The sequence below is a fragment of the Malaclemys terrapin genome, chromosome 8, assembly GCF_027887155.1.
Source record: "Malaclemys terrapin pileata isolate rMalTer1 chromosome 8, rMalTer1.hap1, whole genome shotgun sequence".
In the NCBI taxonomy this organism is placed as follows: Eukaryota; Metazoa; Chordata; order Testudines; family Emydidae; genus Malaclemys; species Malaclemys terrapin.
In genome coordinates, this window is record NC_071512.1 from 73,628,969 (window position 1) to 73,701,057 (window position 72,089).

At 39.5% G+C, this 72,089-nt stretch overlaps 1 protein-coding gene across 1 annotated transcript; it reads right to left on the reverse strand.

The window, feature by feature from the left end:
- Window positions 1-3,764: 3,764 nt before the first annotated feature.
- Window positions 3,765-57,149, reverse strand: SNX7 (sorting nexin 7). The gene is made up of 9 exons (XM_054038180.1): window positions 56,947-57,149; window positions 40,953-41,135; window positions 39,635-39,745; window positions 39,054-39,218; window positions 37,673-37,877; window positions 34,734-34,933; window positions 30,792-30,878; window positions 11,544-11,696; window positions 3,765-4,217 (listed from the first exon to the last, which is right to left on the reverse strand). The coding sequence occupies exons 1-9, from the start codon at window positions 57,130-57,132 to the stop codon at window positions 4,137-4,139; spliced, it is 1,371 nt and encodes a 456-aa protein (XP_053894155.1). The 5' UTR covers window positions 57,133-57,149; the 3' UTR covers window positions 3,765-4,136.
- Between the last annotated feature and the right edge of the window lie 14,940 nt (window positions 57,150-72,089).

A 72,089-nucleotide genomic window follows, 5' to 3' on the forward strand; every position in this document is an offset into this window, starting at 1 on the left:
GTCAACTAATCAGGAAAAAGATTTTCGAGTCATCATGGATAGTTCTCTGAAGACATTCACGCAGAGTGCAGTGGCAGTCAAAAAAGCAAACAGGATGTTAGGAATCATTAAAAAAGGGATAGAGAATAAGACGGAGAATATATTATTGCCGTTATATAAATCCATGGTACGCCCACATCTTGAATACTGCGTACAGGTGTGGTCTCCTCATCTCAAAAAATATATACTGGCATTAGAAAAAGTTCAGAAAAGGGCAACTAAAATGATTAGGGGTTTGGAATGGGTCCCACATGAGGAGAGATTAAAGAGGCTAGGACTTTTCAGCTTGGAAAAGAGGAGACTAAGGGGGGATATGATAGAGGTATATAAAATCATGAGTGATGTGGAGAAAGTGAATAAGGAAAAGTTATTTACTTGTTCCCATAATACAAGAACTAGGGGCCACCAAATAAAATTAATGGGCAACAGGTTTAAAACAAATAAAAGGAAGTTCTTCACGCAGCACACAGTCAGCTTGTGGAACTCCTTGCCTGAGAAGGTTGTGAAGGCTAGGACTGTAAGAGGGCTTAAAAGAGAACTGGATAAATTCATGGAGGTTAAGTCCATTAATGGCTATTAGCCAGGATGGGTAAGGAATGGTGTCCCTAGCCTCTGTTTGTCAGAGGGTGGTTATGGACGGCAGGAGATCACTTGATCATTACCTGTTAGGTTCACTCCCTCTGGGGCACCTGGCATTGGTTACTGTTGGCAGACAGGATACTGGGCTGGATGGACCTTTGGTCTGACCCAGTACAGCCATTCTTATGTTCTTATGACTGTTCAGATTTTCAGGGTTATTTTCATTACCATAAGGCGATAAACAATTTTTTTTTTTAAGTGACTACTTAGATTCTGCAGTACAATTCTGTGGCAAGGCGTGCAGAATCCCCCAAAATAGAGGGTGCAGGCTATAAGCATCTAAAAGTCTGGGGGTTTGCTCAAGCACACACTGTGTACCTTAGAAAGATGACCCCACACTAAATTGTTGGACTCTGTGCAAAACCAGCAGACAGCAAGGAAAATCTGAAAATGTAAGAGAATAAGCCAGGCTGTTAATAAGAGTAGTTGAAACATTTTGTAAGTTATAGACTAAGGAAAACAAAGACAACACAAAAGAAAGCTAAGTGTCTAGAAATAGGGCCAAACACCCAATAAAGTTGTCTGAAAAATCACTTGAGAAGAATTTCAAATTATATTCAAAATAGTGTTACATCCTACAAAAATGGTAATGATATTTTAATAATGAATAGATCTTGTCTCTACTTTACAATAATGCTATTAACAAATCATAAAAACCAAATCTGCTATAAATTATTCAACTGTTAAAAACACCCCATAGAATAAGCAATATATTGGTATGAAAGAGCACCATGTAACTGATGACTTTCCCATCACAATTCACAGCTTTGTTAAATATCAATAATAAAGTGAAAAGTAAATTATGAAAATATACCAAAGCCAAAATTTGTTAACATACTAAGTGTCTCTGATGTCTTTCTTGATGTACAGCTGTCAATGTTCTCTCTGTATTATAGAGGTCAGAGACAATAATAGCCACAGATTTTCAAGTTTCAGATGTAGTGGGGGAAGGGATAGGTCAGTGGTTTGAGCATTGGCCTGCTAAACTCAGAGTTCTGAGTTCAATCCTTCAGGGGGCCAGTTAGGGAATCTAGGGCAAAATCTGTCTGGGGATTGGCCCTGCTTAGAGCAGGGGGTTGGATTAGATGATCTCCTGAGGTCCCTTCCAACCCTGAAATTTTATGATTTATCTAGGTTTGTGGCTGTGTGATGCCCAATAAAGAAACATCCTGAATCTTATTCTAACAGAACTTGCAGAATTAATTGCTGAAAACACATAAAAGGTTCTGTGCCTTCATCCATTTCTGTTAATCAGAGATCACATATCTTACCTCTCTTTCGAGCTTAAATTACTGACATTCTATTTAATTTTTTGCTTTGAATCTTTCATCAGTGTTATACATGGCCAAGCTGTGTTAAAGACCTCTTTCATGAGCTGTGCTCTGACTGGCATATTGAGCACTGATGCAGTTTAGCTTTTAGGAATCCCACTATTGTGTGTGTCTGAGGTCAGACAAAGCTCATACCTTTCCCAAAAGATGCCTAAAAATGACATGTCGTTGGTCTTCATAATATTTTATAAAGCGCTCCAATCAACAGCTTAAGCTTTTGACTAGCAATAATTAATCTAACGTGTGCTGCTCCACGAGGCATACCTTGAGCCAACCCAGAAACTGAAGCTGATGCAGAATGCAGCTGACCTTTTATTAGTGCTTCATATGGACAGCACATAATACTAGTGCTCCTTAGATTTCTGGAAACTCACTGTTTGTCTGCAAGTTTTCAGCTGAACTCAAAGGACTTAAGAACAGGCATCCTGACAGTGGTAATCAGAGAGGTGTTTGCCCTAGAAATCCCTTAGTTGGGGCTGGGAGGAGGAGTGGGGGGAGGAAGACAAGTCTGCTGGCAGCTTATTCTCCATTAAGAGCCCTCATTTATAGTACTTACTGTCTACACCTCTTGATCACCAGAGCCTGGCATTTGTTAATCTTCCATAAAGCTAATGTTTTCCCTCAGGTATTCTTGGAGGGAGTGGGTTAAGAACTACAGGATGGGCAAATAATAGATTATAAATATACATCATGATGGGCCCTGATCTTGCAAACCCATGTGTGAGAAGTCTCACTAAGTTCATTGTGTCTGCAGGATTGGGTAACAAGGTGAACAAGTGCTATACTATTGTATGGCTAGTTCATTACATATACAGTGAGTTTTTCATTTTGTACTATATTTTTTAATATTGTAAAAGCACCTAGGGCCACAGAGAAGTGCTTAATAGACACAAATACTGAGAATGACAGATACGTAGTAAGGAAAATTGTTAGGCAGGTTTACAAACTCATCGAGTTCACTACTTAGTAAGTTTCAAGTGGATCTGAATTCTTTAAATGTTGTATTAATTTAATAGAGCAGCTGTTTAACTTTTCACATTACAGTTGATGTGAATTGCTCCTCTGTCCCACATAAAGCATTGTGGAATGCAATTGCGTTGTGTCAAGTACTATTTCATTGCCCTAAGATCTTATTTTTGGTGGATATCAGACAATATGTCTCAAATTAATTTGGAGTGTCAAATATCTTTTGACAAGCCATTCACACCTCTCTAGTTACTGCAAGGTCTACACAGATTTTAGTGTCAAGACAGCTCCGACATACTCTTGAAGTTCACATCTAGCTGGTATGGATTAAATTCTATATACATCAAAATCCCCAACGTATGTCTAAACCGCTCTTAATAATTAAATTCACTACTTTCACCTCTAGAAAGTCAGTCACCAGTTTTCTGAGGCTACCAGAAATCACGCCCCCCATCTATTTATCTATCTATCTATCTATAATATATACAAATAAAAGTATTTCTAAATCAAGTAGTTTTTGATGTACTGTCAACTTGGCTCAAAACTTCCATAGAAATTCTATCCCAGCATAAGATGATAATGGAAAATTTCAGGGGGACTGATCTACATTTCGTAGAGAATTAGGGACGGTCAAAAACAGACTTGTGATAAAAGTTAGCTACCACTTCACCATGGACTGACACCAGCATAATCAATTAAAAAAAATAATGATCAACTACCTGAAAATTGTTATGTAGTTTTATGAAATGTGGGAAATTTATCTTACAAATAAAAATCAACAAAGCAAGCTAAAATGGAAATTTTAATTCTTAATGAGTAGGAAAGAGAATTAAAACCAATTTTGTATTAAACCTTTTATTAAAATTGAGTTTTTACATATTTAAAATATTTTTATCCAAATTACACAATATTTAAGAAAACAATTTTATGCAAGTGTTTGCTTATAATGTGTAAAATCATTACTGAGCAATATATAGCAATATATACCATGATCCAAAAATGTAGCTCAGGACACTAGAATACCTGAGTTTTCAATAGGCTGGTTTTCCAGATGTCACTGATTCTTACAGTTTTATTTCATAATGTATCTGATCTCATATAAAGAGCACTTCTTTGGTTGGCAGAAACTGCACTGAAGAGGAAGATCAATTGGAAATATATTCAAGGCTTATCTTCAGAATCTTCTCCCAAGTGAAGATCCACTGTTTGAGATGTCAGGAAGGACTCCCAGGTAGCAAGGCACTTAAAGAAAACAGATACTTATGAATAAGGAATATGGATTTTTGGTAAAACTGGTAGCTAAGGAGAAAACAGGAAAAGACTTATATCTATCTACATCTATATCTACCACAAACTGCTTCTGTGAGGAGTTACAGTGAGTAATAAATTCCTAGACAGATCAATGATATATTGTTAGCCAACATGCTGAGCTACAAATAAATACCACTCTTTGATAATGACAAGCGCACACTGCAAGCATCACAAGTGTACATATTAGCATAAGGGATGACACGGTAAGAAGTCTTCCATTAATTATGCCCTTCACATACAGGCAAAGATATCTTCCAAATAGACTGCATCAAATTAAAAGGAATGCAACATCAACTGTCGGTTATAGTTCCTTAGCAATCTCTAAGGATTCATACTTGGAGATCTAATATCCTTTCTCAGTTAAATTAAATCAAACCCATTTGTTTCTAAACACTCAAAAAGTCACAGATTTTTCTGTGTACTAAGGAATAGAATCAAAGGGAGGAGGGAAACAATGTAGCTTTTCTAGGACAAACATATACCTCTCCTGATGGCAAAACATATTCTTAATTTTGTGAACAGTTTTTCATTTTAGAAACCAATATTATATATTAGCATCAAACTACTTTGATAAATCCTTTTTGGCTCAAGTTGATTTGTATGAATGTTTGTAGCGCAGAACACAAAAAGTTGCTTGGCAAACCATTTTAAATTACAGGTGAATGTTAAGATGTCAGTTCACAGAGAAAACCTATGATTAATGATTGTTGTGTGCACCGTCAGTCACCACCCAAAGCTTTCAAACTTTCCAAGTTTCTGTCACCTAGAGTGAGCCATTACAAAGGTGAAAACATTCAGTGCTGCCACTATGTTGTGGTAGCTTTATCACTTTTGATGCTTCAGGAAAACATGAAATTGTGCATGCTTTCATGAAATTTAGTTTTCTTACCCAAATAGCTGTTAATACAGAAGAGTAACACACCTTAATTACTACTTCCTGTACACAATCTTTTGAAGAAGAATCTGCAAAACTGATATTAAATAAGTCTTCTGAACATCTATAGAGGAAAGCATTTATCATATTAAATACCAAACAGCACGCTCCATCTATTCAAGCTTAATATTAAATTCCAATTGCTCTGAAAATTGTTCCTTGTGTGAAAAACTAAGCTATTTAAGCTATAATATTTTACTATACCTGAATAAAATAAAATACACAGCATTCATCATTGCTTAGCAGAAGTGAAAAGGTTGATAGGTGAAGTTACAGCTTTTGTCTTATCTGACATATTTATAGGAAAAACCTTCAAAATTTAGCCATGAAATCTCTATTTATTAATAGTGATAGATGTGTCATTGTCACAAAAGCCCTGGATTCCATGATTTTCAGGATTGTTTTTTTTCTTCTAAAGTGACCAAGTCTTGGTATTCCTGGATACCTGCAAGCAAGTAGGTGGGATGGTGAAAAGGTCACAAGGAATCTCAACAGAAAATCCCAAAGGCTGGGACACAGGGAAGCACAGGAGGACAAAGCAGGGGGATGGATGAATGACAACACAAATGACCAGGATCATGGATTCATGAAAAATGAAGGAAACCTGGTCTCAAAAGAATGACATTGTAAGATATAAAGGGTTAGTATCGAAATGCCCAAGAGAGCAACAAAAGAAAATATTTAGAAGCCTTATTCTGTATGGATCCTTGATTACTACAGAACATGTCAGTGACTCTGTGGTTTGTATTTATTCACAAGGTGGCTTAGATCATCCCTTGTGCTAGAGACCTCCTGTGTAGAGCGTCCCTCTGACCCTTTTTTGATCATTCCCTGCTGACAAAGTCCTTTACTGATTCCCACTTTCTCTGCGGCAAGCAGTAACCCTGTATTTCCATTCTGGAGATAGGCACCTCAATTTCAAAGGAGGGAGGGGAATGAAACCATTAGATAGGATTCATGTGAAGAGCTGCATTTCTGTGTTGAATGACTAGACTGGGGAAAGGTTACTTTGAGATGGCGAAAGAGTGCTGAATACGAGGAGAGAAGCAGCAGAAAAAGTGCTAAAGGGGAGCAGTTGGTGCCAGTTGATTTATGGGTGGAAATTAAGTTTGGTTTTGACATTCTGTGTAAAGTCCCTAATAAATGGAGTTGTTATAGATTCTCTCTCTCTCTCTCGCATGTACAATATCACAGCAGCTGAGAATATCTGAGATACTTGAGTTGGAGGCTTCCTCTTGGTGTAAAATGACCAGGGGGTGGCTACTTGCCGGGTGCTTTCCAGTGATGATCCTAGATTCTGGGATTTGTTTCCCCACCATGGTTCACCAGTGCCAAGACTGGCTTATCTTCATGGAATGTTGCAAGGCACATCTATTTTCCTAAACTTTTTCTGGGGATTGAGAGGGGTGCTCAGTCAGGATGTGTGCTGAATGCTATTTACTGAAGTCTTTTTTGATACTAGATCACTGCTTTTTGAATTGTTTTAGATTTTGCCCATGTGACTAAAGACTTCACAGTACATACATCTGAGTAACTTCAATAAAAAATAGCAGCGTTGGTTGGAAGATAAAAGTGACATCGTATTACCACTGCAAACTGAGACAAAACAGGTTTTTAAACTAATTCACACTACATTTGCTCTTTTTTTTTTTTTACAGAACCAGTCCACTGAAGTCTTTTCAAGCAAAGATGTAAAGATCTTTTAGTTATGTATATTTATTCTCATTTATGTAACAAAAATTCATTTCCCAAAATATAGGAATTACTGTGGCTCATTTTGTTGTCAGACATTACTGTGGTGCTACAGCTGACAAGATTTATAATTAACCAACACAAAACTAGGTCTCTATGCCTTAGGCTCATGCTTTTTATACTGTGAAACATGAACTACATAAAATCACATTACTTTAAAAATATGTACTTAGCCATTCTTCTAGACTTATTTTATTTAGTTCTTCTGGTAGAGAGAAAAAGGAGATTTCTAAATAAAGGATCATCAACAGGTTTCAACCAGGAAGACAGAAAAAAAATGTTAATAGGAAATTTAATTTGTACTTATAAGGCTTGTCATTTCGAATGCAATTAGTCATAAAACTACTGTATATCACACCAAAAAGCTAAATATGCAAAAATGAAGCAACAAGATCTTAAGTAACGCTACTTTATTTAAAGCTAAAATTAATGTGTATTTCATTAGAGCACTGAGTTATATATTTATATTGAATTATTTTTAGCAACAACACTGAAAAGGTCTCCATACCGCACAGTTGGATGTCTAATTCATGATAATATATAAAAATAGAATGCACAATAATAATGGCAGGAGCAGCATGAAGTATTTAAAGATGCATAATTGTTTTCATTCCCATTCCCCCTATTTTCAGTGGCTAATGACATTCTTAAAAAAATCATTTTTGGGGGGTGATGTTTTCTAGGCTGAGTTTCTATTTCTTTTTATAGAGGATTGAGCATGTACAGTTCAGCAGTTCCTGAGCACAAAAAAGAGTGAGGGAGACAGAGGGGTAGGAAAAAGCCACTTCCTATTATAAACAAAAGAGCTTTGCTTTTAATTCCTATAGCTGAAATGACTGGAGGTTGGAAGGTGAAATCTGGCATCCAAATTGCCCTCTTACAGGAGAGTATCCTGTCTTCTGGAGGAAAACAGATTTTGATTTAACCAAGTTTGGAAAGTAAAAAAAAAAAAAAAAAAATCACACACAAAGCATTTGTTAAGCTTATAAAGTGGACCGCCTAAGGTAGGAGGTGAAGCATGTGCATGTGCAGCTAACATAGCTATGCAAGGATATGACCAACCAAATGTGTCAATATGAAGACATTCAGGGTGCACTACAAATCATTTTGCAAAGGTTTTTCCTAGGAAGAGAAGGTTGAATAAAGTTTTGGAGTTGGAGAGAAGTTACTTTGTTAGGTATGTGGCTTTTTTGGCCCATTTTTGCATGTGTTTGACTGTACAGCACATTGGGTTGTGGACAGAAACTTTTTTATAAATTTGAATCAATAAATAAGAGATTAGCACAGAACATTATTTAAATTCTCCGAGAACAGCAAGCAATGTTAGTACTGGTAAGGATCTCACTATCCTATCAAAGATAAACTAGCTCTGCTTCTGACTAATCTGCAAAGGCTTAACAGGATTACAGAAGTTTGACACATGAAAAAAGTAAAATTAGAAGCTATCTTTTAAAAGAAAGGCTCATTCGTGCAGAAGGAAAAATATTTCTCTCAGTGCCAAAATTAATTAAATATCACTTTTCATTGTACATTATGAAAGGAATTCTACCTCCACTCAATGGAGTGTCCAACACACACTGGAAAACACAAGCTCTGGGACATACAGTCATTTGGTTCCACAAATTTTTCTGGCGTTCAGATTTTGTTGCAAAGCCCAGCCATTTTACTCAGGCTTTTCCAGAAGAAATGGGTTTCCAAGGCTCTTTTTCTTTTGCTGGCAGAAGAGAGTGGCAGTTTTGTTAATGTGTTTTTAATTTTGTTGGTACTAGAAGAGATTGTGAGAAAAAGCATGTGAGGAAAACAAATAGGAGTAACGGCAGTAGTTCTTTGAAGCCAGAGTTCAGTACTTCCAGTTATCTGCTTTGCTTTCACTAAATTGTATCATGTGATCTTTGAATTTTAGATGTATTAATAACATAAAATAAAATGTTGTGTAGTGACTTTTTTTGTATCTTGTTTTATTTTACTAAATATATTTTTTTTCTAGTATGGCTGTGAAGAACTTTTGTACAGAATGAGAAAATATTTAACTGATACTTCAATCAGCCATAATCAGTTCTAAGCTATAGGTGACTTGCCCAGCTGTAAACTCCACCTTTTGGACACAAAAACAACTTTATGTTTCCAGTATTTTGCAACTGGTCTGCAATCTAATACATGATACCTAGTTGGCTCCTGTGCTCAAGTCAATGGAGATACATATGGGTGCGAGAAATCTGCCTGCATCACTCCAAATGCAGGATCAGGGCTCTGTCCACTGATCCCACCTATATAAATTCCTTAAAAGAAAAACTGATTTGTTACAATTCAGGAATAAGACTACTGTAATAAAAGATTTTTTTAAATATCTGTTAATTTCAATATCTCCATCAAATGGAGAAAAATCTCTCTACATTAGACCAGCCATTTTAGTGATGAAAATTTTTAAATAGTTTACATTTTGTAATTACGTATAATGATCTGAGTATTTCACTGCACCACACTTTTTCTTTAGTCAGGACAAACCAACACTCCACAACTAGTAACATCAAAAAAGTGCCAAATGTCAAAAGATTAAGCTCAGGCACTTCTGCTTTGCAACTATCAACATGCTTAAAGATTAAAAGAAAAGCAAGTTTTGCACTCTTCACTTCCATCATATACTAGACGCCTGTAAGGGTAATTTTATTGTTAAGTTCTTTGTTGGTTTCTGGCATTAGAAATACCCGGTTCTGACTTTCCTGTTTTTGATGAAAGACCTATGTTCAATGTTTTGAGGACCTGGATGCTGATTGGATTTGGACTTACTATAAATGTTGTATATAATCCCCACCCGCACCCCCATCCATCTCTCTAAATAAATTCTTTCAGGCATTATAATGAGGCAGAAAAGGGTACACAAACCATTTCAAAAAAATAATTTGCAGGTCACCAACAGTGGTGCATTCCTAGGACATCTTCACGGGAAAGGAAAAGTGGCTTACAGATTCCTGTATGCCCGAGATATCCACATGCTCCTCATCGCACCCAAACTTCTCAAACAAATCAAAAAATTTCTGTATAAAAAGAGCGTTGTAAGAAATTACCTAAAAACGCCCTAATTGTTCAGCTATATCAGTTTGATAGTACTTGATACAGACAGTTTTGTAAAGGCCTCTGATATTTAAATATTTAAATTAAAGTCCTAACTAAACTAAGACCATTTCTTTTCATGAAAGAGAACCCAGGGACTGTATCTGTGTCTCAATTTATCTACAAGTTAACAAGATATTCCTTCATGGTTAACATTTGTACATATTCTTGATGTAGTCAGAAGTAACTAGATGACTGAAAAAGAAGAGGATACCAAAAAACTTTAATGTCTGATTTCAGCAAATACTTTGATCTTAATATGTAATAGCAGATCGTCAATGTCCATGCCTCCCACGGACAATATGTTAATTACGTGGACCTGATTATCATGAGTTCTGTCTTTTCAATTACATTCCATTGCAATGATTTGTAAAATCAGGACACAATCATCCATTCAGAGTAAGCCACAAAAAGCTCAGAAAAAGGAGATTGCAAAGTATCAAAATTGTATTAATAAAGGAAACAAATTATTTCTTTCCCAATTAACAAATAGTTTATTGGGCTGCAGTACATTTTTCAAAGTAAAGAGAAGCTTTTAAACAAAAAACAAACCAAAAAAAAAAAAATGAAAAAAAGCACACAAATATCTAGCCTACCAGGATTCTTACAAAATGTGCACTGAGAACAATACCATTTTTGATCATGAAGAAGCTTCGCAGAACACTCCGCAAACCTTGTCAAATGTTTTCTAGTTCTCCTTATAAATAAGTATATACACTCTCTTTAATCAGAAAGTGTATATACTTGTCAAAGGAGGTCATAACAAAGAAGATTAGAAACCATATTTACTGATAAAAGTCTTGGGATGACACTGTTTGCTTTCTTTCTAGATTAAGGGAGACTTCAGTTATGTAAAGTACCAATGTAGTACACCATTATATAAAGGACACAGCTTAAGTAGACTTAATTTTTTTTAAAGTATATAATGTATTCTCCCAGTAATTTCCCCAAAATTTTATCATCACTATTTTTTGTTGATTTTGTTGCTTGTTTGAAATTTGAAGGATATAAGAGATCTTTCCTAGTTCATAAAGCACTGGGAATACAGTTAATTTGTAAAGATGAAAGAAAAAAAATTAGTTTTCTTTTATACAAAATCATTTACATGAGTGAGTGTTTTCAGGGAAGCATCCTCATGCAGCCCCAGTAAAAGGTTTTCCCAACTGAAACACTATAGCTCACATTGAACAGAAAAAAAATATATGTTCAAATTTTTGTGCTCAGTAAAACAAGACTGCCCTCTGTTGATGATGAACTTAGGATCAGCATGCTTGGGCTCAAGTAAAATACATACCGTGTATACTGGCCAATTAAACACCAATTTGACAAAATATTGAATTTGAACTTAACACGTTCAAATGAGGATACAGACAATTATTTTTAAAAACAATGCACTGACTTCCAAGAGGAATTGAAATAAATAAAAAGTTATAAAAATAAAACAAAAAGGTGTGTTTTACCTGTTCATAATAGTGGATATTATTTTCGGCCACATTAAGAAATGCTGTTTTCATATCATGTTGCATGTTTTGTTTCCATCTATCCCAGTCAGCTTTCAGAGCATTATTGGCACATTCCACTTTATCTTCAAGATTTCCAATCTCTTCTGTAAGCTAAATAAAAATATTAAATAGTTAAAGTTATTTAGAGACAGTCATTATTTAAAATTTGCTTGAAACCTGGTGGTCATAGTATAGAAAGCTGAACAGAATACAAGACCATAGCATAATATTAAACTCAGGGTGAAGAAAGTCCTGTGCTTCATTGTTAATCTTGGATTTTATACAAACCAAGTACCTCAATACAACTTCTAAACTACGACTATGACACAAAATCAAGACAAGAATTAAACTGTTACCAAAAATAATCTTGTCAATTGCAAAGTTAGTCTTTGGTACCACATTATTTGCACTTAAGAATAGAAATGGATTTCCTCCCTGCCAAAAAAAAAAAAAAAAAAAAAAAATACAAAATACAAAACTACACCCACCACTACACCTCTGCAGGATGCAGAATGCAATTATCCAAACTGGAATTTGGCCAGGCCATCTGAGAAAACTGTGCTGGGGTCTTTAATGTTTTTGCACAATTGTGATCTCTATTTTCTCTGGAAGGCAATTCAGAAGGAAGGAAATGTAACTTTTATGCAGGAACTTTCCACTTTCATGTATTGCACCTTACAATCTGACTGAGGAACTAATAAGTGCGGGAGAAAAAAAATTAAAACAAAGGTCTTTGCTGCAGGCTAACTTTTCATTTCTGCAGAAGCCTTCTCAGGGAGCCTGGATCTGCAGCCTTCAGGCTGGGGAGCAGACAGTTTCTTCTAATTACTATAGATGCCAAAACTGAGTGTTGAGCCTGGTGAAATATGAGACATTTAATGGGATAAGGTCTTCTACCTAATGAGCCATCTAGCCCTTCCAATAACTGCTCTTACCTTTGTACCTATTGCAATTTCTGAATCAAGCATGATGAATCTGGCTGGCAGCAAATATGGTAACAGATAAATTTACAGTCATGGAGCAAATTACTATTCTGGGATTGCACAATGACCATTGGTAATATACACTCTTTTCTGAAGTAAGGATTTTTTGTTGGTGGTGGTTTGTTTTGTTTAAGAGATTAGGTGCAAGTTCTTATCTTGATAGAATTTTTTTCTGCTGATTCTTCAATGAGTGAAGTGACAAGAATGAGAAAACTGAATACAAGTAACAGGAACTTATTGAAGAAAAACAAATATACAAGTTATCCCAGTAGACCCCAATGAGCCAATGTTCTATATTTAGCAGGAGCACAGATGAAGATGAGCTCTATAGTGGCTTAGCTGCAATTCTGCAAGATTGAAACTCAGCTGTGCTCTAAGGACCTGGGAAAGTCAGGCAGAAATATTGCCAGTAATGCAGCTGGTAGTTTCAGCCAGTACTGGGGGAAACTCCACCTCCTTCTGTTCCCTTCATGAGGCAGATCCCATTTATCAGACATCCTGTGTCTCAAACACTCTGCCCTGTTCTCAGGTCAAGAGCTCCATTGGTGTAAAGTTGAATAATTCCCCTGAAGCTAAGAAGCTCAAAGGGCAAAAGCTCTTGTTAATCTGAACCTCCAAAAGTTTGCAATAACCATTGAGGCCTTTAGATAATTAGGGTTCAACTGTAATTCAACATGCACAGCATGTGTATGAATCAAAATTCAGACCACACCACAGAGTATGGAGAGCTTGAGGTGTGCACCCACTACTCTAAACAAGCCATGAAGGACACTGTTCTGATATAAGTGGTGCCTGTGGCACAGCATACTTCTTTAGAACTTCAGTAAGTGACCCTGTTTGAAACCCTCACAGACCAAGAGACTGCATCTGCCATCCTAAGACTCTGTGCTATGTCTGTGGGTGCAAGTAGCACATGAAAATCCCTTGCTGTAAGAAAAATACTGCCTCTGTAACCAAGTGGAGACAACCTGAATTAGTCAAGCAGCCCACTACCTGGAACATTTCCATTATACAAGACTATGGGGAAATTTCTCTTTGCTTCCCATATATTTTCAGCATGCACTTCACCAGTTCTTTATGATACAAATGGTTGGGTACATTATGAGGCTGCTACCATCAATGCTCTCATGATTTCGCCTCTTGCTTCAACCATCTCAAATAATCAGTAACAACAAGATGATCTGTGAGGCAATGCCATAAAGAGGACATCTAGAGCTATTGTATCAATAGTCATGGACATGATTCTACAGACCAATCAATCCATCATTTTGCTGGGAATACAGCACACTCCCTATCATCATCTGGAATCTATCAAGTTCTTTCTCAGAGACCAGACCATCAAAACAGGTCCTTCTTCCTGATGGATAGGAGCTCCCCCAGGACCAAACTGTAGAACATAAAGCTTGGTATGTGTATACAAGTATAATCCTCACCTTTCTGACCTCCAATCTCAACTCAAGAGTAGATCCACAGCGGGGCAAGCTATAGGAGTAGAACCATATCGCCACTCATAGCAGTCATAAACTCCTGGAAGGAACATCTTCTGAAAGGATATTGACATCACTAAGCCTTACCAGCCATTTCCCCTTGCACAGCACCTTTAATCACCTCCTTTCCCCATTCCAATATTTATACTTGAGATAAATGTACTTAATTAGATCCAGTCTCTATGCTGGAGATTGGATCCTCCTCCCCAGGCTCCTCTTGGTTCATGACTCACTAAATACCCAACTAACACCAATACATAAATAATAGTTCTACAGGACTGAACATCCACCCGGTTCAAATAATGAACAGCAGTAATTCTATACACCATCAGCAGCATGACACAAAACACAAGACCACAGTCAGTTAATAGCCTTGCTTCCAAAACTTCACTATGTGGTGAAGCTCAAGGAACCAAAATTACTCTCTTGGCCACACCCTGTATGATCTAATTGTGTTTTTCAAAAACACTAAAGCAGACTTCCTTAGAAATTAAAATGTAGGTAGAATGCCAAACCCCTTACACCCCCCTTTTTTTCCTCTTCAAAATACCACGTATTTTTAATTGGTGGTTGCATTATGGGAAGACAGTTGATTGAACTGGGCACCATACATGAAAAATGAATTTTCTATCTCATAAATAGGCTGGGCAGAACTCAGTTAGTTTTTTATTTGTTTGTTTGTAATTTCAAGAGATAATATCTATTTTTATTTTTAAGCATTTTTTATTTGTATCTATTTTAATTTTCTCAGTTATATGAAATTATGGGTTTTAAGCTTTTTTTTATTTTTATCAGTCTGAATTTTCACAGTTGAAAGAGATGTCAGACAGTAACTGTTTAATGACAGCAGAAGCTGTATGTAGTGATCTCAAAATGTAAAGCCACAAATCAGGGAATGCAGAGCTGCAGCATCATCTCCAGTCCTAAGCATCACAGAACAGACTGGTCCAAACCCATTGTCCCACAGACATCAGCTGGAGTTTTGTTGGTGGAAGATAGAGGCTGTTTATCACACATTGTTCTGAGACTTCCTGGTTTCACTGAGGCTGCACTGGGATTGGTGGCACAAATCAGCAAATCTTTAGTCTTTACAATCAGGATTGGTAATAGGAGTGTGCTGGGGGATGTTACTGTAGGGTACAAAATAGGGTGCTGAGAGGCCACCCCACTACTGAGTGGCTCTGGCCCAGGGATGGCAGATGGCTCCCTGCACTCCCAAGCCAGTGAATGAGTGTGGCTGCGACCGCAGGGCAGCATGAGGCTCCATGTGTGGCCAAGGGGCCTGAGGTACCACATCCCTGTGGGAGGCTGCAGTAGTCCTGGCTGGGCAGAGCAGAGACCCCCAGCCACAGGGAGGCCAATCCACTGCTGAATGGTTCCAGCCCAGGGGTGGTGGATGGTCCCTTCAACTCCCAGCTGGTGAGTGAGTGAATGGGGCCATGACAGTAGCGTTGCAAGGGGCTTCCTGCCCAGCCGAGGCCCCAGGATACCACATCCCTGCAGGCACTAGGTGTGTGTGTGTGTGTGGGGGGGGGGAACTGCACTCGCCAACTCTATTAATGGTCATTTTTTTTCCATCAATTTGTGTGTGTCAGTTGAAAACATGGTTTACTGACAACTAACAATTTAAATAAAATCCTTCCAAAACTACTAGTTTTAGGTGCAGCAGCTTAGGCTGTCCTGGCTATCTGTGGCTGATGACATACCTTTACTTGTGTGGCACTTTCTAGGAATGTTGAATATTCTTGCAGTAATGCATATGCAGTCTTCACTTCAAATAAAAGGCGTGTTCTTAAATCAAGTTTGCTAACTTGCATTAACTTCCTAGCAGTGAAGACACAGAAATTCAACTTTTAACTCGGGTTAGTAACTCAAGTTCAACCCCAGGCCACTACTAGGCTTTAACTTGAGCTGCTAACCCAAGTTAAAAAGCAGAGTTGCCATATCTTCACTGGTATTTTAACCCGAGCCAGCTAAACACTGGCTAAGAACACACTCTTTTTTTGCAGCGAGGACCTACCCTTAGGGCTATATTCTGCCTCCAGATATGCAGCATACACATCTTCCAGTGAAGTCCATGGGAGAGTCGGAGCCGCAAGTGTGTCAAGGCCAGAATTTAGACCTTAAGGCAGTATGTTCCATTTGATCATTTTGACTACGAAGCTTAGAATCTATTTGAAACATACCAGAAAATAAACCAAGAACCACCACTCACTTTAGCAGACAAATTCTGAAGCCAAACAAGCCAGCCATGACAGTAGAAACCAGGGAATAAAGGCCTGGTCTCTAAACAGTAACGTGAACACAGTATGGTACCGATCTACAAGATAAATTATAACAGTAAGAAAGTATCCTCACAATAAAACTTGGCTATGCACATATTTTGTTTTGCCAGTCTTACTGAAGCAAGTAGTTTGATAGCTTAAGTCTCTTACAGAGTGATCCCAGCAGAAAACCATAGAGTTAAACAGACATTGCATGATTCACCAAGAACTCATATTCCAGACTAGGGCCAGGGGAGAAAGTTAGTTCACTGTACAAAGCAATGGTTACTCCCAACAACAAAGTCTTTATTTGAACTACAAGTTTCCACAGCAAAACCACTCAACACACTGAAGAATACATAATACACACTGAACTAACCCAATTATAAACACACAATATAGCTTTCTTCTGACCCAGCATTTCTCAAAAAAAAAATCATTTATTTCATTCAAGAGTTGCATGAATTTCTATTTAGCTTTAAGGGTAGCACGTGAATTAGAGAAAATGGTTTATGTTGCATACTAATATTAAACCCTTCCACCCTAGTATTAAAGTAAAATATACAGCCCAAATACAATAAAGGGAATGTCAGGGAGTTATAAAGCCTGTGGTACTAGTTCAAATCCAGACCTGAACAGTAGAACGACAAAGCTATCATTTAATGGTTATCTGATGGTCTAGGCTAAGTAAATTTCTGGTGTCAGTTCAGGCCAATCTAACACCTCACCAAGTAACAAGGTATACTAATTAGCACATTTGTTAGCAATTCCAGGAAAGAGGCCAGGAATTACATAGGTACGAAGACTGAGGTCATCTCTCCAGAACAAGGCTGTGTTACATTAGAGGGCATGATAGGGACAACTGCCAACATCTGTAAATTCTACAAATAAAACTAGGATTCTGGAGGACACCAAGTTCCCAACCGACAGCGGGGTTACATGCTCTCTCTTGTGAATTAGAGGTTTTTTAAAATAATGCAAGTCTTAAAATTTTAGGCCCTGGAAGCTAAACATATTTTTCAGACTGTTCCTAAAGCTCTGTTCTCCTACCAGAACAGAACACCCACTGAATCCTGTATTTTGTTGCAATGCAATGTTGCATGAATGTGTTTTTTCATCATGCAATGAAAAAATTCAAAACACCAGCATAGGTACATGTAGTGCAACTGAGCACAGGATGGGACACAGCCATATTATGCTATTCCTGTAGGGTTCCTCGTTCCCTCTGCTCAATCTTGTCCGAACAGGTTTAACATTTTTCTATCCCTACTTCCTCATCCGGTCAAGCGTGGTGGCACGCGCCTGTAATCCAAGCTATTGGGGAGGCTCAGGCTGGTGATCACTTAGGGGTTCTGGGCTGCAGTACCCTATGTTGATCGGGTGTCCGGTGCCACTGACATTCTGGCCAGCGGATGGCTGAAGGACTGGCTAGAACACCACAAATAATGTGTTGTGATCGGCACCCTCTCTGTGGGGGCTGATGGACCAGGTGATCAAGGTGACTTCCTCATCTAATGCCTCAATTCCACCTCTTACTGAAAGATGGAACTAAAACTGTTGTGGCTGGTAACTGCCTATTTGCCAGTGGAACACAGAAGCCAACTTTTACGCGGTAAATAAGCACCCCAACTTTCATAATAAGCCAAAAATCAAGCTAATCCCATTTCAAAACAAGGCCAAAACAAGCCAATCCCTAAGAACCCCAACACTCAATGTGACTAGATTCCCCCAGCGTGAAGTCTGGGACTGCGGTGGACCCGGTGTGCACCCCTGACTCTCTCCCCTGCTTGCTGCCAGGAGCCGATAAAAAGAAAAGAAGCCAAAAACTAGCTTACAAGCCAATTAAACAAGCCTGATTTCTGCATTTTTTTCACGGGTTTGGCATGTCTGCAGTGGAACCTTGCAGAGGTACTGCCAGGATAGGAGGAGAGGAAGCTTTCAGATGATTAGAAGCACCCAAAATAGTGTGTACTAGTGGCCAGAGGGGAGCAGAGCACCAAAAAAGAGTTTCCCATTTGCAGTTACTATTTAGAGGTATCTGGAAAAGAAGCCAAAAACCTAGGACTATTCTGGTCCAAATGGAACTGCTGTTAATTAAGTATGTGGGGGGAGGGTTGAATTGCAAATGCTATGATTGGTCTGTGATTGGCACCTTGTGACAATTACTAAATTATCTTTTTAAAACAAAATTCTAGTGGTTGTTCCTACACTTTACAGCTACTGGAAAAAAAAACATAGTTCTCTTAAAATAGATTCATGAATGTTAAACAAAAAAGTGATTTGTTTCTTTTTCTACATAACTAAATGAAATACTTCAGAACAAATCAGAGTTTCGCCAGAAAACCAAATATTAAGGAATGAAAGATTAAAATGGTTAGAGTTCAGTTTGAATTAGTCAAGCCCTTTAAATTACACGAAAGCATATGTATAGCTGAATCAAATACACAGTAATAAACTGAAGCAAATACAGACATTATACAACAAAGTAAAAAACTGAAGTGAGAGAATGATGGAACACTTAAAACAATTCACTTACCACAATTAAATTTAATTATAAAAAAGACTAATGTACTTCCTAAAAATGATTTTCTGCAAAGTTGAATTAAAAAATGTAAAAATTACTGGTATATCTATAAAAAAATGAAAAGAAAAGAACAGGCATTTCAAGAGTTCTCTAAACATACATATAAGACCCCAAACCTACCAATATTTATGCACTGAAGTAGTAAACCTAACAGGGGTACTCATGTACAAGGACCTGATCCTGAAAACACTTACACACATGCTTAACTTTACTCACAGGAGCGATCAATGAGACTCAGAATGAGATTCTTAAAAACACATCCATAAGAATCAGGGCTTTAAATAACAGACATAATGTATAGCTATGACACTCACTTTTTCCCCTCAGTGACTACTGCAAGAGATTTCTGGGGGAGAGGTGGAGGGTGAGAGGAGAGTATTATTTGTCATATTGCAAGATTAGAAAGAGGTGTGAGAGTATAAGATGAAACTCATAATTTATCAAATTAAAAACAAAACCTAATGCAAATACAAAGACAGCACAATAGATTTACAAAAACTAAACAAACCCAAATTATCAGTGCTAAAACTGCTAAAATTAGCGTTCCTACAGCAAGGTTCACAGGCATACTACACATATGAAACAGTTTTCTCCCCCTTTTCGTATGCACATGATTTATTATATTATTGTTTGTATATTTAACTATATGGCCACAAAATAAGACAGACATATCATGCATTTTAAGGAACACTATATGAACCTTAGCTTTCACATGTCATGGGTGAAATCCTGGACCCATGACTTAATTTGAACTGTATGTCCTTAAATGTTGCATTCATAGTTTTGCTGTCAATTTCCTTATTTAAAAAAAAAAAAAAGGAAACCCCCCACAATATTGCCTGTGGCTAACATTAGCATTTAAATTGTCCCAATTAATTACCTCAGTGGAGCTGAATAGGGTAGAGGTACGTTCATGCCTTTGCCACTGCTATTTGGCTGAAGACAATATTTTGTAAAGCTCCGTTTGGAAAAGAGCAGCACAGGATCACGTTGTGATACCTGAATCTCTGTAGCAGAATGGCAGAAAATTAATACTTTTAAAATGAAAGCTTAGAATCTGCAAAATATTGTAAAAATACAGCAAAAGTTAGAAGGGGCCCAATACTGAAGGAGCTCTGATTTCCCCCTTATTTCCCACCTCAAAACCAAGCATGCAGAGTTAACTACTAAATAACTTAAACTTGGGATAGGTGATGGATTGCTATGTTCTCTACAAGCTACAATTCATTAATCACTAACTGACATATAAGGAAGTATACCAGAGCAATACCTTTTTACTACCTTATGAAACTTTGATTTCAATATATTGTACCATGTTTGGCAACGTGTGGCACTAAAATCTAGTTTCTGAAGGAAGAATAATCCACTTGACAAAAGCATTGCAAGAGATGGGACTATCCCTCAAAAATAAATAAATAATATAATGTTTCTGGTTTAAAAGATATTTTGAAGATGCTGAAGCAGTTGCTAAAGCAAAAGGGATGAGGACAAGATGAAGCTGGTCTAAACCAGTTACTGACGATCATGAAGATACCACAGAACCAATCAACCAATAAACAAACAAAAGGAGGGAGCTGGAGTACAACAATCTGAATCTCACACATTACAGAGGAAAAGAAATTGGCAACAAAATCCAAATGGCTACTGTTGAAAGATATAAAAAGTTGAGCCTAGAAATCCTGTAGGGCCCAGCTACCTTTAGTATATTACCGTAAATGGGAAACAAAACATTCTATGGTAACTCTGTATTCTAAGCTAAGGAACACAGAAAGTGAACAGAAGTAGCCGCCAGAATATTTCTGCTTTAAAAGCATTGTCTTTTAAATGAGTTACCTTAAGGATTACATGCATTCTTAGCTTTACAATTTATTCATTTATGGAAGTTTTAATATGTTTAGCAACAGATAAAGAGATCTTTATTCTGAGTATTGAACGAAATATAGATGCTTGAAAATTAGGCCTTAGGAATCTAGAACATTTACTGGCTAATTAAAGAAACGCAATAAATACAATACTTTACCTGTAGTACTTTTAATAAATATATTTACATAACACTCTAAAATCAAATAGTATAAGACTCCATAACATAAGTGATAAAATTAAGAAGCTATGATTATTTCAGTGGAACTGGTCAAAAACATCTGATGCACTTCCTCAGCTGGCTTCGCAACATCACTGAGAGGTCTGTCATCTGACTTGATGCTTTCTAGCCTCTTTAGATTTCAGGCCATGTCTTTTTGGCATCAGCCCATCAGTGGGATATAAACCACAGAATACTGGCAGCAAGAGCTAATTCATTTGTTCCAACAAGATTTATAACTGCAATTTCAGCATTTTAGATTTATTTTCCAGATTTTTTTAAACAGTTATGTCACAATAAACCTTGTGTTAAATCCCACACTTAAGCTGAATTCAGTTCTCTCTTGTATGAAAACACAGACAGGGCAGCAATATTCTACACTATTGGCTTTCTTCAGCTATATGTCGAATCACATATTGTTATGCAGAGAGACAGGGTAAATACAATGACCTTGTGTTCTTGATTTACTCAAACAGAAAACCTTAATGTCATGAAGTTCATTTGTGACTCAAACCTATTTGAATGAAATCAGAAAGCCTCAGCAGTAACAGCTGTATTGACCTCAAAATATTTTGTAGCCTTTATAATCTCCCATTTCTTAAACCATTCAGTGACAAAGAACAATTTAACAACTCATCTAAAGATTTTGCACTAGCCTTTTATCAGCACTAATGGCAGTTTGTGATTCGACATCTATGGCAGAAATGCTTTTCAAATTGGATTAGAGTTCATGCCACTCATTGTCAGCAGAATTTTTGACCACTAGATTGCACTGACAAGTTCAATCTGACATCTGAGTGGAGATCATCAAAAGCTATATAAGATCTGCTTAAAAATAAATTTTAAAAACCATACAAAATAGAACCAAGCTCAGTGGTGGATATTAATTATAATGAAAGCACCAGAGTAAGGTGCCTTCTCAATCATAAGCTTCTGCTTTCAGGCACTTCTTTTTAACCAAAAAAAAAAAAAAAAAAATCCTTTTATGCTGAAGTCACTGTTAAAAACTTCAGCATATTTTTTAAACATAATAAAAGTCTTAACCATTTAAAATTCATCTGAATATGAAAAATGTTTCATATATTTTACAAAAAGAAAACCGTTCAAAAAAGTGCTATGCCTCAAGTATGCTAAATCAGTTTAATTTTAAAACTTCAAACTTGTCATTGACTTAGTTTTCATTGAGAACACACTTCCTAAGACAGGCTGAATGGTTTGTTTTGTTTATAAGTAAGACTATGTAGTGGGGCAGACTGCCCCACTCCCTGAGAGTGTGGGCTGCAACAGGCCAGTGCGCCTGCACAGACGGGCAGCCAATCAGGGCCCAGATTGGGGGCAGCCAATCAGGGCCCAGATTGGGGGCAGCCAATCAGGGCCCAGATTGGGGGCAGCCAATCAGGGCCCAGATTGGGGGCAGCCAATCAGGGCCCAGATTGGGGGCAGCCAATCAGGGCCCAGATTGGGGGCAGCCAATCAGGGCCCAGATTGGGGGCAGCCAATCAGGGCCCAGATTGGGGGCAGCCAATCAGGGCCCAGATTGGGGGCAGCCAATCAGGGCCCAGATTGGGGGCAGCCAATCAGGGCCCAGCTCAGCCCTATAAAAAGACTGCTCAGGAAGGAAGCAGTCAGTCTGTCCCAGGGCCTTTGACAGGGGAAGATCTGTCTCCAGACCAGGGAGACACTCACCACGGACAGCGCAGTGCTGGCCAGGCTCGGGGAGCAGAAAGGAGCTCTAGCCTGAGGCCTGGCAGGCTGCAGGCCCTGAAGGGAAGGGCCTAGTGGGTGCAAGGGGCCGTAGGGGAAGCGGCCCAGGGAAGCGGACAGACGAGGGGAGAGAAGGAGGACAGTGAGGCTGCTGCCAGAAGGTCTCTGGGCCGGGACCCAGAGTAGGGGGTGGGCCTGGGTACCCGTCTTGCAGTACACCCAGCCATCGGCCGTAGGGAGTGGCCATCATAGACTATGCCAGATCCCTGACAAGAGGGATTAGATTTTGGGGTGTGTGGTTGGACATGGTGGCTGGGGCGCAGAGAGACTGTTGATCAACCCCTCCCCCGGAAGGGGGTGAGGATGGACTAAGGGCACTGCCGGAGGGCAGTGGCTCGAAGAAGACACCGCAAGTTGGGAGCAACGTGGGCTCAGGCGCCAACCAAGGGTGAGACAACGGGCGGGACACCACCGAGAGAGGGCGCTCCACTGGACTGAGCTAATTCCCGTAAGTCACCAGCAAGAGGTGCCAGGTGGGGAGTCCCAACCCCGTTACAGGCTAAGATTTAGTCATGGATATTTTTAGTAAAAGTCATGGACAGGTCACGGGCAATAAACAAAAATTCACAGCCCGTGACCTGTCCATGACTTACTATATAAATACGCCCGACTAAAACTTAACAGCTCCTAGGGTCTGGGGTGCTGCTGCTCTGGGGTGCCCTAGGACACCGCTGCTGGGGGCTGACTGCCTCCAGCCACCCCTGCTGACCGCTGCTTGGGTGCTCCCCGGGACCACTGCTCAGGTGTTTCTCCCATGCCAGCCGCCTGAGCAGCGGCTGGTGCGGCTGCCCCTGGGTCCGCTGCTCAGGTACTCCCTGGGGCTGCCCCTGGGTCCGTTGCTCGGGCCCTCCCTGGGGCCAGCTGCCCCAGGCTACCCGAGCAGCAGTCAGGGTGGCTGTCATGGGGCACCCGAACAGCTGGCCCCGGGATCAGCTGCACCGGCTTTTGCAGCTGTGAAAGTCACGGAGGCTGTGGAAAATCACGGAATCTGTGACTTCCACGACCTCTGTGACAGAATCGCAGTTTTATTTATAAAGGTCCAGCCCAAGCCAAATGGCTACACCACAATTTTACAGCCCAAGCCCTGTGAGCCCAAGTCAGCTGAAACAGGCCAGAGCGGGTGTTTTATTGCCATGTAGACATACCCATACTGTACCATTGAAGTCAGTGGGAATATTACTGTTTACTTTACTGAGAACAAAATCAAGCCCTGTGTGTGTAATTTTTCTGTGAAAGGAAATTCAGTGGAAAAAACATTTATATAAATCCTGAAATGTGGTAAGTGCTCAACAGATAAATAATATTGGGTCCCTGACTTTAAATAGAAAAAGGATGGGAGAAAAGCGATGCTACTAAAAGCAAAACTGGCTGAGTAGTAAAGGTTAGCACACATCTTGTTCATTTTACTACTATGCTTATTTATTACAGAATGGTTGGGCACAAAACATATATACACCTTATCAGGAAGTACAAAGTTTTTGGTTCTCACAGTACTCATTACTTGGTGACGTTGCATGTATATTACAGTAGAACCTCTGAGTTATGAATGGCTCAGGAATGGTGGTTGTTTGTAACTCTGAACAAAACTTTATGGTTGCTGTTTCAAAAGTTTACAGCTTAACATTGACTTAATACAGCTTTGAAACTTTACTATGCAGAAAAAAAATGCAGCTTTTTTTTTAGTAGTTTACATTTAACACAGAACTGTACTTGCGAGGTCTTTTTGGTTTTGTTTTGTTTTTTTCTCTGCTGCTGCCTGATTGTGTACTTCCGGTTCCAAATGAGGTGTGTGGTTGACTAGTCAGCTCATAACTCTGAGGTTCTACTATATATGTCCTAAATTAAATAACTTACATTATGGCTTATGCTATTACACATGATCTTAGCTAAGGAAAAGGACCTAGTTATGATTGTTTCAAGAATCAGAATATTGAATATTTTCATTTGTACACAGAAATTCAACAATAATGTTCTATTAATACCTCTGGTATTGGCATGTTACTGCTATTATTTTAGTTTGACTGTAGGGTCAACAAAACAACAGTGCACCAATTTTTGTAGTCAAGACTACCTTGACAACAAGAAAAAGGCGTTTAAGCTCTAATTAAGGAAAGTTCTTGGAAATACAATTGCCACTCAATTAGATAACATGGAATTTCAAGATCAGATTAGATCTGACAAACATCTGTGCTAAAGCTATAAACATTGCAAAGCAGAAATAAGATCTCAGCAACATGATCTTCTTATTTCTCACACATTTCAGAAGATTCAAAGAAAGAATCAGAGGCCTGAACGTTGATTAATCACACTGCTCCAGGCATTTATCTGAATTAAAATTAGGAAACAAATAGAGGAAAAGAACAGGCTGTACAGAGGATTATCTTGAAAGATTTATTTTAAACAGAATAGATATGATCACTACTATGATGCAACATATTAACTACAAAAAATTACCCCAGTATAATAAATATTGTGACAAGGAAAATCTTTCCTTTTTATTTATAAATAGCTCTAATGCTCACAAATTCAACAAAATTGAGTTTCTTGGGCTACAAGTACCATTTTAGTATGTTAGAACACTGCATCAGGCTTTAAGAAAAATACAATCTTGAAAGAAAAAATTGCATGTGTGGTTAGCCAAAGCAGCATGAATTTATGTATGGATATACCAATTGTTCTTAAACACAGAAAATACAATAAGCATTTGAGCATAATGCTGAGTAGTATGACATTTGTGAAATTAAGTGAGAAACCAGTTTCTAACAGCTTTAATTACTCATTACTGTAAAAAATAAAAAGTGGCATTTAAAAATTATTTACATTTTAAATATTCTATTTTAGGATTTTGCACAGATGTCCATCAAATTTTAAATATCAGCTGTTTCTCCTAACTGCTAGAGCAAGTTAGTAACTGGCTTGTGATCCTTTGAATGGGCATACACATTGCCAACATTACAAATGGCATCCATTTGGCTGAAAATTGGGCATTTGTTCAGAAATAAAATTTTAATTAAACTTTTTTAAAAAATTGCATCTGGGAATTTATTTGTATGACAGCTAATTATATAAGCTCCTACAACAGGGTTTGGGGGGGGAAGGTGTAGTTTTACTTTTTTTTCCCCCCCACTTTTGAATATGGTGGTTTGCTCACCTCTTCCCTTTTGCATACTGTTTTTCCTCTGTACTTCCTACTGGTAATCTCTATACTTCCTACTGGCAGTTCCACTAAAGCATAGAGCAATTTAGTAAGGAACTGAAATTTCATACAGCTTATAAAGAGGCAGACAATATTTCTGTGCAAGAAGGATATAAGTATTTAGGCCCCAATTCAGGACGTTGACTGTCTCACTGATTTCAAGATGTGTATTGACTTCAAAGGCACAATTCATATATATGAATAGCTTTAAATACATAAGTACCACAACTGGAAACATGCCAAAGATTTAATTGACAATGCATCAAAATCTAAACATTTTGCAGTGTTGGTTCAATTTTGACTAAGATACAATGTATCTCAGGCAGGTTTCTGTTAGATCACCCAGCTCCTCAGCAGCCTGGGCTTTCAGGCTCCCACCGCCTCAGACTAATAGGTAACCAAGAACCTGGAAGCCCTGGCTCCTAAGTTCCCATTTCCTCGGCAGCCCAGGCTCACAGGTCTTCCAAGATCCATGGCTCTGAAGCCACCTGCTAGGTGGACTGGTTAGAGGCTGGGCACCCAGGGCTTCCCACTATTCACTTTCACAAAGAATTTCTAAAGGAGGGGGGGGGGGGTGCTGCAAATCAGAATGAAACCAAATTTCAAAATAGTGAAGTCTTCCACAAAATGAATTTAGCTTTCGCCATACAGCTCTAATAAACACCTTCCTAAACTTAGGCCTGAAGACCTGATCCGAAGTTCACTAAACCAGCAAATCTTTCCATTTACTTTAATGATCTTGGACCAGGCTCTTAAATCAGCAGCGCCTCTAGTTTCAACGTAGTTTTCATCCAGATTTGTTCATTCAAATATAGTAAAGATCATGTAACATTCTAGCAATTGTAGACTTTGCTGTGTCTGAGTAATTGCAGTAAGCTGAAGATCATGCAACTACTCCACTCACTGAGCATGCTAGGACCTTTTTGGTTTACATTCCTCTATAATTAGTTTATATGCCATTTAAAAATATAGAGGAATGTAAATCAAAAAGGTCCTAGCATGCTCAGTGACTGGAGTAGTTGCATGATCTTCAGCTTACTGCAATTACTTGGACACAGCAAAGTAAACTTCCTATGTATACTAAGGAGGGAAGACAAGTGAAAAGCAGCAGAGCGGATCGAAGACAGATGCACAGACACAGTGGCAGCAAAACGAGGACAGTAAAAGATACAAGTAAAATAAATTTGTACTTCATGAAAACCAAAGGTATGTGTTGTCTCAAAAGAGACTAGAGTTCAGTTACAAACTACATAATAAAACACACGTACATCATTCCAGAATATGATCCTGTAGGTATTAAACGACACCAGATAGTAATATTTCAATATGTTTAGTTCACTGTCAAGAAATCAAATGGGGAATAAAAAAAATACACATTACAAATGTCAGAATAGTTTGAACATGAGACTTCTCCCAGCTCGTCTTTATGAGATTGAGACCTCTAACAGAAACCATTTGTGTCAAATCTTTGCTGTGTAGACACAAATGTTGTAACTTAAGTATTTTTTTTATACTGTATAGTATTTCATGCAAAGAAACTACATGAAAACATTAATTTAGGTTGCAAACTCAAGCACTCAAAGGTTAGGAAATGCCAGAATTATAGTTTCCACCGCAACCTTAATTTTGCCCCCTTGCATGTCCATCCTGTGCACTGATTGAGGCATGGGTCCTGTAGGAAAAATCATGTAAGCGAACACTATCATAATGCATCCATACATTGGGGCAGAATTAAAGTTTCACTGGCAACTATAAACCTGGCATCTCCTAACTTTCAAGTGCTTTCACATGTCCCCAGTGGCCCATGTCCCCTCTGGGGGCACCACAAGGGGTAGGGGCTGGCTCCCCAACAAAGCTTCTGGATCCAGAAGCCCAACTCCCCTGCATTGTATCACATGGAGCTGCAGATCCCCCAACTCTCACGTTAGGGGTGGGTGAGAGAGACAGTACTGGGACTAGGCTCTTTTTCTTTTCCAGCAACCATCCCCACATCCAACACCCAGTCCCCCACTTTGGAATAACAGCCTTGTCCTGCTGCCAGCTACTGCACTTAGCCACGTAGCTCAACTAGTAGCAGTCTGATATGGGTCCTAGGTAAGGAACCTAGTTCAGCTCTCTTCCTCCACCTGCTTCAGGTGCTCTGACAGCTCCCAAGTCAAGTCTTCTCAGAGCCATGTCTGCTGATGCTCCACTTAGGTGCACTTGCAGAACAAGCTCCCCTTGGAGAAGGGGAGCTTAAAAAGATGGAGGGAGAAGTTTGCCCAGGAGCAGGAGAGGCTGCTAGGGACTGATAATGCAATCCAGTAGCAAGGGGAGCCCTGCCTGGGATTGTGGCTAGTTTCCCCTTTTCCTTCTGACATGTTCGGGGGGCAAATAGACATTGGAAGCCTCATATAGGCAAGAGGCCACCTGTAGCAGGACCTGGGGAGCACCACCAGGGACTACACTATAGGGAATTGACCTCAAAGGTGACCCGGTAAGTTAGATGAACAGCTGGGAACATTGAGATTGCTCAGGAGTGGGGGGCTCCTGTTGGGGACCCAGGGCAGGGCTGGCTAGCAGGGTAATTGCCCAAGCCCCACACCACAGGAGGCCCTGTGAAGCTATGTTGCTTGAGCTTTGGCTTCAGCCTTGGGCAGCAGGGCTCAGGCTTCAGCTTCAGTCCCGGGCTCCAGTGAGTCACAGTCTCACTATGCCTTGGTTCCCCATATGTCAAACTGGAAAGGGCACCATACAAGTACTTCAGATAGGCTTCTGTTTATCACATCATTCTTCCTTTTAGTAAGACATATTAAGCTCCAGTATGTCTCCCTTCTGTACTAACTTGTTCTTGCTAGTCACCCTTCATTGCAAAGAACAAACTGTGCTACCCTTTTATTACATTTCTTCAGCCTTTTCTACCTACTATTTGCTCATATAAATTAGTAACACTCATATCCTTTACACGATAGTAATTTCTATCAGGATCACTGATCATTTGGACATTAAAAATAGTTTGGCTTGTCTGCTAATTTCCTGGCAATTCTAAAAACCTGGGTTATGTAGAGGAAGGCAGAGCAGATCTGTCAGTCAATAAGCAATTTAACACTTACTCCCCCATCTTCTTGACTGCAGGTAGCTTAAGGAAGGTTTCAATAGCTGCAAAGAGTCTACTAGAAAAGCAACTACCGAAATAAATAGAGCCATCTAGAAAACCCATGGAGACAGATTGCTAGACATTTCCTCAGTGAAGAAATAAGCTAAATTTGGGTCAGCCATCTTGTCTGCCCTGCAGCGCAGCTGCTCACATATTCTGAGTCAGTGCAGTAAAAGGAGCATGATCTCAAAGTATGCCAGAAATTAAATTAAAAATATAAAACCTAAGGTTCATTGCCGGAACTAAAATTAAGTTATTGATATTAAAGAACAAGCCTGAGATGTGGCAAACCGTAGCAGGAGCTTGGACACTTTGTTCTTCCCCTTGTTTGACAGCGCTCTACTACCCATTGTCACTACCCGGCAGGAGGGGCAACCCAATCATTCAGTCTTGATATTCAGAGAAAAAAATGCCTGCTTTGCTCATGTCATCTGACTGACTGTTCTGAAACCAAGTATTAGGATTTTATGCTTTTTTATGTAGAATATGAGAGTGGCTTGAAAATAAGATTTCTGCACTAACTTTTCCTTTTTGCACTACAATTAAATAGCTATCTGGGTTGGCAAATGATTCTTGAATTGAAAGTAATTAAGTTTTCAATCTCAATCCTCTCTCAAAGCGTAAAACTATATCAGTTGATTTTTACATAATAGGATTGTTCTTGTTTGCAATATGCGAAATGGCACTGCATCTGTTTAGTATATGACAACAGCCTGACCTTAAACAGGCCTCTGGTTTGCACCTACAATTTTGCACAAGCTGTTATTTACACATATTTGACTGTGTCTCCAAATCAGGTATTTAAGATTTCCAAGTAACATCAATTGCACCCTCAAATTTATTACCAACTGCAAACATAAGAAAGCTGATCAAGCTTTCAAAATCGTATCCAGTGTCAAAGGAGGAGATATTACAGTCATTTTGTTAGAAACTATTTAAGACATTTTCACATTAAAGCCATGGGCTTTTCAAAAGCACTCAGTACTGGCCTAACTCTGCTCCCACTGAAGTCAACAGGACTCTTACCAAATTATTTCAATGGGAGCAGTTAGGCTAAGATCAAGTGCTTTTGAAATGCCCACAAATATTGTCTAAAACAAAATGAAAACCTATCAAGGAAATAAGGATAAACACGAACTATTGCAACACTGATGCTACTGCAGACAAAGGTAGCTAAAAGTTGCTGGGTGACACTTGGCCAGGCTCATAAGATAAACAGATGGACACTAAAATGTGGAAGTCTAAAGGAATAAATGACAGTCTTACAATGACAAAGTAGTTAACTTACAGCTTTATTGCCAAAATGTCAAATTCTGGCTTCTTGTTAGGAAGAAGCAGCAAGCATGGAGATGCCTCACCAGTTCTGGTGACAAGAGCTCAATTAGCTCTACCAGAAGGGCAGAATCCCTCCAAAACAAAAACAAGCAATGCACATTTTTGTTCAAAAAGAAAAAAAAAAGCATAAACAAGGAACAGGTTTGACCATCCTATCTACCTCTTCTAGGGCATTTCAGCAGCTGTCAATACACCACTGTATCAATTCTTATTTCCTGTGCAGTGCATGAGCAAACTTTTTTAGAATAGGTCAGGAAGTGTGCAGCCCCAAAACATGGCTTTTCAGAGCTTATTTTTGTCAGGAGAACTCTTAATTTTTAGTCAGAATAGGGTCCTTAGTCATACAACTTAACATTCAGAAAGATTTACAAACTTACCAGATCCTTTTCTGCCTTTTTATTGGATAAAGCATCAACTTTGGAATCAAGCTCTGCCTGAATTTGGTCTCTTCTTTTCAGAACACCCTTTAAAACATTAAGATGAAATAGATTGTATTTAATTGTGATAATCTGTTTACAAAGACGTCTTGCAATCAAGAGTACTTACCACTTTAGAGAATTTATAGATTATCCCATCAATAGAATTCTCAGATTTAAAAGATATTACTTAAATAACTTCAAAGCATCTATTGTATATTTGTTTTTATTACCCCCATTTTTTTTAACTGAAAAATTGTTAGGAATCCTACCAAACCCAACGCTACGAGAATCTATGTAGCTACAAATTATAAAGAATTATGTAGTGAGTCAGTCTATGAAAGTCATATTATTTTAATCCTTTACAAGAAACGTGATTTAGAGAAGTCCCAATACTGGAAGTATTTTATTTGAATGAAAGCAATAGCACAAGAGATAGGACTCAACTAAAATGATATACCAGATACTATAGGAAATATCAATGTAAGTCCGCTATGTTATGTATGTATGTACCACAGTTTGGTGGCAAAGGAAGAGGAAAATTATCAAAATTCTTTATCTGAAAATAATCAACTAAATCTATCAATGTTAGCAAGCCCACTTTTATTTAAAGTTAAGGCTAATTCAATAGATTTGATTCTTAGTGGAATGGCAAAAACTAATATAAAAAGGGAGGGAATGTTGTCAGACTACAGGGCCAGTAATTATGACAGGTTACATTCCAAACTGCTCCGGATTTGCAGTGTGACATCAAAGAAGTCAGTGAAAAGGTCTGTGCCTCAGTTTCCCCATCTGTAAAACTGAAATTAAACTTCCCTCACAGTACTATTATGAAGCTTATGTCTTTTTAAGAGGACTCAGAAGAAAGATAGTATGCAAGTATAAATTCAAAAACTCTCTGATAATCCTGTATGTTATCTTGTCCCAACAACTTTTACTCTTTAATTTAGATATTCTTAGAGATCTACAGTGTTCATATATAGTACAGTATATGTTAAACAGTGTAGGGCATAACCAGTCCTAGTTAGAAGTTTATTTCACATTATGCTAGTTGTCAAAACGTTAATGTTGAAGAGGAAACACACTGCCACCCTGACTAGTACATATTGAAGATTTATCAATAAGATACCTTTTTAAAGACTATCAAGTAATACACTATAGTACATACTTATAACAAAACTTACCATTCACTACCTTAAAGTATCTCCTGTCTGACTACAAACGTCAAATATATAGTTATAAGAGTAAAATCGAAACAAGTAGAAATGGGTTAATATTCTTTTGTGTATTTTTTTTTTTCCTTTTACTTCCTCTTTTATCCTATATAAAACTACAGGAGAAACCATTAGAATTTCTCTGTTTGTCAGCCATTATAACAAATATCTATTCTAATTCCAAGGTAAAACTAATAATTTCAGTACTAATATGTGCCAGCTATTGGCAAATGCTTTTTTGTAAATGAGGAACCCAGGGACTGTTCATTAGTTCTCTAATTTTCATATTTTTATTAATTTAGTAAGTTAAACAAATAAATATATTATGCTTCCACAGTTCCTCTGCTGCTCTAATCAGTAGCACATTCACAAATCCTCCAAACAACAGTACTCTGACCTAAAACAAATGTCTTGCCTGTTAACCGTTTTCTGAGGCATAGTGGTAGTATAGGCCTACTTTCCCCAGGTTTGTCCTGTCTCCCCTATCAGTCAAGTAGGAGGGATCCAATCCAGATGCAAAGATTTTTGGCTCTGGAACCTCCTCCTTAAGATCCAAATGCATCCGCTTTCCCATTCAGCACTTCCAAAGCCAAAAAATATGAGGATTATCCTGCCTTAGTGACAAAACCTTTGCTTAGGCATACACTTTTATGGAGACAATTTGGGAGGTGCTAGCACTGTCATACCTCAGAAAACAGGTTTTTCCAAAGCGTGGCTATGATCAATGCATTCTTAGTCTGCCTAGGAGTACCCTAACCAGCGTGCAGGGCAGAAGTGAGCATTAGAACAAAATATCCAGGGTGAAAGAAGGGAGAGAGACTGGCATGGAATAGAGGAGGAAGGAGCCAATGGATGAACTGCTTAAGGCTGCCTAATGTTTCATTGGAAGGGTTGCACCAAGAACTCAGTATCCCAAAAGGCATGAGAGCTAATGTAGACACACCCAAGCAACATTCATTTCAGAGATGCGAATGAAAGGCCACATAGTCACTCTGCAGTTTGTCCATAGAATCTCTCTTGTCAGCACACACACAGCAACTGTTCTGATGAGATGGGCAGAGAAAACTGGCAAAGGGACAGGCCAAACTGCAAAGAAGTAGTAACAAATATGTCTGAGGAGAAAGTCTGGGGCAGGTATGGGTAACTGTCTTTTCATACTTAAAAATAAGACTAAGGAATTGAGGGTGTCACCTGCTATGGCTGCAATCTTTCCAACCTTCAGGCAGAGTAAGAGCTGCCTCCCAGGACAAGCAAAGGATGGAAATGAAATCTAAAGGCTTGAAGGAACACAGGATAGTAGCACTGTCCCAAGTTGAAGGTTACGATTCATTATGATGTGGATACCCAGTGCAGAGGCTGCCACACTGACGTAATTAACTTCAGCAGGCCATAGTCTCTCTCTGCCGTCTTTAATGCTATCAGGAAAGAGGTGGGCAATGCAAAGAAATCACCCCTGGCCAAGATGACTGTGTACTCTCCCTAATATTAAGGCTTTGGGATCTCTATACAGGCTGTAATGCTTGTCTTAGCTGGTGGTTTGCGATGGATGTAGAGTGAGAGATAGTTGGTCAAACTGTCCAATTAACCATCTTCTGGAACACCCCACTGTGGATTGGTCATTCTCCTGGGATGATCTGCTTACAGATATGTGCACTCTGGGATGTAAAACACTCTCAGGAGAGGATTCTCCCATAAGGGAGCTGCATTTACAGCACCCTGGCTATTCTCAAATGCTGCTATCACAATGTTGTTTATTCCAATGAGGACAAAAATGTCTAGTCAGGACTTCTGCGGGGACAGTACTGTTAGGCAGACAGACCTTAATACTAGGATGTAGATGTAGAGGCTCTGATCTTTGCTTAACCAATGTCCCTTAATTGACCCACACTGTATTGTGTTCTTATTCACTAAGACAGAGTAAAGATTTTCCTAGTTGTCTCCCACCAATGGGAGACTCTGTCAGAGAAACTGTTAGAAGGGCCTTGAATGGAACAGAATGCACGGTACCAGGCCCTGGCATGACATCTGCATGACCATATGGCAGATTCTTATCTATTAAAGAAGTTCATTGCCCTTTTCCAGAATAGCAGTCAGGATTTTAAGGTTTAGAAACATCTCCAAGGAGGGAAAAACCTTGCCTTACTTTGTGTATCAGTCTCCATTCCTAGAGGAGTCAATATTTTGACACAGAGAAGATAGTTCTTCTGTATTCATCATGAGTTGTAATTCCTTGAACCCTTCTACGTAAGGACAACTATTCTCTCCACTAGCATGTAAGCCTTTCCTAAGGTGCAACAATTTCCAGGGAAAGGACACACAACCCCTCAACCCTTAATGTTGCTGTTATGGGGAGCTAGCTGTAAGAGGAAACTGGAGAGGACTCTCCACAGTGAAAAGAAATCTTCTCTTTGAGACTGGATGCATCTTGTCTGATTAGTAGGGAAGAAGAAGAAAAAGATTCTGTGCAAGAGGGCAGCCACCCTAAGGAAAATTATTCTTGCTTTTATTTTTTTTTAAAATAAGCTTTTTTCACTCTAACTCATTTGTTATGTTCTCAATTAGCAGCAGAAAGACAAATTGTAGCCCTCAAAGAGTTAATGTAGTGACTGCAAAATCAATTACATACAAAGCAGATTCTGTCTTCAAAGGTCACTCAATATACCAGTATAAGCAACCCTTATGGTCTTACCGTTAATATTTCACTGTAGAGAACATATTCATGTAGAACAGGCAGCAAATTTTCTGATAGTCCTGCCATTCGATTCTCAGTAGCTTTGCAGCACTTGTCAATGCAGCTGGCAACACCTTTCAGCGAATCTACTAGATCTTCTTCTGATGCACACCAAAGAGTATGGATTGGACCATATTCCTTCATTTCACAATAATACCCTTAATAAGAAGATTACTGCATATTAGTACTCAAGTCAATGATAGATGCAAAGCACAGAAACAGGCTAGTTTCAAAATCTGGCCAAATGATCCTCAAAAAGGAGAAGATATTACAGTAACAAAGCTTTCTTCTTCTTTTGTTGTTATTTTTGGTCAACGGAAACATCTCATACTTTTACTCGTTAAGCTATTACCAACATATTGCTAAAAAAATCAGTGAAAAATTACCTTTCTGAAAGAGCTGTACATGCACAATAGAGTCAGTGGGTGCGCTTAAGTTCATTCCAGTTCTAGAGTACCACTTTATTACTACCACTCTAGAAGTATTTCTCTTTTTAAGTACAAGAAATATCTTCAGAAAACAATCATTAGCTCTATAGCGCAATAAAACTTTGTAAGTGTTGCCTCAGTATTCTCTCAGAAAAAGTAGGGCCAGATACTGCCACTTTTATAGAACTTTACTCTGGAGTAGTCTCATTCATTTCAATAAACTACTAAAGATGAGCAAAGCAGAATATGGCCCTATACAGTGTGTTCACATTACCAATGTTCATGTGTTATGGGCCAAGGTAAATTGAAGTGGCTATGACTTTGGATCAAGTCCACACTGCTCTAATGTCACTTTCTAATTTGATTCTGACTGCTGAGGTTTTCACAGTCCCTCCACTTTTTTTGCCCTCTACAACTTGGTCACAGCTGACTTTATACCAAAGAAACATCCAACACAGAGACACGTGAAGCAGTGTGTGTAGAGAGGGATGCTTGTTTTGAGTTTAGTTGGTCAAAAAAGCCCTGGAAACTTAATGGAAAATCCCAGATTGGGCTACAACTAGTAGGAAGCATCACTCACTGCTTGACAAATGGTTCACTGCTGAGACAAAATCAGCTTTGCACATGACAAGTGTTCTGCAGATTACTGTTGGGAAAGGCTAGACGTAAGCAACATCTGGCAGCACCTGAGAGTGAATAAAACTCCATGAGGCTTTATCACCAGTATTTTGGTGCTGGTGCTTTAAATGTATAACCACGAACTTCTCCTCACTATATGCCAACTACACCTAGTGGAATGAATTGCTAAGACCAAAAAAAAAATCCCTTTGATCAATATGTATTTCCTTTGTGCAAGGAACACGCAATCTAGTCAGGACATGCAGAGATCTGGAATGACAGAATAAGCTAAAGGAAACAAAGCCTTAGTTATTATGGAACACAGTGAAGCATTTCAAAGTATTTTTACATGCAAGAGAAAACCCTCAAGTATTGACCAGTGGGATTTTTAAAACATAGTTCAGCATGAGATCAGATTCAAGCTCAGAAAGTATATAATTTAAAAATTCAAGTAAGCATGCAAGCTGCTGTTCCATTCAGAACAAACTTTTTTTCTTGAAAATCAAGGAAAATTTTAACAAGAGCATGAAGTTCAAACAAACCCATCTGACAGATGTTATGACCAACAAGAAAGGTAATATTTTTTAAAATTCTCTTTCATGTGACACCAAATAAAGATGCAGAATCAACCAAAAGAATGGATGTGACAGTGTTACATGTTCAGATTTAACAAGGCTTAGGACAAATACAATTCCGTTGTGGGGGGAAGGAAAAGTAACTTTCCCACAACATATTCCACTGTGTTCAGTTTTTGATATTTTTATTTGCCTAATTACTTATGGAATTTTTTATGATATGTCAGGTTACATGACTGATAAGGTAAAGAAATTTCTAACCCCATCATATTACTAACAACATCTGTGGCAACAAGCAATTCCTAATGAGTTACAAATATCTTTCAATGAATCATTATTTTATAAATCACATAAAAATCTGCAGTAACAAATATTCCTCATCAGTCACAGAACATATTTAGATTGTAAGCACCCTTCATCAATTACACCATATTGTTCATTATAACACATATCTATAGTAACAGACATCTTTTGATAGTAATCAGGGATCCCTTCCTGAACATCTCAACATTTTTTTGTTGATTCTACACACTCCAGTATTTGGATATACACACAGATTAAGGTTCAAAATAAGTACAAAGAACTTCTCAGTTTGACAGGTACAGAACACTATATTTGTAGAAACAAAAAACTTCATAAGAGGTTCTGGTTAACATATAAGAATTTGTAGGGGTTTGAATATCTACAAACAACTGGGATTCAGAATGTGATTGTCATTATGCCAGTAGGAAATAAGTGTTTATATCTCACTTTAAGAAGTAGTCATCTGTATACAACAAAAAGCGTTCATACTGTTTTTCCAATTAGAATGGTAAAAAGCCAACCAAACGTCTAGGTCTTCTTAGTTTTCAGTTTCTAGTCAGCATAGTTAAACTACCCTCCCTATTAATACATTATTTATGCTGATTCTGTCCAAGGAAGTTCCAGGTGTGACTCAGTAACAAGCAAGAGAAAGGTGAGGTTATCGGCAAGTTATTTTCCTTCTCTCTTGAGAGATGAGCATGCTACCTCTGCAGGCATCTTAACAACTTCAAACCAATGAGGAAGGCTTCCAGATTTGGATCCCCACACAGCTGCACACTGATCTGCCAATAGGCTGAGGATTAGACATTGAATGAAAAAAGTAAGAATTTCTTGTTCTCCATTTCTCTTGCTAGAAAGCAGCATTTTGTGTGGAACAGTGAAAGTGAACTAACTTTTCACAGTAATTCACTTGTTCAATACATTACTTTCTGAAGTCAATAAAAACAAGCGTGTGTTCATTATTTCTACTTACCCCTTTCTTCCTTGTAAATTCTTTGGGATATTTTGTCTAGCAAGTTTATTTTCTGATTAAATGTTTCCATATAGTCATTTATATCTGTAAACATATCAGGACGATTTTTAACTCCACCTCCTCTTACTGAGGATGCTACAGCTCTTACAGTTTGTCCCATCCTGCTAAACAAGCCAGGACCCTGCTTCTTGTGAGATGAAAGTTCCTACAAGAAGAACATACCCTTGTGAATATTTTAATGTTGTCTACCCATGGTTTACAATTAAAGCAAAACAAATTAAAACAATAAAACTACACAGGAACGAATAAAACAAACCAGGGCCGCCCGGGAGGGTAAGGGGGTGGAAGTGGGGCAATTTACCCCAGGCCCCGGGCCTGCAGGGGCCCCCACGAGAATATAGTATTCTATAGTATGGCAATTTTTTTTATGGAAGGGGCCCCCGAAATTGCTTTGCCCCAGGCCCCCTGAATCCTCTGGGCGGCCCTGAAACAAAACTACTTTAGGTTTTAATTTGATGTCTAGATCTTATTGTAAAGTTATTAAATATGTAGCAATTAGACTCTCTTTCCCTTCCTCCCCCCATCCCTTTACTAATTTCCCTTTTTATATTGTGATTGAAGGCTGTATGGTCAAGGATAACCATTCTGTGTCATAGGTTAGCCATGCTCTACTTAAGCAGGGAGCATGCAGGGGGATTAGGAAGGGAAGGATTAAGACAATACAAACCTCTTCCCCTTTCAGTCTTAAAGCAGAGTCAGCCAGTATGCAGACTTTGGGGCAAGACAACAGAGGGAAGCATGTGCAGAGAAAAGTCATCCATTGGGGAAAATTATGTTCTTACAGTGAACAGCAGCCCCTCTTTCTTTCCTTTTTACTTTCCCTCCACTTCTATAAACTGCTAATGGAACATTTGGTTAAGTTCAGAGCTATGCTCTTTGGAGGACAAAATTCTTGCTTTCTTTTCCAGTGGATACATTCTGCACAGTTTACAGTGGGAAATTAAATGGTGGTCTATTGGCTGCATTGTCAATGAACAGATTATTACTACTGTTTTTAAAAAATATGGGCAAAAAGGGACAAATATCAAAACAAAAAATAATTTAAAATCACATGCATTAGAATTAGAAGAGTCAGAATAAGAGTTTTGGAAGGGAGACCAACCCTCATTCTTCAGAGCATAAGACAAACTCTGACGGGTATCAGAAATAATTTCTTATTGGCAATTATTCAATAGCTGCCTACTGCAGGATTCCTTGCACCTTCCTATGACACTTCTATCACTAGCCATGGTTGGTAAGAAGATACTGAACTATGCAGGCCCCTAGTAAGGCAGTTCATAATTTCTTGTAACTATAAATCAGATGATTTTTTTTTTTTTACCCAGGTTTGTGCCGTAAGAAATATTTTGAAGTCTTCATTAAAAGTCAAAGTTGGATGCTCAGCAATTCGGTTCAAAAATTTATGCAATGCTTTCCTTCGAGTCTCAATGAATTCATCACTGAATCGTTCCACCATTCCTTTCATTATGAATTTTTCAGGCAATGGCTGAGGGGAAAATAAATAAATAAAACATTGTATAACTTTGCATATTACATATATTACAATAGTTCTACTACCCATGAGACGGTAGACATTCTTGTACAATTCACTACACACACATACCAAAAAAAAAACCCACTATAAAATTAACACAGTAAACAGTGTTTCAATCTGATTCTAGCAATAGATAATGCATCAGAATAGATATAAAATCAAGAGAAAGGAAAGGGAGAGTAGGTTAAGGAAAAGAGAAATGCCCTTATTTTTCTCTGAATTTTGCACATGCACATAAAAGATTAATCAAACTACATTAGCTTCTTAATGGTTGTTAGACCCCAGAATCCTGAAAGAGATTTCTCCAAAGCTCACTACAGATAAATTTAACACAAAAGAACAAATGTAACAAAATCCAGTGAACCTACAGGAATAATCAGTGTTGGATGTGCTTCTTCAAGTCTGCTCTTCAACCAAAGGAAATCTTGATATCGTCTTCGAACTTCATATTCACTGGAGTCAAACTCACCACGAGATGTCTGAAAATCATAACCACAAAATTAAGATGGAAAATCTAAAAGTATGTCTGCACTGCAGCTGGGAGATGTGATTCCCAGCTCGGGTAGCCAGATATATAGTAGCTCTGCTCGAGCTAGCAAACCAAAAACAGCAACGTAGCTGGGATAGCACAGGAGCTGGGGCTAGCTTGAGTACCAACCCACCCAGGCTCCCTGGATACATACTTTGGGAGCTAGCCTGAGCCACCACTTGTGCTACCCTAGCTACCTAGCTATTTTTAGCACATTTGCTCAAGCAGCACTAGCGCATGACTGGCTACCTGAGCTGGGAATCACACCTCCCAGCTGGAGTGTAGACATATACCCTCAGAGGAGTACACCTGTACCCCGATATAACGCGACCCGATATAACAAGGGTTCGCATACAACGCGGTAAAGCAGCGCTCTGGCAGATCAGCGCGTCAGCTCCCAGCTGCGGCGCTCTGCTTCCCACCGTTGGTGAATGCATGGAGGGTGGGGAAAGGACGCCCCCCCGTACTCACCAGTGGCGGGAAGCGGAGCGCTGCGGCTGGGACCTGGCGGAGTGGAGCGGGCTCGGGCCGGGCTGCTCTGTTTCCGCCGCTGCAGGTGAGTGCGGGACCTTTCCCCAACCCCTCCCCCAGCGACACGGCTGGGGCCGGGGCAAGGAAAGCGGAGCGGGCTGGGGCCGCGGCGTTCCGCTTGCCGCCGCAGGTGAGTACGGCAGGGGCGCCCTTTCCCCAACCTCCCCACACTCACCGGCAGCGGCGGAAGCAAAGCAGCCAGCCCCAGCCCGCTCCACTCTGCCAGCTTCCAGCCACGACACTTATGCCAATATACTTTCCAACTGCATCAGCCTTCCTCTTGTTTCATGTTCTTGTCATGAATAATACAAATGCCACACACACAATAGCAAATGCCAATTTCACACAAAAGGCTGCTTTTGCAATCATTAAAATAACTTCAGCTAGTCCTTTAATGATCTCTACAGCACTCAGTCATGCAAATATTCACATGAGTAATCTTACTCACCTTAAGTGTTTTTAGAATCTAGCCACTAGTTGGAAATAATTTGACTAAGCTGTTAACTCACTGCAAAATCAGAATATAATTTTGAAATGTTAGAAAGATTATTTGAAATCCTTTAAAACACTAAACACCTGTAAAGTTTTACTTTACACTTAAACTATCATGACTATTAAACACTTACCTTTGTAACAACTCTATAGGTAATGAAAGTCTCAATGGCAGTAATGTGACTTTCAGGATCATCAACAGTAATGAAGAGATCCCTTAATTCTGGCTCATCTTCAAACTTGTACTGGTTTATCATAGAAGAGGGGGATGTTGGTATCAAAGGACTGAATGAATTTGCCTCAGTCAGTGATGTATCCTATAGATAAATAAGACATTTGAAGAAATTCTTATTAACATATAAGGGTGGAGGATTCAGACATCAAAACAATAGCTCTGAAGCAGTGGTGGGCAACTGGCGGCCCGCACAAGGCCCGTCAGGGTAATCCGCTGGCAGGCTGAGAGACAGTTTGTTTACATTGCCCGTTCGCAGAAACCGCCACTCGCAGCTCCCAGTGGCCGTGGTTCGCCGTTCCTGGCCAATGTGGTTGCCCACCACTGCTCTGAAGTGAACGGTTAAGATGGTAAACAAGATAGCAGATAAAACTGCGAAAATATACCACAAACAGCCTTGTCATCCTCTTATCCTTTTCAGTGCTCAATTCAATAAGTGGTTAAAAAAAACCAAGAACAAGACTGATGAGAGAAAAGCAGAACACTATATTTGATGACAACATTATGGATAGCTGAAAACAGAAGTCACCTACAAATGCCCAAACTAATTAAACCAAGCACCCACTGTACTGTACAACAGTGGTTCTCAAAGTTGGGCCGCCGCTTGTTCAGGGAAAGCCCCTGGCAGGCCGGGCCAGTTTGTTTACCTGCTGTGTCTGCAGGTTCAGCCGATTGTGGCTCCCACTGGCCGCGGTTCCCCGCTCCAGGCCAATAGGGGCTGCGGGAAGCAGCACGGGCCAAGGGACGTACTGGATGCTGCTTCCTGCAGCCCCCATTGGCCTGGAGCGGGGAAACTAGGACCTTAGTTTTAAGCCTCATCTGAAAGACAGCACCTCCAGTCACAAAATGCCCTCCAATACAATACTGGGGCATCAGTTTAATAACGATTCAGAGAAAGGAGCACACCTATTAAATATCCCTTCCATCGAAGTACGAGCTACACATGAGACCACACTTATGTTAAGAGATCAGACAAGACTGATACAACAAACCCCACCCTCATTCAATGCTCAAGCAAACCATTAAGGTTTATGAGGCTCTTATAGCAAAAGGAAAGCATCTAGTCCATATTTTTGAAGTTAGATGTACACTGAGCAGCTTTCTTCAGTAAGTGAGAAGGGTATAAAAATCACATTTACCACTTCCATTGTCCGGCTATGCTGGAAGACAAATAGGAGACAATAAGATGTGGATTAATTAGGCCACAACTTTATTCTTAAGTGTCAGGAAATAACCAGCAGATAGCAGCATACAGTGCAGGTAATTCTAGAACAGTGGTTCCCAAACTGGGGTTCGTGAACCCCTGGGGGTTTGTGACATGTTACAGGGGGTTCTTGGGAAAAAATTCCCTAATGGCAGACAGAGCTGTCCCTAGGAACCCCAGTCACCATGGGGCCAGCAGCCCGGAGCCCCTGGACTTCCAAGAGCTAAGCAGATCAAAGCAAGCATATCTATCACACTGAGATTTAAACTTCAAGACTCCTTATAAGAAATGAAAAGGGAGGTGGATATTTTTTGCTGTTTTTAAAATTAAATAGGCAGCTAGTATTATTTTTAAAATTATTATGAAGAACAAGTTTAAGCTTTGCTGTAACGTGCGTTGTTTGCCTGGATTGCTCAAGACTTAAATACTTGAGTAGGAGGAACTCTTTAAGTTGGCTTCTTAAATACCTTCATGCTTGTTTCACATCTGATACTCCTTGATGAAACATAGGAGCCTTGTCTTATAACAGGCTTATTCAAAGTGATACAAGCTACGAAAGTGAGATCTTGGAAGAGTGTTGCCGTTTTCATAATGTAATAAAAATACTGTAATGATAAATAATAATTAATAATAAACAGTGTGTAATAAGCATGTCATAAAAACAAATTTTATATTTCCAAGATCACTGCTTTTATAATTTATACTCAGGTAAAAGAGAAAATCCCTGGAAATATTTGGGGGGGGGGGGGGGGGCATGAGACTTGACATTTTAGTGAAAGGGGTTCACAGGTTGTTAAAGTTTGGGAACCACTGTTCTAGAATCATTTATATATACTGGGGGAGGGGGCGGAGGTGGTGCCAGCCCTCCTCCTTTATTCATCCTAGTCCCCAGCCTACCCGCTACTGGGACCTCGCCACTCCCACCCCTGAAATGATGGTTAAGGGGGGCTAAAAAGAGGGGGATTAGTTCCCCACTGTACCAGTCATAGGAGCCCTGAACACACACACACCCCCACCGCCCCATTTCAATTCCTTTAAAGAATGCCTCCCTTAAATTCTTTCCCAGTTCATTCCATCTGATCACTTTATCCCTTCCCTATGGAAAACCTGCACTGGACATCCACCAGAAGGAAGCGCCAGCAATTAGCTTGGCAGCCTCCCCCCATGTATCAATACCCTCTTTGATATCAGCCAAAAATGCATCAGCTCCCAAGTCTGACAGGTGGACCCCATCCTCTTGCTGCGGCAAGTCATTCTGGCCAACCAGACCTTAAAGGGGCCACACACCTTTTCCTAAAAGCCAGACAACGGCCCCCACCACTTAACGTGCAGTGAAGTCATTTGTTCCATCACCATCAGGGGGAAGAACAAATTTCACACAATGGCTAAGTCACAGTTGATAGATTTAACGAGCTGCAGCATTTTAAAGTTGCCAGGCTTTGATTTTACAGGCATAATATCAGAACCAGATAAATAAAAATCAAATAAGTTGGCCAATCACAGTCCTACAAGGGTCTCACTACAAAGCTAGATTCTTCCTCCCCCAGCTTTAGGCAGCTGGCAGCTTTATTCACATTCTCTTGGGACAATCCAGCACAAATCAAACTTGTTCTTGATAGATATCAGCTCAATCCAGCTCAGCGGGTCAGTATTTTCCCCTTCTTAGGAACCTCTCACTCTTCAGGACAGGAACCATATTTGATGGATTGGTGTATGTCAGTATCAAACTGGGACTTTCAAATTCTCATTTTGAGTATATAACCGTAGCTGCCTAGAGGACAGACCAATGGCAGCTTATTGCAACACTGGACACCTCCCTGAAAAGCTAACACAAGAGTCATCAACTGTGATAGTCTTCCAAGTAAAGGGTCCAGCCCCACAACGGTTTTGCTATAGAGACGAGCCAGGTTTTCCCAATTTGAACTCCAGAATGGCTGGGACTTACTAACCACCCAACGGGAGTTCTGCTGTTGATCAGTTCATCACCTGACAGAGAGGGCAGAAACCTTGTTTAAGATCAGGATCTGCTCTCAGCTCCCTCTCTCCTCAAGCCAACCATCCCCAGGCAGCGAAAGGCCTGCAGAAGGCAGAGATACCTACCTTATGACACAATGAGTGGCCTAGGCCTCACCAGAAGGGGTGAACACAGAGGTGGGGGAAGATAACATATACATTTTTGTTTTTTCCTAAAAATCTGTAACTCTTGTATGCTTTAGGAGTAAATGTTACTGTGGTTAAGAAACTCCTGTTGCAAAGCCCATGTTCCTTGCTTTAACTGCCACGTGGTTCCTGAAGGGTTAAACTGTAAGCCAGAGCACCCACAGCTAGGTGCTAGGGGAGCATGCATAAGTGACTGGGCAGGGATGGGAAGTCCTGGCACTGGATTCGGGGCCCAGGACAGTAGGACTATGGAGTCCCACATCCCAAGGAAAGATGACAGACAGTGACATACGGTGCCTGGAGTCTGCCCAGACCCAGCTGGCTTGGAAGCACATGGGATCCAAAGGTTGGGTCCAATTACAACAGACTGGTGATAGTCCACTAGAGGGACTCAGCCAAGTCTGCAACACTCTCTATTAGCAAAACATGGCTCTAAACCCGATTGTTAGAGCCCCAAATCTGTGGATATCCGCTTTATATCCACAGATATCCACATCCACGGATGCGGATATCGCAGACCATGTTTGCGAATTGGATGCAGATACAAATTTTGTATCCGCACAGAGCTCTACTGATTGGGCCATCCGACATCACCACAACATAAATAAATAACATGTCCCTTTACTTATAATTAGCTGTTTAAAATGACACAGAAAAAGCAAACTACTGCTCAAGAGTGCAAAACCACTTATTTACATAGTAAATGTTTTACAGCCTTTTTCCTATAGGCATGGCCAATTTCAAAACAGTACTCCTCTACCCCATTATAACACCACCCGATAGAACACGAATTCGGATACAATACGGTAAAGCAGCGCTCCAGGGGGGCAGATCAAATCAAGTTTGATATAACACCATTTCACCTATAATGCGGTAAAGATTTGTTGGCTCCCAAGGACAGCGTTATATCGGAGTAGAGGTGTATATGAAATCCCAGTTGTTTGTTCAGCCAACAGTGCTATGGAATGACCAGCCCCATAGTGACTATTTCCCTTTCAAACATGCTGCTTAACAATAGCAAGTCAGGAGAACAGCCCTCCTCAGAGTCCATCAATTAAAACAAAAACAAACAAAAAAAAGAGGGGGGGTGTTGAGAAGAAATTGCTGAAATAGCAAGCATATATTGTTGGCCAGCCACTATACTAGCATCCCCTGTATTATTCCAAGAATTACTCACTTCTATAGCTAATGTGCCAAGATTCCTCCCTCCTTTTAGAAGTAGTTTTTTTAATAAGTAAATAATAGTGAGACGGAAGATTACAGAAGAATAAAGTTACCTTAAGACCTTCAGTAGCTATTAATTACTGAGTACGAGTTTAAGTGTGTGTCCAGTACAGTGATTTTACTGACTTCACCTAGTCTCTCTCCAGACATTTCTACTCCACTGAAGATCATACTGCCTTCAAAAGCATTCTATTTACTCTGGCACCTAATCAGCATTGGTTGGAAGTGTGGGGGAAGAAGTAAGAGTTGTGCTTTTATAGTTGCATAACTCCATTTGGCTAAGTATGGTAACTTACATGCAGAATGAAAGCCATTTCAAAATATGCTAGGTCAGGACACTAACACAAAACGGCCTCTACCCCGATATAACGCGACCCAATATAACACGAATTCGGATATAACGCGGTAAAGCAGTGCTCCGGCGGGTAGGGAGGGAGGGCGCGGCTGCGCACTCCGGTGGATCAAAGCAAGTTCGATATAACGTGGTTTCACCTATAATGCGTTAAGATTTTTTGGCTCCCAAGGACAGCGTTATATCAAGGTAGAGGTGTACAAGCCTTCTGGGGAGGGGAGAAGAGCACATCACCACAGAAAGGATTTGAGTAACCATGTAGTTGAGAGGGATGTTCAGTTTGTGGTCCTAAAATTAGACCAGCCAGCTGTGTTTTGGTTGGCAAGTTACATTGTCATCACTCAGCCTACTTATAAAAGAACACAGGCAGACTACTCAAGCACGCAACAATTCTGCTGTAGGAATCTAGAAGGAATTATACGATTTGAAGAGAAACCAGAGTATATTACACATGTGAAAACTCTGACTCACAGGAAAACAAGAAGGGTGAAGGGAAGACAAAGTTATCCACGATTATGAAACAAACAGTATCTTAGATTTATTATTGTAGGGTTGTTGTAATGTTAAAGGCATTGTCAGTTTTGGTAGGCAAATTTGTAGTTTTCTTATTTCGTCCTCCTAAAGGTTTTTGTTTCAGTTGACTCTCTAAAGTCTCTTGAAAGTCACGTTCTGCCATCACCCAAATATTACAACATGTTGGACACACAGCAGATGTGCTTCCAACAGGAGCTGCAATCAGAGCCAAGCATCTGGAGCTTGCAGTCTGCCTCACGTGACATGCTTGCAGATGTGGAGGGAAAAGAAGCTGCTATTAGAGGCCTCTGCAGATTAAGTGCTTGGGACTAGAGCAGCAAGAAAGAAACCATTGTCAGTGGCCTGACCAACTGTTATACTAAAAAGGAGTGCTAGTGACGGGCTACTCAAATACCTGGCTTTGTCCATAGCAGATGTTTTGGAGATTTGGAAGTTTTCAGTAGCCAGGTATAGGATTTATATAGAGCATATGGGAAACAAGTTCAGGAAGATATTGTCAATAAGGAGAAAAATGAAGGTAAAGCAGTATTAGGGAGGTTGGGGGCAGGATTCACAAGGAAAAGTAAACATTGGCCTGGGCCTTTATGGTTTTAAGGGTGTGACGTTATCTGATTAAAATATGACCATATCGATCATTATTGCAACCACTGTTCTATATTTGCAACAAATCTTGTACAAAATGTGGCATGTAAGATATCTGTGGAAAGGTTATGATTTGCTGAATATAATTATCCTATTTGTATACATGTATCATTTTTGCATTTGAAGTGATGAGAATTGGCTATATACCTGCATTTCAAATGTTTGCTCCTGGGGTAACGCCCACAAGGCAGTTAGCCAGCACATTTTGGAGGGACTATTCAAATTGAGTAACCCATCAAAAGGGCACGTAACTCACAATGGACCATGGGAGACACCCATCTACACTGAGTGGACGTTGCATCTGAAATATAGGTAATGGCTTCCTGCAATGATTAAATGAAATCAGGCATGCACAGGTGATTTGCCCATGTGACTCCAAACGCCCATCTTGTCATCTGTAATTTTCCACTAGTTGTACTGAGGGCTTTATTCAAAACAATGGGTTTCCTTCCACATGGCAGAAGATATAAAAAGCCCTGGAAACCCCTCCATTTTGCCTCTTTTCTGCTCCAGCTTCTGGACTATGAACTTATACTAATGGGAGCATTCTAACCAAGGAATTGAGGCCCTTCCAATGATTTGGAAGCAGCCACAGACCTGACTTAAGCCAACAGTTTATTCCATCATTGCTGCACGCCTGAACCGAGAACTGCAATTATTGTATGTATTTGATTCCTTTAAACAATTTTAACTCTCACCTTTCTTTCTTTTTATAAATAAACCTTTAGATTTTAGATACTAAAGGATTGGCATCAGCGTGATTTTGGGGTAAGATCTAAGTTATATATTGACCCGGATGTATGCCTGGTCATTTGGGATCAGAAGAACCTTTTATTTGAAGAGATTGGTTTTAAAGAACCACTCATCTCTAAGTCTAGTGTTTTTGGTGGTAATACAATGACTGGAATGAAAGGAAACTGCCTTTATGACTCTTGTTAGCCAATGTGGTGAAACAGAAGTTTACTTTTGTTGCTGATTTGGTATATCCTATGGGGGATTAGCCACCAGTCTTGGGGTGTATCTGCCCTACTTCTCAGCAGTTTGTCCTGAATTTGGCATCCTCAGTTGTGACCCACTGAGGCATGGTTACAATGAGCAATTACTGAAGCCATAATTTTTGGTAAGAAGCAACGAACACTAGTTTTTTTCATGACGTATGGGTAAGGGGTTGGTGCTTCTGGCCTTTAGGGGTGAAGAAAGAAGCAGTTGCTGAGCATGAAATGGAGGGGAAAATCAGTTCCTGTGCACTAAGTATATAAAAATAGAACGTGAGAGAAAAGAGCATTTTAATACCCACATCGATGAAGATATAGCTACAAATGAAATACTGTTCTTTGTAGAGGAGTGAGTGCATGCATACAGGTTTTTCAAGCTGCATGTGAATTAGTGATCATACCACATTTTGCATTTGATCCACCCCAAGTAATCAAAAACAAACTGGAGAAGCAAGTTGCATAAACAGAAAATGAATGTACTTTGTATGTCAGTTTGAAGCTTAGTCAACTTCAGAAACTGAGCTGAATGTTGCCAATTTGTGACTTTGCAATACTTTCTCTTTTATAATGTTTTCTTCTTTGTTGCTGTACAAAGAAAAGAATACTGATTAAAAGACCCACATCTGACAAATATATGTACCAGTGAAGACCCATATGTCCCAATAAATAGGGTTTGCACCAGTGGATCCATTTGTACAAGTGGGGCCTAAATGGCATAAATGCTATGTAAAATACTGGTCACATCATGACTTGTTAGTTTCACTGATTATTCAGGTTAACTGATGATGTGAGGCATGATATTCTTCTTATTTGTAAAGTTAACCTATATCTAACTTAAAGATGCATTTTCTCTCCAAAAGCCCTGTCATTTCTTTGCCACTTTTTCTCAAGGCTTATCTCACTATTTAGATTGTTAAAGTAGCACAATGACTATTGGTATTTTTTCAAGAATATAAATGTTTGTAGGTTTTAGACATGGTGGTTTCTATGTGGAATTCCATCAAGATTTTATTTGTTCACAGCTTCCTGCAGGAGGGGACACTTAGAAGAATACTGTTTCAAGTCGGTCCCTTTAAAAAGCCACCAAATTAACAAGCAATTTATATTAAGAAAGAATTGAATGTCAGTAAGGAGAAGTTTTATGCATTCATAAAACTAACATCACAGCCAAATATATGCCTATTGACAAATTCAATGTCTATGCGAGTTAACTGCTCAGAGATGTCTTGCTTTATTATTTCCTTAAGATTACAAACCGAGTGTGTAACATTTGAAAAAACTATATTTTTTGTAAATAATTTTTACCAGGACATCCAATTCTAAAAACTCATTGATGCTTCTTATTACAGCCATTTAACCTGATAGTTGTCACAGATAAAAGTTTTGCAAAAATTTTCAGAGGTAGATGTTTTTCTGAATTCCAAGTAAGAATCCTTAATTTCTTTGCATTTCCAACATATACCTTTCACAAAATCACCTCAGATAGACAAGGTTACTCAGTTCCACATTGTGTATTTACATGAAGAGTATCAAACTCCTAAAGAAAAATCTTGAACATATACGTAGGGGTAGACCTTCAACAGGTTTAAATTGTCACGAAAGCTCGATTGACTTCAGCAGATTTCTGGCAGCTTACACCAGTTGAGGATCTGCCAAGAACTCAGGTGGAAAATTAACCTGTTGGGTTCAGTTTACAGATGACTGTTCCAACAACTGGTGAGGTGTAGTGCAAGTTTCAATACATAACAGTATTCCTGTCTTAATGTAAATTTCAGACTATTTGATAAAATAGATCACTCCCCAGAACAGTCAGACCGAATAGATTTTCCAAGCTCTCACAGATACTGTGGCTATCTGAGAGAGGATTTCTCCAAAGGGGTAGACCTGGCTAGGCATAGTGAAGTTTTGAGAGGAGAACATGGTCAAGAATTTGAGTTGGTCAATAACCAAAGTCCTGGCAGCTCCGGTCAAAACTATGTCATCCCATTATAACATGGGACACAACTGATAGTATGAGGTATCATGTGTATCATGAAATTCAAGAAAGCAGAGGATGAAGGGAAACTGAAGACAACACTTTGATTTGACTTTACCTTACAAGATGGAACAAGTTTCAGCATTCTATTAACCATTGTAACAGAGGTTAACATAAAAAGGAACAGGTCCTACACCTTGAATATTACACAATGCCCAATCAGGCTGACAACACTGGGTGCTGGCCTTTAATATTTTCCCTCCAGATACTGGTCAAGGTTTCTATATTAAAGGGACTGAGTCATGGCATGATTAGTAGCACCCTGTTTGCTGATGCTTTCCAGCATGAAGAAGGCCACAGGCTCAGCTATGAGCAATTAACTACTTTCTGTTGGGAATTATGAGCACCTGGGTGGTAGTTACTGGGCTAATGATGTAATTGAAAGGATGTAAGGGGAAGCTCAGAAGGAAAGCTCAGAGGGTGAGCCTGGGCTGAGGAGTGAGGACTGTGGGGAAGCCCCATCTTGCTCTAAGCCTGCCTTATACTGTGATATTTAGCAAGGAAAGAATAAATACACAAGTGGTGAAAAGGTAACAACCTGGTGTGTGTGAGACTACATGAACTGGTCAAGCAGTCAAACACTGTGTAGTGACAGAGACTCCCTGTGACATGGACAGTGTCAGGCTAAACATCCATGTGGTTTTTTACAAAATAAATGCTTTGTGTTTATATTCTGAGTAATACCTTTAGATTAAAGTTGACAATTAAGAATCTTATTTTTCACCATTTAGCTATTTGGCCTATTTTCATGGCCTAAACTGAATTAAGTGAAAAATGAAGTCAATTTCACTTTTAGATACTCATGTACCAGCACAATACAACATTGTTTAAGCTACAAATTCCACAGAAGACTATATGTAAAGCAAAAAATTCACAGCTACTTCACATCTAATTATTTTTATTGGGAACATTTTATAGATTTTGGAACAGTAAGTTTTCCATAAGTTAAATCTGAAACCAAAATTTGCCTCATACCTACCCCTTTAACAGTAGGATATAACAACTACAAGGGACCAGCCAGTTAACAAGGTAGGTAGTCTGAGAGACTGGAAACAAGAAAGCAAGTTGATTTAGGAATCAAGTAAAAGGGCCTGATCCTGCAAAGAACTGTGTGTGCACAACACCTCCTGGCTACAGAAGAAGTTGAGAGTATTAAAAACCTTGCAGGAGACTTTCACTACCATAGAAAATTGGATCCCAAATCTGCATCTTAAGTAAACTGTCTTCCTCGCCTATAAACAAAAGCAGTAAGTGCAAATGTTCAAGACAGAAAAGGGATGCTATGCGTCCAAACACAGTGTGAAATGTTTGTTTTGTTTATGGAAATAATTTACCACTTTGCATACCTTTTAACACCTGTTACATTTTCTCTTTGATATAATTAGGGAATACATTTCTGCCACTTGGATTCTTAATAATTATAAAGTTTTTATAGCTATCCTTAAATATTGATTGCAATCCATGTTTTATAACAAGTTTTTGATATAAGGTACCTTATCCCTTTGATAAGCAAGCAGCACCATAACTGAACTAATTACAATGGACCAGCAGGTATAGGGTATATCTACCCAGGGATAAAAGCCCTATGGCATGGCTGTGGCTGGACTGGGCCAGCTGACTTGGGCTCGCAGGGCTCAGACTGCAGAGCTAAAAATTACAACATTCGGGATTGGGCTGGAGCCCGAACTCTGGGACTCCTCACCCTCATAGGGTCTTAGAACTCGGACATCTACACAGCAATCCTTCAGCTCCAGAGCCCAAACGCCACCAGCCTGAGTCAGCTGACCTGGGCCAGCCATGGGTTTTTTTATCCCTGGGTAGACATACTCAGAGGCAAATGAGTATTACTTCCTGAATAAATTTCCTAGCTTAGACCAGTAAAGCCAAAAGCCAAGATCACACAAATAAAAGTCAAATAACTCTTTAAGTTATGCTTTGACATTCTTTTGCACTAAATTGTTCAAATGGATTCTCCATTTCTTGATGTCCTCAAATCAGGATTGGACATCTTTCTGGAAGATATGCTGTAATATAACAACTATTGGGCTCACTACAGAGGTACACAGTATTGTGTGGCATACAGGAAATGAGACTAGATGATTTAATGGTCCCTTCTGGCCTTACTTTATTAATATCAAGATTTTTCCTTCAGTACTATAAAACACATAACTGTTCCATAGTAAATGTGAAGTCTCTACAGTTACCCTTCTAATATATCAATTTCTTCCCAGTCCACTGTGACCCGTGCCTAACTGTTTACAGAAACACTAGAAATGTGTGCTCAAGTAAATAAATGTTGAATTACAGTCCACATGCTATAGAAGTACATGCGACATCAATGCCAAATGAGTTTGCACTTAATTAGAGAGATAAGGTGGGTTAGGTAATCTCTTTTATTGGACCAACTTCTGAAAGAGACAAGCTTTCGAGCCACACCGAGCTCTTCTTCAGGATGAAATATTTGCTGCTCCTACCACTGTACTATTAGATATTCTATTGTTTCATTTCAGAGAGTTAGCAATCTATTGGGTTTACTTAAGAAGCCTCAAAGGGTAGGTGGTTATCACCCCATATGCTATTTTTGGAGCCTGTTTGCCTTAACAATACTGGCTCAGTGCATGCTCTATTCTTTACCAAGTTTGAGGGTTTGCTCGAAAAGAGAAGGTAATAATGACAGATCTTGCTTTTATCAAATCAGATATAAAAAAATTATTACCATAACTGAATCATATTTAATGCACCAACTTACAGATCTTCATATAGCAGATGCAATCTTGGAAGACTTAAAGAATACCAGGTTAAAGAAAAATCACTTAATGAGATGGAGGGGTAGCCTATTTGTACTTCCCAACACATGTCTGTGCACACACTGATTATTTCCTCTAGATTTATGTATTATTCTACACTTTAGAACAAGCACTGGATAGCTTTGAAAAACTACAATAAAATTTATCAGTCAAGGCGAAAATGAATTAATCCATTCTTTATCGTGATATTCAGAATGGATTGAGGTGATTTAAATCACCAAGTGGAAAGCCTCAATTTAAAAATCACTGATTTTAAATCAACTTTTCCTTTTGTATTTCAGTTATTTTCTAAAGAAAGGTGCATTCTCATTGATTGATACAACCATTCTAATATGTTGATTTACAACAAGAGAGAGCCTTTAAACTAGATTTGGTAAATCTTTTTGCTACCTAGGAGGGTACACTATAATTGTATACATTTATTTAAGGAATTATATGGCATAATATCTTCAGATTCTTATTAATTGTACATTTTATTATGTTAGGAAACACTGAATGATATATTGCTTATTTACTAGATAATTTACTTTTTGCTCATATTTGGATCAAGCTGCATAAAGATGGTAACTGGAATTTAAGGAAACACACAAAATAATATATAAAATTTATTTGTATTAAACAAAACAACCTTAAACATTTTATTAAGAGAAGTTTTTGTATCAAAAAATGTTTCACTTACAATTAAATGATTTATTAAACAGAAGGATTAACTGTAGTCAGTGAAGTAAACTGATTATTTCAGGTCAGTCTGGGAAAGTTTTCAAAAATGTCTAAGTAAAAGTGACAAGAGCTTAAGTTTCTGGTCTTGCCTAAATCTTGAAAATGACACAATCTCCTAAATTACTCAGACTGACTTATTGTGCCATATTTATAAAGCTTGACCTCAAAAGTTAGAATCAGGGATAAACATCTAAGTTTTTGACAGAGGCTCATGGATTCAGCATATATACTTTTTATGCAGGCCTTAACATATTTTGTATTAAATTCAGATTTTATTTTAAACAGGTTTATTTAAAAAAAGAAAATTATAATTTAATCCAAAAAGTCTAATTTAAATCAAAAGAATCCAATTTTTAATTAAAAAAAAAAAGAATCATCGCTTCTTATTTTAGTCATCTGTTTTAAAAAGAAAAAAAGTTATGTACCCAATGTAAGGCATCGAAGAATTTTGCAAGGCCCTACCTAGTCTTACAACTGGAGCCATGTGAGTGAGCACCAAGTGGATAAAAGGTCAACTAACTGATCACCATATTTGGCATCAGGAAGGAATTTCCCCTCAAATATTAGCAGAGACGGGGGGAGGGGGTGGGGCTTGCCTTCCTCTTCAGCATGGGGCATGGGTCACTTGCAAGTTTAAACTACTGTAAATGGTGGATTCTCTGTAACTTGAAGTTTTTAAATTATGATTTGAGGACTTCAATAACTCCTCCAGAGGCTATGGGTCTGTTATAGGAGTGGGTGAGACTAGATGATCATGAAAGTCCCCTCTGGTCTTAGTCTATGAGTGTAACTCATATGAATCCAAATTCAAAATCAGGGCCCAAAAGCCAAGGAATTAGGCCCTAAGTCTACAAACACTTAAATGTGCACTTGCCAACATCAAGAGTTCAAATATTATGAGCCAGACCTCAAAAAATTATCAGAATGGGTTAAAAGTTTTTGTTTGTTTTTAACTGAGTTCATTTTATTTTCTGGCTTCTAAGCTTCCACCACAGAATCATAGAAGATTAGGTTGGAAGAGACCTCAAGAGGTCATCTATCCACATCAATCCAGTGGTTTTCAAACTTTTTTTCTGGCGACCCAGTTGAAGAAAATTGTTGATGCCCATGATCCAACAGAGCTGGGGACGAGGGGTTTAGGGTGAGGGAGGGGGCTCTGGGCTGGGACAAGGGGTTTGTGTGCAGGGTTGGGGCACGGGCTTACCTTGGGCGGCTCCTGGTCAGTGGTGCAACGGGGGTGCTAAGGCAGGCTTCATGCCTGTCCTGGCACCACGGACCATGCTGCGCCTCAAAAGCGGCCAGCAGCAGGTCCAGCTCCGAGGCTTCTGGAGTGCAACAGCCAGCAGCAGGTCTGGCTTCTGGCCGCTTCCAGGGCATAGCACGGTGTCAGAACAGCTAGCACCGTCGATGGGACTTTTAAGCGTCCAGTCGGCAGCGCTGACCAAAGCCACCGCGACCCAGTACTGTTGTTTGAAAACCTGCTGTTTGAAAACCACTGATCTAGTCCAACCCTCTGCTCAAAGCAGGACCAATCCCAATTAAATCATCCCAGCCAGGACTTTGTCAAGTCATGTTTCCACATTTTTTTCCTGCAACCATGAGGGCTAGAAACTTGTTTTAAATAAACAGTGAGATTCTGGACTTCAGGAGCTGTGGTGTTAAGAAAACAATCACCAGATTCATGATAGTTCAGAGACTACTTCCATGAATGTAGTTAATCATATGTGTGAATGTTTGCACAATCTGGGTCTATACCAAGTTTCAGACACTAATCATTTTGTCCCCTCCTCAATCAAAGTACACGTAAATTTAAATGATACCTATTCTCAATTTGATTTACATACACAACAATGGTACACACACTCAAACTGTTTTGAATAAACTCAAGTTTGAAACTTGTGTACTGGTGAGCATATTTCAATATATACTGTATATAAACCATGCCTGTAGATTAAATATTTAGATATTATATTTGTTATGTATTTTATTGGTACACATGACTGTAAATGTTAAGGGCTGTACTTAATTAAAGATAATAACTAGGGGTTTGATAATGCAATAAGATCTATACAGACAGGCCTCTGCCCCCACTTTAGGGCTGTGTAGGGAAACTCGCACTGACCCGTACACATTACACTGCAAGATTGGGGTTCTAGGTCAGTTGCCTGTACAATAATAGAATTGTGCTTGCACCCACAAATTTACCAAACAATTTTACCTAGGTGCTTAATAATGACAAATGCCAATAATGGTTTACTGAGGAAAAACTGCTGAGAGAGTCAGAACCCAGATGTCCAATATCCAAAATTACCATAATAGTTCCCCTATTACAAAAAGTGTAACATCTGGGAATACTTTGATCCTAAAGCTGTCCAACCTCTATTACTGGCACAAACTGAATAGAAACTTAAAAGTTAGCAACTTTTCTTTAAAAACGCATCCTAAAACTATTACAGTACTTAATGGATTGTGAATCCCCATTGGGAAAAAACCAAACACCTCTATGCATGCCAGAGAACCATTAAATGCAAATTCCTGGGGAGCGGGCACCTAACTCCTTGTTTCTAAATGGTTGTTTGAAACATGAGTGGAAAACAACAGCTGCCTACAAGAATTAGAACACTACGTGCACTTCAACTGCTTGTCTTTCCTTTTTCTACTCAGTTACAATCCCTATTTTCTGCTCTTTAAAACAATGCAGATGGTGACGTCTCAGGTTAATGTGTGTGCAACGCTTTGAAGAGGAAGAGGGCCATTTCTCTGCCAAGCTTCATTGCCATTGCCTAGAGCAATGAACAACCTGCAGGACCATGCCCAGGTAACAGAGGTCACTGTACCTGGATTGTTGCTCCGACTGCACGTCCACAGGAACCTGCCGACAAGTGCAAGATTGGGGTTCCCGGGCCACTGACTCCCCGCCCCGCATCAGGGTGATGGGGGGGTCACGTGAGGGGAGGGGAGGGCCGACCCCGCTGCGGAGAGTCTGCACTGGGCAGGCTGCCCCATCCCGAAGTGCAGGGGGCGATGAGACGAGCCGGGGGCAGCTCCCGGCCAGCGGCAGCTCCAGGGCACTGGGCGGGGGAGCCCCGCTTGCCCGTCACATCGCCGCCGCCCTGGAGACAAGCCCTGGCGGCACCACAGACGGGGCAGCGCCCGGGGCAAAGTGCAGCGGGGGAAGGAGGGCGCGGGGCTGCCCGGCGGGGAGAGGGGCCCCGGGCCGTACCTTGCTGAACACCTCCAGGTCTTCCTCGTCGTCGTCAAAGGCCAGCTGCTCCGGGGAGGCGGGGGGCGGCGGGGCCCGCGCTGCGCCGGGGGGGCCCGGCCGGGGCTCAGCAGCAGCGGCTCCTCCCCCGCCGCCAGGCGGGGAGCCGGAGAGCGGGGGCCCCGGTACCCTGCTCTCAGCCTCCATCCCTCTGTGGCAGCCCGGCCGGCGGCCCCTGCGATTGGCTGCCGGAGCCCGCCCCGCCCCGCCCCGCCAGCCGCACGCCCAGTGCGCAGGACTGGAAGCGGCTGGAGGCAGGGAGCGGAGCCGGGCACGGGCACGGGGACGGGAGGAAGAGACGTCCCGCGGAAAGGCGGGGGGAGAAGACCCGCCCCAGGGACGGGCGAACCTGCCGCGTGCGCGCGTTGCACTCTGGCGGCTCCCCACGCTGCAGCTGCCTGTGGGAGGCGGAGCGAAGTAGCTTTCCCGCCCGGGCTGGGCTGCAATCCGGGAGCCCGCAGGCGGCAGGGCTCCCCGAGGGGTGGGTGGGGAGCAGACCGCCGCCCTAGCAGCGGGCTAGGCCGCTCCCAGCCTCTGGCGTCTGGGCACTCCAGGAGTCATGAGCCTGAAGCATCTCTGCAAGGGCTGGCACCAAGCCAACCGACGGGCAGGGAAAAGTGCAGCCCAAAAGCTGCTATAAAGCGTCACTGAAGAAGAGCGCAGTGTAAATTGGAAAGCTCGTCTCACCCTCAGAAGTTGGTCCAATGAATAAAAGATGTTACCTTCCCCCACCTTGTTTCGCTAGCAAAGCCCTGCAGACAAGCATGTAGAACTGCCTCCCCTTCACTAGCGCCAGCCATTTCTCACGTGCTTTTATGTGCAAACAGGCTGAAAACACCACGTTCGTTCTGTAGTTTATTGATAAATAGAGCTAATGTTGCATTTGGTCCAAGCAGTTAGCTAATATTTGGGGTCTTGTTAGGGCTGTTTCCATTAGGAGGAAAAATTGATGCTGCAAGTCGGGGGGACGGGGGAGGTTGGTTTGATTTTGTTTATTTACAAAAAATGTGAACACACATTTCCCAAATCACCAGTAGAAACAAACATCAGCAGGCATCTTCTTTGCTCAGCAAACCCCAAGTGTGCTTCTCAGGGAGCTCTGTGTCTACGAAGCCCTAGTTCTTTTTCATCTCAGCATCACACTCACATCTGCTTCTCTGGCTTTCTACCACTACTTACTCAAACAGGTTGGAAAACCATTGCCAATATTCTTGTCCCTGTGTTTGCCATTTTAAAAAATACCCTTATCCCACATGGTTTAGCTCTAACCTGCCATGTGCCTTGGGCAATCCCTCTGTTGTTTGAAGCTGTATGTGAAGGGACTTAATTGCTCTTCCCAATGAGCCTGAAAGAGAGTACTCGGCACAATCACTGACTTTAGGTCAGGAGTTCTTTGGATCAAAGACTCGCTTGATAGCAGCCAGCCATCACCACCTTTCAACATAACAATGTATTACATTATTATATACATGTATTATATTATTATGTGGTGGGGTGAGGGGTAGCTCAGTGGTTTAAGCACTGGCCTGCTAAACTTACAGTTGTGAGTTTAATCCTTGAGGGGGCCATTTAGAGATCAAGGCAAAAATCTGTTAGGGACAGTACTTAGTCCTGCTGTAAAGGCAGGGGACTGGACTCAATGATGACCTTTCAAGGTCCCTTCTAGTTCTATGAGATAGGTATAACTCCATATTTACACCCAAAGAAGGATTTTAACAGGAAGGTTACAAAGTCCAGCCCTCAAAAATTAGAAAATGCCAGTATTAAGGTTACTTATGCAACCTTAATTCAGGGGCCTTTTGTGCATGCATTATGATATAGTCTTTAATTACATACTGCTTTTCTGCAGGTCCCTTGTGTCACTCAATGCACAGGTTGGATGGTGCTTTGGGAATGAATCAGGGTTGTATTGAGAAGGAGGCTGTTGCCTATAGAACGCCTGCCTCATGTTGCACTTGTTAGAAGGACTGAAATAAATAAGACAGAGGACCACAGGAAAAGAAAGGATGGTCTCACGGTTAAGGAAGTTGAATGCTGCCCTGTAGAACTGGATTATCTCTCTCTTTGCCACAGGGTTCCTCTATGATGCTATAAGGAAAAGCACTTAAACCAAATTTCACTGCTGGCCACAAGCCACTAATTGCATGTGACTCATTTTCTGGATGCCCAGACACTTGGGTCAGGTTTGTAGAAGTCCTGAGCACTAACAATTGCAACTGAAAAGTGGAATGGATTGAAACTGTGTTTTGAACACATGAAGTGCTATAAAAAGGTGAAGTACTCTAAAAAATTAGGCCCTAGATATCTCAAGTTGTGCACCCCAAATTAGTAGACAATTTTAACCGTTTTTGCCTTAACACTCTTGTGCCTCAGCTATAAAATGGGAATAATAATACCACCTGATCTGATGGGTGTTGTGAAGATAATTTATTCATATGTGATGCACTCAGATGGGGAGAGTACCATAGGAAAGACCATGAGGAAATTAATAATTCCATATTCAGTACTGTGTATTAAATATTATCTTGATCCACACAGTGAATGAAAAGAATAAAAATAAACATTGGATAATACTCATTCACTCAGTGAGGTAGGGGTCTGTGGAAAAATAGTATGACATCATATAATTGGAGACTATCATACTGCAGACTCACCCTTAATTCTGGCATTTCCTGATTTTTGATTGCTTGACATTGCAGTCTTAACCATGTTGTTTTAATGTAGTTTTTAATGTAATTTCCTATTTAAAATAAATGAATGGACAAAAAACCCACATAAATTCTACCACGTGGAAACATATTGACCCTCAACTTGGGTCATGAACAAAATTCAAACTTTTATACCCACAGCATAGATTCTTTGAGCTAGACAGAGAAAGAACTGGTAGTAGTAGTAGGTGGTTGTCCTCTGTGGAACAACCACTAGAAGGAGATGAGACACATTTTTTTCAGGGGGTTTCACAACTGTTTGCTGACAGCAGAGAAATGTAGAGTGTCAGGACTCGTGGGTTCAGTTCTAGGTTCTGAAGGGGAGTATAGTTGCCCCAGGTCTGCTCCCCTTCCAGTCTGCTCCCCATCTTGTGGCTTTTGCCCTTCTGCTCCTACCCAGACCCCAAGAGCTCCTTCCCTTATATTATTATCCAACATCCCCCAACCCAGCTATTGATTAAAGCTAGCTAATGTGAGCAAGATGTTGGAACATTCCATCTTATTTTTCTCAACCTTATTCTTCCTGCATCAATGATAAGACAAGTTATAGCTAGACTATCATCTGTTCATTTCTCTTTAATATGAGTGGTAGGTGAGTTTTCTTTCTTCTTCGGTTTGCTTTTCATTGGTGTAGAATACATTATACTGTGCCACATCCTGTATGTCTTCTGTACAGGGAAAGTACCTACATGCAGTGTAGTGCTATAATTTCTAATTTGTTTATATTCAGAGATTATGCTGTAAGACAATATAAAAAAAACAATAAAAATAAAGAATTCCAGGCACAACACATCAGCAGTTGAGAAGCCTAATAAACTAGGGGACAGTCAATCAGTGAGAGTATAAAACTGATATAAAGTAGTCTCAAATACTAAAGCTATCATGTGTATCATTTCAATTTTTCAACATTTTACCGGTCTCCTTGGTTCTTTATTTCTGTTTGACAGAAATTTCACAAGATATTTTAATTGGATTTTTTTGTATTATAGCTTTTTTATTATCTCATTAATCAAGTTTAGCAAGACATTATATTTTAAAATTCCTGACTGGTAGTGTTTATCTTTCTAGATTTTATCTATATTTGAAGTACATTCTGTGAGGAAAAGGTATTCTTTTACTTCACTTGAGGAAATTGTACTCTCCCTGTACTTAAAACAGTTGTTTGAATTTTAATCATCATTTTAATCACTGATAAAAATCCAGAAGCCATGCTACCATTGCTGGCTCCAGGCCTGCTGTGATTCCTCAAAAAGGGGGTCACAGAATAAGGAGTAAAAGTGAATTTAGAGCAGTATCAACTTCACAGATCTTGCTGATGTTACCACTGGTATTTCCTCTGGATTCAGATGGGAGCCGGTTACATAGAGCAGCAGTTCCCTGGCTCCGTCACAACTCATGCAGGCCCAGCCAGGGTTTGTGGGAAGAGCTTCTACAGACTCCAGAGGAGGGAGGAGTATGCTGCAAGATTGCTGTCCTTCTATCTTTGTACGCTGACTGATTGTGTTATTCAGATATACTGTAGATAGCATAAACAGAGAACTGCATTCAGCAGAAAGGATTTATGAGTTTAAAACACATAGCTGTGGATCTTTACTCTTCATCAGTCCAAACTATTCAGTGCATTTGCAAAGACTCATTTTCAATAGGCTCCTTGTGTTCCTCAGGTACCTTCATGTTTAATTTAAGACCACAAATTCCCGCTGTGAACATCGTGGAATCAGCTTTTGGAAACATTTTCAGCAAGATGGTATCATAACTGCCAGGAAGAATTCAGAATGCCAGAATTACTTGTTGTGACCCTACGCCCCATATTCTTCATAGAGATATGTTTATGATATGAATATGGCATAACTAAGATATGTTTTATGCAAGATGGGTCATGTGAGGTATCATTGGAAAGATTATGATTTACTGAATGTGATTACCCAATTTGTATGCATGTATCATTTCTGTATCTGAAGTCAGAAATATTGACTATGTAATAATTACAACTGTGTTTTCACCTGGGGAATGCCCACCAGACAGTATGCAAACAGCCTGGATGGGCCATTAGGAAGGACAGTAGGACTTTGATGATACTAATCTCCCTCCTTCCTGAGACGTTTCCTGGGCTGCTGCTTTGACACTGCAGGGTCATGTTATCACATCAAATGGTACTGGATACCATCTTGAAATGCTGGTATTTTTCCATTGGAAGAGGGTGGGGATCAAACTAGGAAACAAAGGATTTCCACCATATGTAAATCCTGTATAAGGCTGGGGAATAAGTTAATCTTGGTTCTTCTCCACTGCCTCCCCTCCCAAGAAGGAAGCCTGCTGAAAACACCTGAAGAAACAAAGGAACTAAGCTGGGGTAGGGCAGGGCTGAACCCAGGCTGGGAATGATGTCTGGCCCGCGAAGAATGTACCTGGAGTTTTAAGCTGCAAGCAAGAACTGTCTGTCCACAAAGAAATTCTGCAACCTGCTTAAAACAACATTTAGGGTGACATTATTATTTGTAGCCAGTTTTCTGTAGTTTATTAAGCTTAGTTTGCATGTTTTGTTTTATTTGCTCAGTGATCTGCTTTGCTCTGTTTGCTATCCCTTATAATCACTTAAAATTTACCCTTTGTAGTTAATAAACTTTCTTTTGTTTCTTCTAAAACCCAGTTTTTGGAAATCTTAACTGGGAGTGGGGAAGCTGTTCATATTCACATTGAGGAAGGGAGCGAATTTCATGAGCTTACGCGATGTAGATCTCTATATAGTGCAAGACAATATAATTTTGGGTTTACACTCCAGACAGTGTGTGCACCAGAGTGCTGGGCAATTCCCCAAGCTGAGTCTTCACACACTGAGCTGATTGTAGACTGTGTGTGATTCTACAGCTGGGTGTGTCCCTACCTGTGTGTGTGTGTGTGTGCACAGCAGGACATGGTCAGGGAGCCCAGGCTAGTGGAACAGGCAGGCTCAGGGGGACCCCAATACATTAGGTGGCACCCCGGAATGGGGGTCCAACCCATCACTCTTGTATTTTAAATTAAAGTTCTGAATAATTTGTGTTAAATATGTACTTTGTTCAATGCAAATTTTGTATCCAGCATTTTGCAAGTTAAATGTGTTTTCCCTTATATCACCAAAGTGGTTTTAGATGTGCTGCTGAAAGGGCCAACCTTATATAAATAGTAAACCATAAATAATAACATCATTGATTCTATATTCAATTGTCTAAATCTATATCTGTGTAGTTTCTGTATAGTTTTTCTTTGTCAACCTAGAGTCTTGTTTTTCTCCTATTAGGTATGCATCCTACCTTAGGTGATTAATAAATGCCTCAGACATTCCCCATCAATTGCTTGAAAATTAAAAAATGTTCTCCCTTTGTGGGGGGAGGGAATCACAGTCCCCTTCCTAGGCCTAGAGATAGTAAAAAAGAGATAGAGTTTTAGGAAGCAATAAGAGGTGGCTATGTAGAGGGGAATCACCAAAGAATATTAATAGAAGACCTAAAAGATGTTCATTCAACAAAAGGACAATAAATCAGACTTATTTTCATGTCATGAATAGTATTATTTCTGTGTATTTAGAAATATATATTTATGCTTTGAGAAAAGATACTCGACAGTATTTTTAAAATCAATGTTAATATTTTGTAATATATATAGGTTTCTTAATTGCTGTAATGGCACTGTGAAATGTCCAATATCTTCAGGTCCTCCTATCCCTGAACCCAGTAGAATGCATATGTGATTACTGAACCAGCAGTGCCTACCCCTTTTATTTGTTCACCAGCAAAACTATTTTGTATAGCAATATTGTCAATATCACTCCTACTTGCATTTTTCCTCCCAGCTGAAATGGAGTTCATGCCAGCTAGTAATCCCTTCCAGAGTTTTTGAACAAATTAAATTTACAAACATCCAAGCAGAACCAAACTATTCCTTCTTTCTCATGTGCAGGCTGCATGTGATCCCTTTAGGCCACAATACCACTTTGAATACTTAATGTTGACTTGTCAGGTTTCACTGACTGTTCAGGTATACGAGCAGGGTTAAATCTTGTTTTATTTTATCTGCTTTCTAACCAGGAATAGGGGGCTATAGAGGGATCAAATTGTTTCACTCTCTTCCACCGCTGAAGTGCAAATAATAAGCATATTAGTAAATCTGTTGACATTCAGCACCTAGAAAATGTCCCTAGATTTGAAATACATTCAGAAGTGGAATTCTTGTCAGGGATCTATATAGTTCAAACAGAAGTCATTATGTTTTCACCAACAGCTATTGCAGGGGATTAAGATCTGACCTTTATATCGTGACATTTATTATGGCCAATTCCATCAGAGGTTTCAAAACAAAGTTATTTGGGCTCAGTCCTCAAACTAAAACTGGAATGGGATAGTTGAAGCTCTCTAGCAAGTTGTCAGTATGCTCAGATTTTGAACTACCAATTATGTTTGAGTAGAAGGATAACCATTCAACTCTTTATTATTATTAAAATTGGTTTAAGATTGGAAGGTTCTTTAACTGGGTCACTATAAAACAGCTAACCTGTCAGGCAATGGGTAACTTCAAGGTTTGTTTGTTTTTCATATTTTATTTTTCATTTTTCAATTTATACAAGAAAAAACATTAACAGACAGCCTGCATTTTTCTTACTGCCTGAGGGAAATTATAATGCATTGTAGCATAATCATGTTATCTGTTTTATAGCTGCAGATCATTTTTATGACATTGTAGATGTTTAAAGCCTTTGTTGAATCAATATCTTGAAGCTTGCCATCCTTTTAAGTTATGTGACGCTGCCAAATTTTAGACATGAAAGTATTCCAGGTAAAACGGTATTGGGTTCTATAATTTTAACAAGATCTAAAAACAGTTTCCAAGCTCACTGGAACTGAAAACATTGATTTTTGTAATGGTTTACACTTTTGTCAAATGGAGTTCATCCATTTAAATCCAACATCTACTCTGCTGCTAAAGGTACAGTTTCTTGTTTCCACATAATTGCAATTCTAATTTTTTGATGAATACTATGTTTCGTAATCTATACATTCAATTATGAAATATAATGTTGTCCTCCAGTCCAGAAGGTACAAAGATATCAGATAACAATATTAATTCTTATATGGTTTATACAATTTTCTTGATTCAGATTACAATATGTATACAGACACACATGAAAGAGTTCCTTCTTGCTTTTTTACATGCTAGAGACATCACTGTTTATGTTATAAACAGTTGTAGTGGGATGTAGATATGTCCCATGATAGCATCCTACAATCTAATATTTGAGTAATTTCGAACACCTGATTCATGAACTTAAGCACTTTGTTCTTACAGTACAACTGTAGTAGGTGTCAGGGCACTTTTAGTCTGCACACAATGTAGCTCACCCATTTAAGTAAAATAAAAGAGCTTTGAATACTGTAGCTCAATTTAACACATCTAACTAGGCTCTAGTTAGTCCAGTTTGCTACAGCATGAAAAAGAAGACCCAAAAAGATATTATTATTATTTATTTAGACCTGTTTATTGGTATTAATCCCCAAGCAGGTGAGTGTCTTCATCTGTAATGAAAGTATGAAACAGCAAAATACAAGACTTTGTACCTCAGTTCCAGTAAAGCACCCCACACCTTGCAGCCACATTCATTCCATAACAAAATCCTCCAACCAAACTAAAAATTGTGAACAGATTACAAATTACGTCTTATACTGGACCCTTAGTTCCAGGGAAACACTGGAGAAAACAGGTTCTGGAGGTGTAGGCCCTCCACCAAGAATGCTCTGCCATCAGCTAAGGGGAGTTTGACAAGAGATACTGACAGTGAGAGCAACCTGCTGTTCCTACAATAAGAAAATAGGCAGTTTCTGAGATAACCGGTTTCCAGGCCATTTAGTGCTTTTCAGAGCATAACCACCACCTTGAATTGCACTCTGAAATGAAAATGTAGGCAGAGTATGAGAGTGGAGAACAGGTGTTATGTGCTTACAGTGTCTCACCCCTCATTCAAAAGTGAGGCTGCTGTATTCTACTAGCTGAAGCCTTCAGGAATTTTTAGACGTGCATTGCAGATACAGTTGGGTTTGGAACACTAGAGAGAAAGGATGGCCTGTGGGTAAGGCCTTGGAGTGGGGCTGCATTCAGTTCCTATCTCTGCTACAGACTCCCTGTATGACCTTGCACAAATCACTTAGGGCTTGGCTACACAAGAAAGTTTTACCACTTTAAATGGTGTAATTATACCAGTATAACTCCTTTGTGGACATTCTTATTCCAGTATGAGTGGCTTTTTTTTCAATTTAGTTTAAACCCCTTTCCCAATCAATATAAGCTGAGCCAAAAAAAAAAAAACCAACACCCTCTTTTATACTAGAATTTAGTTCTTCTTCTGTTTGTAAGGTTTTTGTAATCCTATGGTTTATGCAAATTTGTTTATTTGAAGTTGGTCAACATACAGTTTTAATTAATATATTTCAGCTACTTATTAGGCCTGTATGACAGTTGCTTATTCAGTGCTCAAAAATCCTTAATCAAACTCTTTGACTGGCCAATTTGTATTGTTTCTGTTCCATGACTGGATGACCTAACCTACTTTTAACCATAAACTGAATTTCATTTACTCAGAACAAATTTCTCTTGTTAATAAAATTTCTCTTCAATAATAAAATAATATTGCCTACTGACCAGAAATATGCTGTAGGAATATTTGTACAAATAAAATATTAGTCATACAAGACCACTCACAAACAGCAAATAAAGAAGGAAGAATAGGCTCAATTGAAATCTAGTTTCTCTCATGAACAATTGACAGACATGATTTTACATTATTCATCCAGCTCTGATTGCAGTATTGCAGTAAAGTAGCTTTGAAGTTACAAAGGTCTGGATCACTATGGTAAGGTCTGTAGTACATGGAAATGGTCACAGCTTCTGCCAGAAATACATAAAAAGGGCATTATGTGCTACAGCTGCAACCTGATAATCCAGAAATGGGTCCAATATGCTCCTGAGAATAAAGATTGAAATGGCAAATGTTGTACATACATCCCCACTCCCATAAGAGGCAAACTCAGAACCCTGGCTTACTTATCTAGACACATCCCCCTACTTGGCTGTATCCCTTTTCTCTTATCTTGGCCACATTATTCCACTCAGTACAACTGTCATCTACTGAAAAAGCACAGCAAGTGTAGTATGCAGGTTCAAGAAAAAGGAGATATAAATCTGAGCTTCATTTGTGTATTTGGACGTTGCAACCTATATAGAGAGAGAGAACAAATGGTGGATAAAATGGAACTCGGAGAAACCCTACAAGGAGTTACTTACCCATTACCATCTTTGGGTACATCTCAGTCAGGAAGTAACAAACCTGCTGACAGGTGCCTCCATCCAGGACTCTGCTCATACATCTTACATAATTATTACTGCAAAGAGACTATTTCCTGCAAAGCAACTTGCAGCCACATATTACATCATCTACATGCTAAATTTATGGCTAAAAACAGAGTGGTGGGATTCAAGGACACCCATGGGATCAAGATGTAACCAGCTATTCCAACAGTACCTTATTATGGTAGGTTAGGGACAGAGTGATAATTTGCACGGAGTGATCATTAGAACAGAGGGTTATCACTGGTTGTTTAAGGGTCACTGGCAAGCTGCCTTTACAAAATTCTCTTACAAAGATTTAACAGTTTGCCATATTACTGTCCACACCCATATTCAATGGTCCAAACCGATTTTACCAAAGAGGTGTAAGTGTTGGTCGATAAGCTTTGCAAATCAATCTGAGAGCCACAATAATGGTCCAATTAAAACCCCAGGGGTTAAAAAACAGTTTTTCAGATAGAATCACCATATGCCCCTCTCCAGGCTCTTGATTCCTGGAGATTAGCTCTTTAGAAACCATGAAATAACTTTTTTGCACTCAAATTCCAACTTTCTACCTTAACAGTCAACATAAAATTGGGGTACTATGAGTGAACTAATTAATGCTTTAAGCATCACTTATAATAGTGGAAAATATGATGGAGATATTGGTATCAAATAATAGATGCTTTATCTCCTATAAAATGTGTAAAGAGCATATCTCACAAGACCACACTGCCCTGAAATCTCTCATTTTTAGCCCCAGCCTCAGTAAAATTTCCTCTTCCCACCCAAATATAAACAGTATTAATTGTAAATGAAAGTAGTTAGAGGTCACACTTGCTAAAAATGTAACATTTTGTTCTATAAGACCAGATTTTTTTAAAGTCAGTTTTAGACAATATGTTGTGAACTAGAGACTGGAATGTGAACTCTTCAACTGATGAATGGAATTTCAATGTAGTATAAATGAAACTGCCAAAATGAAAATTGCAGTTGAAGGAAGTGAGCCAGCAGTTGAGCTATAATCAATACCCAGTTTAAGTAAACAATTGCAGTCTCCCACAGTTAGAACAAGATCCACATAGCCTGACAGAAGTAAAATTTCTTGAGATATAAATTCTGAATATACCTCATGGACTCCTCTGAGGCCATTTGCAACAAATAACTCTCATTTTCACATCTTCCAGGCAATGTCTCATGTAAGTTTATGCTGAGACAATATCCAGTCCTTCCAAATAAGTTGTGTATCTTGGAAACTCTGGAAGCTATGGAACAATGTTCACATGAAGTGAAAAATCCTAAGGTTCAGAAGTGATCTAAAGGAGCTGCTTATAAATATTACAAAATACACAACATACCACAGGTAACCCTAGCTGTAAAGGCAAATCAGTGGTGTTTGCAATGTTTCAGTATGTAGTACCTTAATTAATATATATAGCATTAAAAATGTTTCTCATGTAATGTATTACATGAGAAAATTACAAACTCCTACACTGTAAAAATACCACTTCAGCAAAACAGAATGTTATATGATCTAAACTAAACTAAAACATTTAGGGTATTTTTGAAATTATAGTTTTGTCTAAAAATATTTCTGGATTTCATATGGTCCACATTTTGCAGAAAGGCATTTTTTTTTTAGTAAATTAACTGTATTTAAATCAAATTTCTGAAATGTGATTGAATTCTGCTGTTTTATTATGAGATTTGCTAAAATTGTACAAAATAATACCAATACAATTTAAAGAAATCTGCCATGTTGACATGTTAATGGGAAGCTTTTTAGCTTTAGGCCTGATCTTACATTCCTTACTTGGGCAAAAGTATAATGAAGTTTCCAACTGCTTCTAGTTCTCCTCTCTGTGGATCAATATATGTGTAAAACAGAAAGTGTTTGTGGGCAGCTAGTTTTCCAGCTCTTTTCCTGTTCTAACCCAGAAAAACAGCTTCAGACTATAAAAAAGGCAGTTGCTCCTGACTGCATTTTTCTCCTCTCCGCTGGCAATGGAGTGCATTTCAGCCAATAATGCTTTCCAGATTATTTGAGCAAATGAAATGTATTTGTATCTAATGCAGAACCAAACTATTCCCTGTTTCTTGTGGGTCATGCTGAATGCAATTTCTTTGGACCACAGTTCTACTCTGACTATTAATATTGACTCATCAGATTTCGGTGACCATAGTAATATGGATTATGTGGACGCAAATAATTCTTATTTGATTCTATTTGCTATGTAGCCATGTAATAGCAAGATACAGTGTGGTCTTATGGCATTGCTCTCTATTTCATTTCTGAAATGCAAGAGATCAGTACGTTAGTAAACCAGCTGACATTTTGGTAAGAATTCTCCCGAGATTGTCTAAACAGACGCAAGTCATCAGGCACAGGTATTTTTAAATACAAAATATTTTATCTGAATAGATTAAAAACAGAACATTTGTTGTTCCACTTACTAAAGTTAAGTGAGTTTGGTGATTTTAAGTCCATTCTCAAAACCTGCACGAAGAAACAGTGTAACATATACAAGATTCAAACTGCATAGTAAGTACAGTGAGTAATCAATATGTTGAGAAATTAACAACATTGTATCTCTAAGGGTCTGATCCTGCAATCTGTAGGCAAAATTCCCACTAAAAGGCTCATATTAACAAATTTTGACTCTTAATATTACACTTCACTGCGTCAGGTTTTAAAAACTTGGGATGTTTTCAGTCTAACGTCAGGAACAAGTATTACCAAATCCCAGGAAAGAAAAGTCGCCAAAACTATTTAAGGGCTTTATGCTAAGACAGAACCCAGGCCACAGTGCAGGTTTTGACAGGCCTATGAGTCTCCAGCTGCAAGAGCTCTAGGTCAGATTGGAAAGGGTGTGTTCCAAGAGGTGGGTCTAATTTATTTTAAAGGTGAAATCACTCGAACCCAACCCCAGAACAAGTACCAGCAATTCTGCTGCTAGGGATAAGTGGAAACTGGAAAGACCACAGAGATCCAACTGACTGGGAGCCCATGTAGCTAGGCCCAGTTTTTTTCTTTAATCCCCACCCTATGAGATTTTTGTAGGCTCTACCCCTGTGCCATGCATGTCTCTGAGGGATGATGTAGTAGAGAAGCACCTATGAGGCCTTTCACACAATGTAATTGCTGGAGAATTGACTCCTAATGAGAAGTCCATAGACCAATCTTGGTCTATGAAGCACTTCCTTCCGGTGGACAGTCCCATAGTACTGTCTCTCCTTGTTTTCAGCTAGGAGGGGAATGAAATAGAAAGCAAAGGTGGGTAATGTAAAAAGTATTTTTCCCAAAAGTACAAAACACTTACTGTATTACAGACAGATAAAAATACATAAATACTTTCTTTCCCTTTATTACTTTTTCTAGTAAACAATTTCTGTGGTGGCCACAGGGATGTTGCACCATTGTGAATGTGGAAGGGGATCCAAGGGAACCTGCATGGTCCAGAAAAGCAGAACCTATACTACAGTGTATAGTGTTCCACACTGTGAAATGGTTGGGAAGCAGACAGGTCAGTTCCTTCCATTTTTAACTTATAATTCTGCCTTCCTTATCTGTAAAGAAGAGCCACACACTTTTCTGCTTTACTGATCTCCTGAAACCTAGCAGTGCATTTCTTCCATGTCATAGCACTTCAGACAGCAAATGACTATCTACCATGTTGCATTTTCTTCAGCCTGTGGTCATCTTTGCTACAGTAGTTGATTTTAAGTTGGGCAGGAATCCTCTTTAAGTGGATTCAGCAATCTATATTGGAGAATTATTCACTTTTTAAAAAGTTTTATATGAAACTGGAGAAATAGGCTAGAATGTTAGCTCAATGTTCTGTATACAATACCTGAGGAAAACAGCCATTTATTAAACACAGCAATGAACAGAGAGCAGCTGGTGTAAAGTGTTCATTTTCACATGCAACATCCTTGAGAACAACTTCTGGTTTGCCTAACAAGACAGTCTGATTTATATTTCCTGAAGTTTCTTAGGTTTAGGGGGCCTGATTTTTGGTGGCAGGCCAACTCTGCTGGATGCAGAGCCCAAGGAGATGCGGCAAAGGTAGCTTTAATACTACCTTTGTACCCTCCCCTATCTTGCAGTCAGCTGGGAGTCACTTCAGCCTGTGATATCTTTTAGAACAGCCTCAGCACTGCCTTAATTTGAGCCCAGTTGTCTATGCCCCAAGGAGCCTGTCTAGCAACCAGCAAGGATTGTCCAGTGGTTAGAATGCTAGTTTGTGCTCTGGGAGACCCAGATTCAACTCCTACTTAGCATGAACATCTGGTATAATTGTGGGCAAATCACCCTGCTTCAGTTTCCTATCTGTACCCTACTTCACAGGGACCATGTGAGGATAAATACATTACAAATTGTGAGGTGGTCAGATACTTTGGAGAATGGGGCAGCAACGAACTGGGCTTATGGTTTTCACAGGAGTGTACCACTGCAATGGCTGTCCCTTAAACCCTCAAGTCTGATAATATCAAACACTGTTCTACTTACTTGGGCTGAATGCAAAACAACAGACAAGGAAAGCAAACATGTCAGCCATGAACCAAAATGCTTTGGGAGAAAAATGACTATTATTTGGCACACTGAAAAAGATACAGACTTTGTAGCTAATAGAAAATATTTTCTCTTTATTAATTTTATATTACAAAAAGCAGATAATATATTTGTGACTTCAAAGAAGATGCTGAAGGAATAGGTCTGAAATATAGGTAGGGCCTGCACTCTTAAAACCCACTATGCCAGCTTACAATCAATCTGTCACTTTATAGGCAACCAATGTAAAGGATGGAATGTGGGCACTTTATACTCACGGTTGATCAAATCAGTGAGTAAGAAAATGTGTGGTTGCATCCTGAACAAGCTGAAAATGAGGAACTGAGAGCTCTGTGAAGACAGAATTATAATAACCGAGCTTTGTGGTCATAAAGTGACTTTCTGACATTGTCAGACGATAAGAGCAAATTGTACACCTGGAAAAGAGACTTTCATACCATATTCAGCATGTGGGAGCTTGTCTTGAA

What these genes read in the sequence shown, in the direction of transcription:
- SNX7 (XM_054038180.1), bottom strand. Translation starts at nt 57,132, where the DNA reads ATGGAGGCTGAGAGCAGGGTACCGGGGCCCCCGCTCTCCGGCTCCCCG. An exon ending in CCTATAGAGTTGTTACAAAG is followed by an intron (nt 39,746 to 40,952) that starts GTAAGTGTTTAA and finishes TATGATTTTCAG; the next exon opens with ACATCTCGTGGTGAGTTTGA. An exon ending in TTCTTACGGCACAAACCTGG is followed by an intron (nt 37,878 to 39,053) that starts GTAAAAAAAAAA and finishes TTCTTCTTGTAG; the next exon opens with GAACTTTCATCTCACAAGAA.